Raw genomic sequence first — 72,089 nt, forward strand, 5'->3', positions numbered from 1 at the left:
TCCCAACACAGCAGCCATACCCAGATGTCTGGAAGGGTACCACATAGGCAGATGTCCAGGGGTTCTCGTAGGAGCACTGCTGCTCATCATGCCACTGGCAGATGTGCCACAGGTCTGACAACATCACGCATGTTCCAGGCTGTCATGGAGGCACAGGCACGTATGGAACGGTACACCAGACAGGGACTAAGGACACAGAGGGCACATAACACCTACATCATTGACAGTATCCATGACCTAGCAGGTGCCATCCGTCATTACACCGAGGTCACTGATAGACGTTGGGGAGAGACATTAGATATCCTCCGCAATGTCATGTCCATGTGTCAGGACAGTGCAGGACAGTTGAGTCGTCGACGTGGACATATGCCAGCAACATCAGCAGCTGGCAGTCGCTGCGGATGTCCCTCAAGCCACAGCCGCTCCCGTAGTGCCAGTACCAGCCCCATCAATGTTGGCGGTGGGCTGTCAATAGAACATCCTAGAAGACCACGTTCACGTGGCTCTGGACAGTCCCAGCAGGGACCTGCGTCCAGTGTACATCCATCCACCTCTGGGGATAGTACCCAGTCTGGCTTAGTACCTGATAGTGTCAGTAGCACCCCTGCCAGGCACAGGTACTGTATCCATGGCCAGAGACGGTGATCTGTAAAGCCTCGCAGGTACAGTCTGTGGCTGTCCCACAAATACCCATATATGGCAGCCACATGGTGGAACTGTGTGCATACAGAGACACACACACATACTCCAGACACCTAGGGCTAATACATACCCACACACATTACATCAACATTGGCCCATTCCAATATTTTTGACCCTCACACACACACACACACACACACACACACACACACACACACACACACACACACATACATGTCGATTGGATGGCTCACTGTAGGCCTCTGGCAAGCCAACAACAAACCCTGTGCTTATGATGACACCTGTGCTGCCTCCTGTCATCTGTAACATCGATGCAGGAATAGGCTAGCATGGTGCTGATGCACAGGGTGTCTTTATAGCAGCATAGCAATGTTAGCATGTTGTCAGCAGTACAGTGTAATGATATGCTTGAAGGTGTAGCTGAGCAGGCATGATGCATTAATGCTATGATTGTCATTGTAGTGTTGTTTACACCAGTGTTGGTTCCAATTGTGTATTGTCCGGCCATGTGCCACGTGGCTGATGTGTGCAGTATTGGCAGCATGTGTTAGAGAGTGGACAGTATGTGTGGGATGTGTATAGCACAGATTTGCAGGTGTGCAGTTGTGAACATGGTGGAGGTGCACTGTCTGCATGTACTTGCATAGTGGACACATGGCCAGTGTGACATGCTCTGTATTACACAGTAACACTCCATAGTTTCTATTGGTGGCCAGTATGCATTGTATTGCACACATTTCGGAACCTGACTACACATGTGTGTATGACATGGTTTGACACTGTGCTGTGGGTGATACTGTTACTATCTGTCATTGTTTTGCATTCTGGTAGTATACATCACTTCCACAGCCTGACCATAACCAATCGTTAGATGATGTCTTGACAACCGACACATAGATGTAGGACACACAACAACATTTGGATCCTTCAGGTACTATACTATGCCAGTAACCACTGGTTTTCACCTGCACCCATTACTGACACCACTCCTGTTTGGCATATAGCTCTCTTAGGTACAAGCAATCACAGTAGGGATATGTCCGTCCACATCTGGTAATGCATACTGTGGCCTATAATGCATTCTCCAGATGACACACACATCCTCCACAAGGGTATCACACAGACAGATGCCTGTTTTCAAACCCATGCTGTAAAGCTATAAGCCAAACTAAGCATAGTCATCCACCTTTACGGAACATATTATCCCTACAGTACCACATAAGTAGTAGCCACCAAAATGATGAACAGGTACCGATGTGTACATGCAACCAAGTGTTACGTCATCTGTCCTTTGTTAATCACATTTCCAAAGGTATTTTGAAATCCCTCGGTGGATCACATAAGCAATAAGGGGTCTGCATGCATATCCACAAAGGTTGTTCAACACCTGTTATGAATAGTCATCATTGACAGACTTTGCTGCATTTGAACAGGTCTGACATATACCTCAGCCATAGACCCTCACACACACATTCCAATAGGAACCGTAATGACTTTGTGTGACACAGATGACCTAAGCCAGGGATCACTGCTGTGGCTGGGCTTGTCACAAGCATACAGATGTGACCTAAGGTCTGGGAAGCAGCAGCACAGTCTGGCAAGGATGACAGCTGTGTTCTTGGAGAAAGCAGGGTTCCCACACATGCAATCATTGAGGTAACATGTACGTATATGTATTTGCCACACAGCTAGCTCACATGTGCAATGCATAATGATATGTCATACAGTAGTAAAAGCAAACCCACAACACATTGATCAACAGTGTCACACACATGCACTCACCAAGTGCAGGATTCAAACACCTACCTAACTATTTCATGATACTAGAGAAGCACGCATTAACACAACACGCTATATACATTACTGGGAGTTTTCTTTTCCACAGGTATATTTGTAGGATGGTGACATCATCAGACTTGACAAAGGTTAGTTTACCGCTTTTGAGGTGTTTTACTACTCTCCTAAAAGGTTGCTCCTTCCCAAGGAGGCCACACACATACACACAGTTGTCAGTGCAGGATTCAAACCCCTATCTAATTACTTTATGATACTACAGGAGTATGCATTAACATGACACACTATATAGATTATTGGGAGTTCTCTTTTCCACAGGTATATTTGTAGGATGGTGACATCATCAGACTTGACAAGGGTTAGTTTACCGCTTTTGAGGTGTTTTACTACTCTCCTAAAAGGTTGCTCTTTCCCAAGGAGACCACACAAACACACTGATGTCCAACGGAGGATTCAAACCCTGACCTAACAACTTCATGATATTACAGGAGTACGCATTAACACGACACGCTATACATATGATTGGGAGCTTTTTTTTTCCACAGGTATATTTGTAGGATGGTGACATCATCAGACTTGACAAAGGTTAGTTTAATGCTTTTGAGGTGTTTTACTACTCTCCTAAAAGGTTGGTCCTTCCTAAGGAGACCACACACAAACACTCACACAGTTGCCCAACGCAGGATTCAAACCCCTACCTAACTACTTCATGATAGTGCAGGAGTATGCATTAACATGACATGCTATACACATTACTGAGAGTTACCTTTTCCACAGGTATATTTGTAGGATGGTGACATCATCAGACTATACAAAGTGGGTTACATTAGGTGACATTAGATGGCCTACATTGAAGGAATGTCTAAACACTTTGGCCATGTGATCATCAAAGATGAGTTTACTATCTACCTGTGTCCCCAGGGCCATAATGACTTTCTCTGTACATGCTGGATTACCACCTATGTGGTAATTTGTGTGCACTTTGTTTTACCCAAAGGGGATGACTATGCATTCTTTGCCATTTAGCTTGAGGGCATTGTTTTGACACCAGGTATCTGTCTCTGTAAGACACTTCTGGAGGACGTCTGTGCCGGCTGTACAGTCGATTATGGACCACAGATACCATTCATCTGCAAACCTTTTCAGCCATACACCTGTCGTGCTTGCCTGTACCTCTGAACAGTATCTACTGAACAGGTGGGATCCCAGGACCAAGACCTGTGTGATGCCATTTGTGACTGGCTTACAGTTGGACATGGCACCCGCAACTATGAACATGTGTGTTTGATCTGTGAGCCACTTGGCCACCCATCCTGTGACATAGCTGTTAATGTTCAAGCTGGTACACTTGTCCATGATGACAGAGTGTGGAACGGTGTGGTAAGCCCTTAGTGAGGTCGAGGTGGGCTGTATGGACTACTTTCACCTCCATCTATGTTCATGGTAACTGTTTTAAATAAGTCAACTAGGTTTGGGAGCCAGGCTCTGCCTTTAACAAGGTGAAGTTGTGTAGAGTCCAGTGTCTGGAGATCTCCAATGTCTCAGTGTATGGGTTCCATGACAATTTGCTCAATATCTCTGTAGACCCGGCTGAGTAGACATATTGGGCAATGGTTTCCAGGTTCTGTTTTGGCACACCCTTTGTGGAGCTGGATGACTGTTAGTGTATGCCATTCTTTGGGTACATAACCTGTGGTACGCTTGAGTCTGGACAGTGAATGTAGGTGAGGGTGTAGTTCCTTATGGGCCTAGTGTAAGATGCAGCTTGGGACAACATACAGTCACATTGATGCTATGTTCTTAGCTTTGATGAGGGCTGTCTTTACCTGCTTGTCCATGACATCTGGGTCTCTGCATCCTTCTGTGATGGGCACAGGCCCTTTTGGGGGTGATGGGGGGAGTTTACACTGAACATGTCCCCCTGGATGTGGGCAATGAAAGTTGGTTTGGTGTATGTCATTCCTTTTTTTAGTAGCTGACAGCATATTTGGAAGGTGACACCTACATGTCTGGTATAGCTACCGAAGGCTTTGTGGTTGTTATTCTTACATTCCTTGGCTATTTATCGTTAGAAACCGTCCTTGGATTATTTTATGAGCGATCATTCTTTCTTCCTGATAATGATCAGTGATGCCTTTCCTTTAGTGAAGTTGGATCTATCATGTGTTTGTTTCCTCCTTCTCTTGTCTAGCTTATTTATGGACAACAAACACCTGCTTATTGTCCTATTTTTGGAGGAGTGCATCTTAGTTTTATTTGTGATGTATCATTCCATGCATCCCTGTAGATGTTCATAGGATGCACTTTTAAATGATTCTGCAGATTGCATACCATTATCCTGTAGCAAGAGGTCTTCAGAACATTCCACTTTGGTCTTGGAAAGTGTGCAGTTTGCTTTTGCAAATGTCTTCACAGTGGTTTCATTGACTGGGTGTGGGGGCAGGATGTGGATGTCCAGTGTGATTACTTAATGATCTGATATTACCACCAAGGGGTTTATCTCTGTTGTGGAACACTGGTACCCCATGTTGGTGATGATCATGTCCAGTATGTTGTCACCTCTAGTGGGCATGCTGACCAGCTGTTCCAGGGTGTTAGAGTTTCTTAACTCTAGGACACATTGGGCAAAGGACATTGTATACGAGTAATTCACCCACTCAATGTTTGGGTAGTTGTAATCTCCTCATATAATGGTGTTTGATAGGACTTTTATATTTGCCATTGTTCTCCAGAATACTGAGTGAGGTTCCTGAGACAAGGTACATGATCTGTAGCAGGCTACAATCTGATGGGCAGCTTTGCCCAATGTTAGTTGCACTTGCATGGTCTCCAAGGCCTCATGCTGTGCCAGTAACCTGAAGGTGTGGATATCCATAAGGTGAATGGCTACACCCCTTCCTTTTGTATTTCACTCATGGTCCTGGGTTCAAAGGTCAGAGTGATTGTGAGTGTTTTACGTGGATCATATCCAACAGCTCTATGTTTGACATAGCTTTGTATGTTAGGCAGTGAACATCTCTGAGTAGGCGATATGCAAGGGAGTACGGATGGAGCATTTTGCGATGGTCTGTGTATGGCATGTATTTCAGGCCACTAATGCTCTTTGTGAGGTATTTCTGCTGGCTTTCCAATTGTTGTAGTTGTCTTGTGAGGTACATAGAAACAGTGGCATTGTACTATTTTATAGTTCTAGTGAGTGGTGAGTAGAGGGGAACAATGTCCTTTTCTATTCTGCATGAGACACATTTTGTGATGAGGTGTGCCACATAACAGGGTTTCCTGACTACTGTGGGAATGTGCTTATCACAGTTATATCCACTGTCCACCTGTGACCCAGGGTCTCTTGTCACACTTACAGTGTGAAGTATACTACCACCTATGTTGTAGTTCTTGGCTACAGTGTTTTTAACAAAGGTGATGATAATGCACCTTTTGGCATTGAGCTACAGCCCATGGCTTGGACAACAGCCATCTGTCTCAGTGAGGCCCTTTTGTAGGATGTCCACATCTTTAGTGTTTACAATGATGGCTCCTAGTTTGCAGTCCATGGAAACTTCAGTAGCCACAGGCCTTCCATGTTAATGTTTACTTCAGGGAAGTAGATACTACACAGCCTGGGAAGTTGTCTAGTCCCATGGCTGCTGTGATACTGGCTTTGGAGAGTGTTTTTTACCTGTGCAGCCGTGATGACAGCAACTTTGCAGTCTTCCATTATAGACATGTGCTCTTTCATGGGTGAGAGGGGGGTGAAGTTAACACTGATCCTATCTGCCAGGATGTTGGCAATATCAGTTGGCTCTGTACATTTAGTGCCATTGAGCTGTAACTCAGAACAGATCTGAGTGTAACCATGACATGGACCTGTCTGTTGGGCAGAGATCTCCTGAGTAGACAGTATGCAACAGAGTACAGATTGGGTTACATTCAGTCTTGTTGCATGGGGCAACTATTTTAGGCCAGTAATCCTCTTGTTAAGGTACTTCATTGGTCTTTCTAGCTGCTGAACGTGCCTAGTCTGATTCATCGCAAGTGTGTTGTGGTACTCTCTGACAGGTCTGATGACTGCTGAGTAGTGGCAACCTCCTTTGACCTACATGCACAGACCTTGGCAGTTTGTGTGAACACATAGCAGGATTTTCAGACTACTTTGTGAATGTGTTTCTGGAAGTAGAGATGACTATACACATTTGTCCATATATCCCTTATTATCACATCCATATTTAGCCTAAGTGTGTGAGCATGCCCAGTATGACCTTTCAGTATCTTCCTGCCTGATATTTGCTTCATTTCTTTGTGTGTGAGCATGCCCAGTATGACCTTTCAGTGTGATGCTGAATGAAATCCACTACATTTGCTGGAGTGTGTGAGCATGCACAGTATAGACATTTATACTATATGTGTATGGTAAATCAAGTTGTATTTTTACAGCAGGGCTCACCTTTGTGTCATAGATCAACAGGAGTCATGCTGTGCCTACAGGGCTTCCATGAGACACTTTGCATAGACTTATCAACATTTCTACATACAGGGGGGACAGCTATTTTTTGTACATTTCTACCTGTGGGCACACCGGATTGTTACTGTGGATGTACATAGGATGTGGGTTTCACCTGATACTTATACACATTTGCTGTGCCTGCACTGCTATGTACAGGACACCATTACAGTTTGTACTGTTGCCTATCGTACTGGCTTGAGGCATACTACTGTACTACAGATCTTAGAGTTCAATGTCACGTATATTAGCTTGCGACTTCATAGCCTACACAACCCACATCACAATGTGGCCTGATGTTCTCTGTCTGCATAGGCATGTGGGGAAGGTTACCCATTTGCCTCTTTAGGGCCATGATGCAGAATTGCCTTGTGTTTGCATTAGTGCACAATTGTCCTGCTGTGTCTATGCCACTGAAATGCTATCATGGCTTAGTGGTTCAGTACTGTGACTATAGTGCACAGTATCCTGGGTTCAAGGCCTGTCATTGCAATTTATTTTCATGCTGGCCAGACCAGACTGCTTAAGGAACAGTAAAGCAGATATGAGCATGTTTAACTGACTTTGCTCAACTTGCCCTGACCTTGCCCAACATTGCACAAACAATTTTGTTTACATATACTAGATATTGGTGAAAGCTGCTTAGCACTGCTTTATATTGCTTAAAACATGGCAATCATGCCCCCGGTGGTGCTGCAGGCCTGCCTATACATGTTTGGAAACAGGTAGTGTTAAGTTAGGCATCCCTTTGATTTTATGTGCGAGTCAAAGAGAGGTATCATTTCCAGGGTTCCTACTGAGTCAGTGTATGTGCTATGTGTTGCCTCTTTGCCAAGGACAAGGAATACTTGGCACACCTCCTTCTGCCTACAGGGGCAGGCTTAGGTTGTTTCTCCTCCGAGTCATGCTGTGCCTGTGCATGCCTTGGCAATGGTGGGGGGCTGTTTGGCCCTGCCCCATGCTGTTCCTGCTGCAGCTGTTTTCGCAGGATCATATTGTGTAGCATGGCACATACCATGACAATTTCGGTATATGTAGCTGGTGAGTACTGCAAGGCTCCACAAGATGTGTCCAGGCACCGGAACCGTGACTTGAGCATCCCAAACACACGTTCAATTACATTTTGTGTTTGTGCGTGTGCCTCAATATGGAGTTCTTGTTCAGGTGTGTGTGCATTTCTGATGGGTGTCATCAGCCACGGCTCCAGTGCGTATCCAGCATCCCCCACTAGCTGACCGTCAAGGATGTCTCCATTGGCAAATGTCTGGTACAGCTGTGACAGATGTCAGATATGGGAATCGTAGTAGCTTTCAGGGCAGCCAGCACACACATTCAGTATTATGCCCTGGGCATCACACACGACCTGGCAGTTGATGGAGTGGAAGCCCTTGCGGTTGATGTAGATCCTACTCCGCTCACCAGCTGGTGCTTTGATGTGTATGTGCATGCAGTCAATTGCACCCACTACCTCAGGGTATTCTGCTATTTGCTGGAAGAGATGCATATTGCTGGCCAATACCTCATGGGAATTGGGGAAATATACATGATCACCGACATGTGCTGACATAGCATTCAGGAACTGGTGCAGTAGCCTTGATGCTGATGCCTGTGAAATCCCCATCATATCACCAGTTGGTCTCTGGAAGGTACCTGTTGCTAGTATTCTTAGGCCAACACATACTTTGGTTTCCACTGGGATGGGTTTCCATCTGTTGGTTCTGTGTGTGAGGCGTGGCCTGCACAGCTCAACAATTTGCTGCAGGAGCTCTCTGTCCACTCTATAGCGCTCCACTATCTCCAGCTCATGTAGCCCCTGGTAGGTTACCCTGGGTCTGTACATTCTTCTCCGTCTCCTCACTGTGGGTTGCTCAGCAGCATTCGCAATGGCACCACCCTCAGCATATTTCATATGTTGCCTTATAACAGCAATGGCAGCCCCTAACATTTTTATGTCTCAGTTTAAGCTTTTTAAGTTTTCACTTCTCTTTGTTGACTGCAATGTTGCAATGTTTCTAAGAAAAACATAGGGGAATGTTGTTTGCAGAGTTTTAAAATGCTGGGCTAGGCTGGACTAGTGCACTGCCTGTGTAATTGGCTGATTCTGATTGATTTCACCTGGCAGCTCTTCTAGTTCTCCTTGGTTAACTTCCTACTACTTCTTTTCCTTCCTTTTCCCTTTCTGTTTCCACAGGGTGCAGCGCCATGCAAACAAGCACAAACACGCGCACGAGCGCACACGTGTGCACACAGGCTTAAACAAGCTTACACAGGCTTAGGCGGCTGCACATTTGTGTATACAAGCTTAGATGGCCTTACACAGGCTTACATGGGTGCACACATGTGCACACAGGCTTAGACGGGTTTACAGGCGTGCACACGCATGCACACAGTGTAAGCAGCTTTGCAAGAAACTTTAGTGATAGCCACAGCATACACCTTTGGTTTCCGGCTTTCAGTTTAGACAACTGTAGACACACCTCTTTTAGTCCTGAGTAACTCACAGCAACACATGCCACTCTGCTCCAGAAAGCTTACAGTCTTTTTGATACATACCCCCTCATGATGTCACCCATCTTCTACTCTGTTACTTTTCTTATCCTACTCTTACACTCTAGGTACATGGTTCACATAGCAGGAAAAATTGGGATTCACTATCCTTATCCTCATTTGCATAGGATTGCCTAGTAATGCTTGGTTACATCTTTCAGACTGAGCTTCCCCCCTTAGCAACCACTACTCAGTAGCCATGTTGTCTTCAGCCTGCCATTCACTTGCATGGCAGATTAATATTTTGAATTATATCCATATTTGTGGCTTTTACATTTTGAATTTCTGATTTTTAGTGTGCCGCATGTTTACGTGGCGCTGCGCTACGCTTAAACATCGGAGATCGAGGGAAAAAAATATTTTTTATTATTTTGCAACACATAAAAATACCAATGGCCATATATTTGGCCATTGGCATGCTTCATCAACTGGATGCATCCTTTATTTGGAGCTGTCATGGCTCTGTTTTGCTATTTGCAGGATGGTACTCAGTTGTCAACCGAGTACATTTCTGCAAATAACACTACTCTTACTTGGACAGTTTAGTGTTGACTGGATCGCAAATTTACCTCATTTGCATAGCTTTCAGCAGCAAATGAGGTAATTTGCATAAACTAACCCTGTCCGTGCAAGAGTTGTTTTAGGAGCTCTCTTGCACGCCCCTGCCGGCTGTTCCTGGATCGCTCGGCAGACATGTTGGCTTGCTGGAGTCTTACTCTACTCTTAGACTCCATGCAAGCCTTCGTGAATCCAGCCCAATATATAAAGATGCTAAAACAAAACCAGGTCCAATTTTCCATCCTTTTCATTACAACACAATATGCCCCTTTTATAGACTGTAACCTTGAACTCCAGATAAAGGGTGAGAACAATTTCCAGCAAATCTTTCTCTAACTAAAATGGAAACACAATAAACTCTACCTAAATAATGTAACTTTTCTAAAATAAAATAATGAATCAAAGCGGTCTTTTTCATAAAAGGCAACTCAGAAAACCTTTCTAATTGTTAATAATATTCCTAATTTCATCTAATATTTCTTTCCATTTAAATATATTTTTTACAAACATACCATCATGCCTAAAACATTTAATTCTGATTTAGAAAAATAAATCCTTGGTATATCAACTACATCACCAAAACCCTTACACTTATTCATGTTTACTTTCAAGCCTACTTTAATCAAGTTTCCTTTTACTATGAAAACTGCTTCTCTAACCCATTCTCTACTCCTCATAATTAATACCAAATCATCTGCATATGCCAAAAATAAATGAATTATTATATTATTATGTAAAACAGTTGAGCATATATTAAAAGTAAAGAAATTCTTATATTATTCTGTAAAACAGTTGAGACACCCTCAATACTTTCTCTCATCCTTGCTACAACAGCATTCATCACTAAAGCAAATAACATCTGACTTAGTGGAAAATCCTTCTTAGCTTCCATTTTTACTTTAATCTCTTTACTGAACCATCCATTAATAATAACCCTGATGTATGTTATATCATAAGTAGCTCTATCTACATTAATAAAATTATCATTACATCCATACTGAAATCAAATTTCTACAAATTTTTCATGACTAATATTATCAAAAGCTATTTTTACATTTTCTTTTCTCATTTATAATATAATTAACTACTTATTTAACACTTATAATAATATTCTCCAAATCTTCCCTTGCTATAACAAAATCCCTTCATATAAAATATCTTTTAACATCTTACCCACTCTTTTTGTAAAATTCCCATATATAATTTATAATCCATATTATTTAATGTTAATGGCCTCCACTTTCTTACGTCTTTACATAAACAGAAACTTCATAATTCCTTCACACACCTTCTTGTTATTTACCCTTTGCTCCAAACAAAAATTCATAATGTGTATTATAATTTGATTTTTATTTTCTAATGCCTTATAAAATTCATATCCTCCCCCCAAAATGGTCTTGGCATACTCATTTTTATTTTCATGTAACACATTCTTAAGTCTAGATTCTCAATTACTTTAACAATTTCCTCAGCAATCTCTTTTTTAATCTTCTTAACATTCCAACCTTCTCTATTCCAAAACTGAAAACTACAATATAGTTTTTCTATATATCTCTCCACACCATACATAATGCAAGTTCATATCATATACTTCATAATCATTTTCCAAAAAAAAAATACAACTCATTCTTGCCTTCATATTTTTAATATTTTTCCCAACAAATCAGAAATTTCTACCTTGTAATAAGTATTTTTGTTTATACATCAGATAACATATTGTATCTAAACTTTTCTTTATTATATTATCCTTTAACCTGATATCTTTTTTTAGAAAAATCTAAATTTTTTCATATTCATATAAGATCTTGTTATATTTCTTCTTTATCCTTCCATAACTCATTTTCCATTTTATATACTCCTTTGCATAGTTATCTTTCAAAGTTGTATGAACCTATGATAAGTTATCAACATGTTCTATAAAATAAATCTCTTTAATGAACTCCCCATTTAATATTTTAATCCTCTCAAATTCAAAATTCACAAAACCTGCTTGAATAGTCCAATGATCTGAAAAACAAACTTCTTTCATTCTTATATTATATTCTAGCAATCTTTCTGAAAAAAATAAGATAATCTGCCCCTGTCCTAAAAGTAGGCTTTTTGTTGATAAATTTCCTCTTATCACCTAACAGCAACTGACCCAGATTAATAATTTGCTTCCATGCCTTAATATCCTTATCAATTTTCTCTGCAGTTTTTTTTTTCTTAGACTGCAATTTATATCACATAAAGTAATGATGTACTTTTGGCATAAATTTGTTGATCTCTTCAAAACACATTTCTCTCTTTTTATCTTGAATATAAGCATAAATACCAATCATCCTCCACACTTGGTTTTGAAAATGTAAATCACAAACATCCTCTCCCCCTTACACGGACATATAACAATGTAATAAAGAAATCCAGTACTGATATTATTATTTGTTACTGTCACTCCCAAACATAAGCCTTCTCCAGATCTCTACTTAATTTCTGTACCCCAGAAAACGGTTGCTTGATTTGCTCATAATTTAATTTACAAATGCCTAATAAAAAATTCTGTTTCTGCTTTTTACACCAATCTAGTACACCCCATCTTTATTTTTTCATTCACAACACTATTTACATTTATTTATACAATATTCAAGTAAACCCTTTCTACTTTTAACAATTTTCTTTTTGTAATGTTATTGTTCTTTTATGTAGCCTGTTTCCAATATAATTTATTTAGTTGTCCCTGCTTATATCCTCCTTTTTTCTTTTGTGATAAATTGTTCAATCTATTTTGTAACTCAGCATTCCAAACAAGATTCCAACCTTTTCCATGAATACCTGACTGATCATGACTTTCAACAAGTATATCCATGAATTGACCTCCATTAGCTTCTTTATCAGCACATTCAACTTCAAAATTTTTCTTTATTTCCCAAGTTATGAATTTCCATATGCTCACATTGACAATGAAACCACATATGATCATTTCCTCTACAAAGCCTACATTCCATTTTATACATACCCCACCCATAATCAATCTCTCCACATTACTTACATTTTTTGTTGGGCATAAATTAAACAATTGTTCATTAAACTGATAAAGGAAATGTGTTTTAGGCTGCCACCAGTATTTCAAAATCTTTGTTTCCATTAATAGCAATAACACTTTTCTCATGCATTATTTTAACATCTTTATTATCTAAGTATATATTTAATTCTCAGCCACATCCCGTACTTCCCATACGTCAAATCTCTTTCTAATTTGAGTCTCAAAAACTGTATTTATATCAGTCCCTGTTACATCAGCTGTCCAAAACCCTACTTCTTTCTTAACATAAACTGACAGCCTCTAACAACAAATTTGTTCTATGAGAAACAAAATGATTAAGTGCTAAAAGCTTTAACAAAATATTTTACTAAAGAAAAAGAGATGTATCTTTCTTCACAAAATGTCTCTTCTCTAGTTTGTATAAACACTCTAATAAATTCAGCTTAAAGCCAAGCCAACAATTATATTGTCCCAAATGAAGTACTGTTCCACTTGCCCTTCCCTCACTTCAATCCTAATTATGGCTTTATGCTTAACAGGCAAATCAGCATACATTTTAATATTAGAAGTACATTCAGCAACTACTGCAGCATAGAACTTTTTGTCATTTACACTCACCACAAATGATTCAGTGTCTTCCTTTCAAAAACTTGCTTGGAAACTGCCATTGTCCCCACAGCTCCACCATGACTTTCTTCTCCTTCAATTCCTTCTTCTGCTTCTTCCACATTCACCTCATTAACAAATGTCTTACCATGAAACTGCTACCGAATACATAGGTTCCTCCTCATTAATCATCCAGACCAAAATTTCATCTTGCAAGCCATTGTATTTCATTAATTTCAACATACAGTTATCCATTGTCCGCATTATTTAGACATTTCTTCAGCTTAACCTCAGTATTCACATCTCCATTCCAGTGAACACCAGCAAGTGCATCACAGCTCATGTAAAACTCCTCTTTCTGCTCCTCCTTAGTGCTCTCCTCCAGGGAACAACCCTCTAGCATCATCCTCTGGAAGGGATTATGAGTCCTTTACTTATATAGAAAAATAACTCTTATTTACAACATATTTACATATTTGCAAATATGTGGATATTCAAACCTATTTCTACATACCCATAACTTATTTTACAATCATACTAAATTTTCATCCCTGTTAGACCCCCCACTCTTTTTCCGTATGCACAAATGCACTGGCCAAATTAACAAATAGTGTAAATACAACCTCTGGTCTCCCCTGAAAAGAGGCCTCTGGCATAGCGGGATCAACCTAGTCAGCAAAGGATAAATAAATAAAACTGTATCTACCTTCACTGGAGAGAAACATCAGTGATTATGGTAGACTTTTAATATGACAGTGGTCTTTGTAATTGATAGATGTGCTCATTTGCAGAAAATAATTTTATCCTCAAAATTACTTTAATTATAGAAGGGAATTGAGGTTATAAGATATTTAGTGGTTTGTGTACTCATGGCATTCATATTTTATCATCCACCTCTAACTCTGGTAATGGGATTCGTGTTTCCTCATTTTTTCCCATTTAGTGCAAGAATTATAAGCGCTTGATTATGTTGCATATTACATTACCGAATATGAGACAAGTAGTTTTTCATTTGCCATGAAGACCCAGGATGCACCCTTGCAGAAATGGAGAGGTGCTCCCTTAACCTTTAATAACAGAAATGATCTTAATGTTATACTCAATGTAGTGTGAATTTTCAGGAGCTTAACAATCCAGTTACCCCACCTTTCCTTGTTGACAAAGCTTCAACCTGGAGGCTACATTAATTTGTTTAATGGCAAAAGCCATATCATGTTATAAGCAATATGACAGTACATCCCAGAAAGGAAACCTAAAAACCCTATGCCATTTCCTAGAAATTCCATTTTAAAAGCTTGTTTCTATGAGAATATAGTACTTGGGAAAGCAGAGTTCCTAGGTATCCTGTAAGGCAAAGTTTGTCTTAATGGAAGACTTCCCTATAATCACAAGATTAGTACACAAATAATTGTTTTCAAAGCTTAACTTGTGAAGGCCTGCTACAGATACATACCTAAAAGTAAAGCACCATAGATGCATATAAAAGCTGACATGATTTGCTAATCACACAAGGAGGAAATAACCAGCACATGATGTACTGGACTGTAATATTTAAAGTGTGTGAAAAAAGCCATGAAAAGTAGGTCTTGCTTTCCATATTATAGCAATAGTGGAAAAATCATACGTTATATGTTCAGGATAAAATATCTTATGGAGCAGTGCATCTTAGGACAAAAAAAAAAGCATTACAACTTGATGGCTAATGTGAAGACATTCTGAGATATAAATATATGGTTAAGAAATGTTGAATATTAGTAATGATTTAATTTCTGCTTTAATATAATAAAAGATGTGCAACCTTCAGGTGACAAAATGAGGCATCTTAATTCAGCATCAAGATACATAGTTGTGCCACTTACACTTTCTATCCAACATGCATAGTTTTGCAGATTATGACTGCTGTTTTCAAATATTGTGAAATACTGTATGCAAAATTTTCATAGATTTTGCAATATCACAAAATAGAAGTAAGCTAACAATTATTGACAAGCATCTTTGGAAATCATTTGGCTAGATGAGTAATTTTTCCACTGACACATTGGACCTATATTGCAAGCTTACAGAGATGCAATGCTTTAATTGACCATGACACTAGAAATTATTGACAAATAAATAATTTTTCTTCCATAAATATGTTGTGTAAAATCACCATAAGTACATATACCTTTAGTACCAACACCAGGCCATAGTCCACTGTCTCACAAAAAGTTATCTATTTATTTATTTATTTTTTTAATTTGCATCACATATGAGATATTTCAAATTATACGAGGCATGATTTCATTAAAGGATTTTGAAGAACCATTTGGATATGGTGTGGAATAAAATGAATAAAAGATTTCTTATCAACATGCAGCCACTTATTTGATTTTGAAGACAGGACCTCAATATAAGATAGTTGTAAACATAATTGCACTAGTAATGCTGTCTGAAAATGTAATGAACATTTGTTTAGCTGTTTTGAGGACATAGACATTTATATACATATAGCAAGATAGCCTAAAATAATGAGTCATCTGGAAAACATTCAGTAAAAAAGGGGTTAAATCACACCAATATCTACTTCTGTGTTTATGGTCAATGACATACTATGTGTTGTTGGGGATCAGACTGCATACTGCATGTATTATGTATGTGGGAAACCCTTGCGGGCATCACCTATTTGTCTCCATTTATGTATAGAGGAATGCAGGTCAGTCTGTGGAGAATACATGCAATCACTTATTTCAAGGCATCTTCCTATGCCAGCACAATTGCAAATGAAAAAGTAACTGCAATCAACTCGTACATTAACTAATATTTCTGTGATATTCTGTTAGGAACATATGTTTTACCCCTGCAAGAGATGGGGGTCTTGGGTTTGCTGACCTCGAGTTTTTTTTTAAACAGTTCTCATGGGCAAACATTTTTTCAGGGTATTACCTTTGAACAGCCCTTATAGAAACCCTTAGAGGTTAACCAGCTGACAGTACTTCACATACTGCTACTCTTTAGTGGCCTATCAAATTATTCATCACTCTATTCACTGACATTGTCTGAAAACTTATACACAGCCACATAGACAGTGCACTTTCTGAGTCCTGAATCATACTTTGAACACCAGTGTTTCAGTCAGAAGTTCAGTGGTCTGAGTCCACTGATCTTGAGAAAGCAATTCTGATTTCCTTAGATCTTGATTTTCTCCAGAGGTGAAACAGCCGCTTTAAATTCAACAACATTTGTAGATGCGCAAATTTTAACTGGAAGGTTTACTGATATCCCTCAAATTTAGATTAAGAATGTTCTAGAGTTTTTGTTTCCTTGATAATTAACTGTTGTGCATCATTTTTGCTGGGGATTGATTTTTTTTATGTTTATTTGTACTTGTTTAAATTTATTTATGGTATATACATTTCTGGATAATTTTTTATTATTTTAGACAGCTTTATGGAAGTAGCAAAAGCCAGGATAAGTCAAATAGTGATCAAATTAGTTAAGCTTCTACTTTAGGTGGAAAGTTAACCTAGTGGTCAATTTATTTAAGCTTCTATTTTAGGTAGAAAGTTAACTCATGACTCTTTTAAACATGTTTGTCTGCAGAAAAGAAGGGGTTTAGAAAAAACAGGGAGCTCAGAGCAACACCTGCTATCTCACAGGCTCCTTCTTGGAGAGTGAGTCTCAGTATTTCTTGTTTTAATTATAGTTTTCCCTCTCTTTTCATCTGATTTTCTTTGATCACAGTTCTTTGCTGCAATAATTTGTGTTTTTATTTCCACTTCTGTGTCTCCATTCCTTAGAGCTCTTTCTATGTGTGCCATATAAAATATGTTGCATTTTATGCAAGATCATTTAAGAAGTTGCAATGCCATATGCTCTCTTCCATTTTGGATCCTTTTCCTCCTGGTTTAAGCCACCCCTAGATTCTGTTTATTGTCCTTTTAGTTTTGATTAGGCCTTTATTGCCCTATCCCCTCATTCATTCATTCAACAGATTAGTATCCCTTTCAGTCTCTTCTCACATCCTGTATTCTGGCTCATGGATGGAAGGGTACCCTAATCAGCACTACTACTCAGTTAACAAATTCATTCATTCATTCTTTGATTACCCACTTTATCCATTTCAGGAAAATGTTGGAGTCAGAGTCTATCCTAGCACTCTTTGGGTACAAGGTAGAGGAGCTAATATTGAAGGGATACCAAACCATCAGAGGACACACTTGCACTCATATTCATGCAGCATTCACAAGGGCAATTTGAAGACATGTTATTTTGCCTCTGGCATGTTTTTGGGATGCTGTGGGAAGCAAAAGCTATGTTTGTTCTTCTCAGCTATACTGAGCACAACTTTTCTATTTTTCCAACTCAACCCTGCTTCCAGCCTCACCCCCCAATCAGTTGAATCAGACTCAAAGTAGTACTATTTAGTCATTGGTAGTTCCTAAGCATGCTTTCAAGGAGACCATTAAAGACCCTAGTCAAAATTCCCAATTGCCCCAAAGCACTGTCTAGTTAAGTGACTAGCTCAAGGTAATACAATAGGCAGGTAAAGGTGAAAAGATTCAACCCCTGTACCCTTGGCCTAGGAAACAGCTCATTAACAGGTCAGAATATTAGTCATCCCACTAACCAACCAATACAATAATGCCTAATTAGGAAACATCATCAAGACTGCTTGTATAAATAAATATGGGTAGTGTTAGCAATAAATGGACCATACTGGAAACATGGATATTCACTGAGCGACCTAATATAGATGCAATATTAGAAAGCTAGATGGAGGATCACTTCTGTCCCTTACACTGCATATGGTCTAATTACATTATGTTTACAGACCTCAGACCAGGGACTAGAATATGTGATGGCACATTCTTACTGAAAGAAAACTCCAGCACCTTACACAACCGATCTGCAGCACTGCAAAAGCAGGTGATAAAGATGATACAAGTCACACATGAGTCATAGCCCATCTTACCCTTAAGGGAAATATAAATATCCATGCCAAGGTAGTGCATAGGTTTTCCATCAAAATAATGAATGAAGGTTTGCTGAACACGGGATACTGAATTACAGTTGGCTGAATCCCTTGTGGCTGAACCTTCATGTTTATGAGTCTCTGGTTCAGTGAATGCATTGTGCATTCACACATATGTGGTTGACCTTACTACTAGAGATCATGGTACAGTGCAGATCAAGAACTTTCCCCCACTGGAGTGCAATCTCAGAGTTGTGTATATAATTTTCAGGGGGTGTGCAGGGGAGCTTGCCCCCCTCCAAAAATGTGAAGTTCAGTGTTGTGCAGTACATTTGTACTCTTGACAACCAGAAATTAATTTACTGATGTAAAAGATGCCGGGGAAATAGTATGTGGAATAATACCAAATTCCAATAATCAGCATGATATTCGACATACTGACCTACTTAGTCTTCCATCTTCTGTGTTGTGAGTCACTCAAATGAATGTGTTTTTTTTTTTTTTTGTGTGTGTCAGTCGTGATTTTGATAGTAAACCTAGTGCATATACATTCTCCTTTTCTCTCTACCATTCCTTCACACTTTCCTATTGGATATGTTTCCAAAGGGTATCGCTAAATTTCATTATTGTAAGATTCTTCAGTATTAATGCTCCAGGCACTGGTTCTAGACAACTTCACATACTGTTACAACAGTACGGCTTAGAGCAGTTGGTAAAAGAACCAACAGGACCTAACTGAAAATGATTCAACAGCCATTACAACTAACATGAAACAAAGATGTTCATATTTATCCTAACAGCCTCAACAACCACTCTCCTGTAAATTCCTGATCATCATTTAGAACTCTAAAGAAGTCACCTCAAAGAGTTAGTGGCATGACTATTTTTGAAGATAAACAACCAGACCTCTATGAACAATTACTGTTCCTTGATTTAGAACCTTTCTGTTCACAAGCCAACCCAAATCTGGAGCTATTCTATTTAATTTCCACTCTAGCATCAGTTGACCGTGCACTATGCTCAGTCATATGTAGGAGGCTGAGGTGTCAGTCATGCCACACTGCTGAACAAATGAAATTAGAAAGATGATAAAATTTAGAGATATTGAATGGAATACTATGAAAAAATTACACCCTAAATAAACAACTTCAGCAAGCACTCTCATAACAACATGCAGTGTCAATGCTAGATAGGGTTACATGAGCTCCACCAATGACCCAATAGACTACTTCTCAACCCAATCAAGACTAAAATTATTCTTTCTGGAACTCCACAGAAAATTCACCAAGCACCTAATGCTTTAATTATCTTTGACCTACACAACTATTCAATAGAGACAACCTCCACCTTCAGATACCTAGGATTATGGCTTGATCAGCCGCTAAACTTCCATTTCCACATAGACAACTGAGAGCTAAAATAAACTCCCTCCTGCTTTGGGGCAAAAAATATTTTCTATCCCAACCACCCCGAACAGCCATTGATAAATGAGCTGTCCTTTCTCCTCTTGAATATGGCCTGTCAGTTTTTGCTTCTGTCTCCAAGAAAATCATTGCTACACTCCAGACTATGTCTAACAGCATCAACTGATTCATTACAAAGTTACTTTTCTGTGAGCACCATTAACACTCTAGAAAAAGACAAAAGGCTACCCATAAAACAAAGAGCTAACCTACTTTTAAAATCCAAACTGTACAGACTACTACAGCACCACATGTCTACTCCCCTTGCAATGAGACTTCTGTATTCTGGACTTTTGGATAGTTCCTGTGTTGCCCATTTCCTTACTTGGATAGAAGGAAGCTTCTTTGTTCACCAGTGGGAGTGGGGAGCTTTGAGCAGCCTATCTGTCCCTGGAGGAGTGATCCCAGCACAAGAATCTTGTAGTTTATTGGCCATTTTGGGCTAATTTCTAGCTCTTTCAAGTCCCCCTGTATAAAACCCGCTTTGGCGCGCTTGTTCCTACTCAGCAAAGCTCCTCGTGGTCCTGCAGAGTGGTGCTAGCAGCAGAGAGACAAAAAAGAGCGACTGCTTACCTGATTTAAGTATATTTTACTGCTATTACCTTTGCGACTGTCCTTTCTAGCTGAAAAGTGAGTTATATCTGCTCTTTTGCCTGTTTAAAGATTGTTATGCATTTAATTTATACCTGCACTTTAAAAGTTTGTCTTGTTGAATTTACCTGTTGAGACTACACACTCAAGTGCACTACCCTGTGTTAAATATTTACTGCATTTTCTGCTGTTTGTCTTGCAAAAAAAGAAAAAACAAAAAAAATCCTTGTTTCACGCCTTTCCTGACCTAGAATAGTGCCTAATACAGGCTTTGCTGTATTCTGGACTTTTGGATAGTTCCTGTGTTGCCCATTTCCTTACTTGGACAGAAGGAAGCTTCTTTGTTCACCAGTGGGAGTGGGGAGCTTTGAGCAGCCTATCTGTCCCAGGAGGAGTGATCCCAGCACAAGAATCTAGTAGTTTATTGGCTGTTTTGGGCTAATTTCTAGCTCTTTCAAGTCCCCCTGTATAAAACCCGCTTTGGCGCGGCTTTGCGTGATTTTGCACATAGCTCAGCATTGGGCAGTGCCGCTTAATCGGGCTTAAACCTTTTTCGGCTCCACAAAGTCTACTCTTCACTTTTTCCCTTAGAACCGCTCTAACTCTTAAAATAAGGACCCTATTTTCTATCTAAAGCCCTGCACTTGCACTTGCTCACACAAGCAATTTTAAATAAGTTAACACTAATAAACCAAAAGCACTACATCCCTAGATACTCCCTTGAGCACTCGGCCCCTATTGGTCCTTTTTGATCAGTTATAAGGAGTTACCTATACTTTTCTGGCATGACCAAAGGACAGATGCTGGTTTCCTTTCCAGTCCAGCAGGTGAATCTGGGAATCCTGAGGCAATGTTACAACTGCCTAATGTACACAATCCTCTCCTCCTCTCAACAAGCTCAAATATATGTGAGAGATGCAACCATGTAGCCTAACTGGAGGCTGAGCTCTCTCAACTCAGTACTGGCACAGTCAGTCAGGAGGAGAAGGTAACCACACACACCACAAATCCAGTCTCATATAGACCTACCAAAATGTCTAACCAAACACATAAACACACCAAAACATATTCGGAGGCTCTAAATAAGAATCTGTCTAAGCAGCAGAGACCTCCAAAGCAGACATCCAAGCACCTGCTACCCCAAAACAAAACACATGTAACACATAATTCACAAAGTCATTGTGCCAAACAAACACAGCCCTTAAGGCTAAACAACACACCTGATACACTTGTAATAGGTGACTCTATTGTCAGACACACTGACGTCCCACTCACCAGTCTGAACAAGGAGAGGCTCACGGTAAGCTGCCTGTCGGGCGCCAGGATCTGCCACATAATGCAAGCACTCAGATCACTCCAAAGCAAGTACAAATATGACTCAGTCATTGTCCATGCTGGTGTGAATGACCTGAGATGTACCTCCTTGGACTACATGAAAAGAGACATAGAGGAGCTCTCTGATCATGTAGCCCAGGCCGGTATGACCCTGACCTTGAGTAGCATCTTACCCTTACCAAGAATGATGCCACAGTATAAAGACAAAATGATCAATTTTAACAATTGGCTAAAGTATTGGTGTCATTCAAAGGGGATCCAGTGTCTGTCAGTCTGGGATGACATGCTCGACAAGCCACGTTGCTTCTCTAGGGATAGTTTGCACCTGTCACCCCTGGTCTTTTGGATACTGGCAAAGGCTCTTGCCACCCCCATAGTGCCTTTTTTAGGCAAGGCTCGAAGGTGAAACCTACCTCCATAGATAGCACAGGGAAAAATAAACTAAGGGCAACGCTACTCAACTCCAGAAGTCTAAACCTCAAGATGCACGCACTCGAAGCTCTCCTCAGTATGGAGAATATCGACATCTGTGCAGTAACAGAAACCTGGTTCAAGACTCCCGAGAGTACCCCAGCACTACCACGCTATACCTCATACCATGCTTTTTGGCCCCAAAACTCGGACTGAACCACAAAATGAGGGGGAGTATCCATATTCATCAAAGATACTCACACCTCCAGGTTAGTGGCACTGCATGAAGCAGCAGAGACCATCCATGTGCAACTAACAGTGGGCAAAACTGCCTTTCAGTTTATAGCCTGCTACAGACCACCCTCCCAAACTCAGGAACCTCACTCGGCCTTCCTGAAAATACTGGATAATATGAAGGTCTCTCCAAACACCATTATACTGGGTGATTTCAACTACCCAAACATAGACTGGGAGCATTACTCAAGCCCCAATGCCCTAGCCCAAAGGTTCCTTGAATTTATAAACTCAAATGCTATGGAACAACTAGTCACCACTCCCACAAGAGGGGAAAACATACTGGACCTGTTCATCACCAACATGGGGACTCTATGCTCCACACCAGAAGTATACCCCTCACTGGTAAGATCGGACCATAAATTAATCTCACTGGACATCCACATCTCGACCCCACCCCCAGCCCAGAAAACCACAGTGAAAATTTTCTCAAAAGCTAACTTCACACTTCTCAAAACTGAGGTGACATTCTTCAAAGCCCCCGGGCCAGCAGAAACTACGGCCTAAAGTGCAGAAACCTTTATAAATGCATTCTATGGACACCTTCAGGAATGCATGGATCATGCAATCCCAAATAAAACCAAGACCCAATCCTCCAAAGGCAGGCATCCAATCTGGTGGACCCCAGCCATAATTAAGCTTTACAACAAAAGGAGGAAGCTACTACATGATAGAGCTAAATCCCTAAAAGGGAAGGCATCTCTGATCAGTACTAGCAAAAAACTACGGTCCCTCATAAAATCATCCAAGGCCAGCTTTGAGAGAAAAATTGCACAAGACACCAAAGATAATCACAAGGCCTTCTTTAGTTATGTTAGAAACCTGGGTGGCAACTCCCAGATATGTTCAGAGTTAATCCAAAATGACAAAAAATACACTGAACCCACAGACATAGCCAACATCCTGGCAGACAGTTTCAGTGCAAACTTCTCCACCCCCTTCCCCCCCAAAAGAGCAAATATCTATCCAGCAGAGAGTCACCTCCCTGACATCTCAGATGCTCAGGTGAGAGCTGCACTCTCCAAGGCAAAAAACACAGCATCAATGGGACCGGACGGTGTCCCGGACTGCATCCTACATGAGCTCCAAGAAGAGCTAAAACCTCATATAAAGTTACTGTTCAACCTCAGCCTTAGTACAGGATATATACCCAAGGAATGGCGTACAGCAACAGTGGTCCCACTCCACAAAGGCAGTGCCTCAACAAACCCTGGAAACTATCGCCCCATAAGTTTGACTAGCCTTGTCTGCAAAGCTATGGAGCAGATCATCATGGAGCTCATAAACAAAGACATTGGGGAACTGCAGACACTGGATCCTACCCAATTTGGCTTTGTTAAGGGCAAATCCTGCCTCCTGAACCTGGTTGACTTCTTTGAAACAGTCACCAAGGCCATAGATGAAGGGAAGGTAGTCCACACAGCCTGCCTGGACCTCGCAAAAGCCTTTGACACAATACTCCACTCGGGCATCATAAATAAGCTCTCCAGCTTAAATATCAACCTCTATGTCATAAGATGGGTTGCAAACTGGCTCAAGGATAGAACCCACATGGTCAGAATTGCGGGAGCCATGTCAGACTCGAAACCAGTTACTAGTGGCGTTCCACAAGGCTCAGTCCTGGGACCTCTCTTGTTTGGTATATATTTCTCTGAGGTACAGGCTAACACGGGAGGACTATGGCTGCCCAAGTTCGCAGACGACTGCAAACTGGGTGCCATAATTGACTCGCCAACTGACACAGACATCCTCCAAAAGGGTCTCACAGAGATGGATAACTGGTGCCAGAACCATGGTCTAAAGCTAAATGCCAAAAAGTGTATAGTCATCCCCTTTGGGAAAACCAAAGTGCCCACAAATTACCACATAGGTAGTAATCCATTAAGAATGGAAGAAGTAATTAGGGATTTGGGGACCCAAGTGGATAGCAATCTTTCATTTGACAATCACGTCGCCAAAGTGGTTAGAAAGATCTTCTATATAGCCCACCTTATCATGAAAGGGTTCACATCTAGATCAAGAGAGGTCATTGTGCCCCTCTACTCATCACTCATCAGGCCCATAATAGAATACAATGTCCCATTTGGGATGTACCTTACCTGACACCTGCAGCAACTGGAAAGACCACAAAAGTACCTCACCAAGAGGATCAAGGGACTCAAACAGATGACCTATGCTGCCCAGCTAAAGAAACTCCAGCTATACTCAGTTGCATACCGCCTACTCAGAGCCGACCTGTGCCTGACGTATACAGTCATGTCAAACCCAGATTTAATGGACATGCTCCACCTCAGAAAATCCAAATCCCTTAGAGCTACACGCTCGAGGGACTTAAACCTCAGCACGGAAATTAATAGAACATGCTGGAGGGACAGTTTTATAACCCAGAGGCTCCCATCACTCTGGAATAGAATCCCAGTCCATGTCAGACAGAGCCCCTCACTGCTTCTCTTCAAGAGAAATCTTGACGAGTGGATTGAAGATCGTAGGTTTACCCCGGGGATCACTTCTGCGTCACTGCTAGACAGAGGCACAGTAAACTAACCTTAAAAGGGTATATTAAACTCATTTAAAAGGGTGGCGAAAGACAAACACACTCTGGCTAGGCTTGTAAATGCCCTAGGGCAGATAGCCTAGTATCAACATATGAACCTATGAACCTATAAAATATTTCCTCCTACAACCTGAGACACTACTCACAAGCCACACCAACTCTCATTACCCCAGAACCAAACTCCACATCACTGCACATGCTTTCTCCATTCAGCCACTTACTCTTTGGCAAGCTCTCACCATTGACATTATAGCAACACTAATTCCAAATTCGAGTGCAACTGCAAAAGTACTTTTTCATCCAATCCTAACGTTCCTGCTTCAACATAGATATACCCCATAAACTATCTCATTTCAGAGTCACTTTTCCTCTCTCAAGATTCACTGAAGATTGACCCACTTTAGAAACTAAGGTATAAAATTCTACATTACACTCTGCTTGATTGTATACTGTACAGTGTTTGTTCCCTGGAATGTGTTTTTTCAGTTATTAGTCTGAACTATGATGTCATTTCTTACATTTCTTTATTTTTTGTTTGGGAAATTTTTTGTTTTTCACTTGGACTGAGCCTGAAATTGGTCAATTTTGATCAGTGCACTACCCTGATGAACAAATAGAAAGAAAGACAGAAAGAAAGAAAGAAAGAAAGAAAGAAAGAAAGAAAGAAAGAAAGAAAGAAAGAAGGAAAGAAAGCATACCTAAACAACTGGAAGACAAATTGAACAACAACTAATGCCACTAAAGCACATCCTCCTCAGTTTTCCCTTCTTGCCATCTATTTCACTGCCTTTTACTTTAATACGTTTCATCTATGGAGACCAAATTGCTATTAAAAATAGATAAATAGGTAAATGTCAAGATTATTCCCTTCATTCCTAATTCCTCAAGATGGCAGGTAATAAAATTGTCAACCCTCTCATATATAATCTATCATTAGCATCTGGCATAGTCCCAGCACCTTTCACACATTCCATTATAACTATATTATTCAAAGCTACAGTCTCAAAGGTTCTTATGGACTGCAGGCCTATCTCAAACCTGTCTTCTCTGACAAAAACATTTTAAAAGTTGTTATACAAACAGATCTTTGACCATGTAAGTAGTTATGGTCAACTTTGTAATCATCAGCAGAACAATATTGCTTTACACACTACAGTGGACATGAGCTGTTATAAAATGGTTGCTTTATACACTATAATGGACACCAGATGCTGTAATATGATGGCTTTATACACTATTACAGGCACCAGTTGTTATAATATGATTGTTTTATACACTGCTATAGATATCAGTTGTTATAATATGTTTGCTTCATACACTACCACAGACACAAGCTGCTATAATATGATTGCTTTATACACTACCATGGACGCCAGCTGCTGTAATATGATTGCTTTATACACTACCACGGACACCAGCTGCTGTAATATGATTGCTTTATACACTACCACGGACACCAGCTGCTGTAATATGATTGCTTTATACACTACCATGGACATCAGCTGCTATAATATGATTGCTTTACACACCACCATGGACACCAGCTGCTGTAATAAGATTGCTTTATACACTACCATGGACATCAGCTGCTATAATATGATTGCTTTACACACCACCATGGATGCCAGCTGCTGTAATAAGATTGCTTTATACAATGCCATGGACACCAGTTGTTGTGGTATGATTGCCTTATGCAATATCATTCTCACAAGCTGCTGTAGTTACTGCTCAAGTTGCTGCACAAAACCAGTTTGTTCTCTAACACTTTATGGGAGCAGAAAGCTTAATTCAACCCATCCAAGCTGGAAACAGCTGGTAGAAGGTTTATTGTGTACTTATCTGATTGGTGTGAGGGTTTAACTGTTGTAATAGTCTTACATTTTGCTGCTATAAAAGAATTACATTTTTGTGAGACTGTGCTCATTCATTCAGAGATTCCCTGTGGCTGGCTTAGACACCTGTGACTACAACACTTGGATTGCTTCTAAAACCTACAAAGCTGATAGAAGTATTTTTTTGCACTTGCACTAACTGTTTCAGTGCTATTTAGCACTTCTGTGTTGCATTTATTGATTTGGTTGAAATTGTCACTGTTTTCAGCCTGCACGTGTTAAAGAAATGGCATCTGTGTGATACTGTACTGTTGTTATGTTGTTTAGCAGTATTTCCTAACCTTCTCTGATACTGCAAAGGCTGTTTTGAGTTGGCCAAAGTTGTCTTGGGTCTACCAGAATATTTCTAAGTTTTACAATGTGTTTCTGTGTTGTATTTCTGTTACATTGGTCACCTTTTTCCTGTATTTTATGAACATTTCTCAGGGTTAGTGAACTTATTTCCAAGGATTCCTGATAGTGCATGAATTCTGACTTTTGTTGTAAAGCATTTGTTACTGCACTTGAGCTCAAAACAATTTTATTTTACAAGAAGAGGGTTCTTTTGCACTCTGGTGGGATCAGAGAGCTGAATTCAACCCATTCAATTTGGAAACTGCTGGTGGAAAGTATCTGTGTTTTTTTTTCCTATAATTCGTGAACATTTCTTGTGGTTAATGAGCAGCTGGTGGAAGGTATTATTTATTTATCTGACTGGGCTGAGGGCTTAACTGTTGTAAAAGTCTTTCATCCCGCTGGTATAAGCAGTTCCAGTTTAAAATCTTTTATAGGAAATGCTCTCCATAGTCTCCCACTCTTCATTGTTGCCTGAAGAGCTGCCTGCATGTGCAGAGGGCAGTATCACTGCAGTTCATCTAATAGTATACTACTAAACAATTTCACGTTGATTTTTAAATGACTCTCCTCTACTTCTTCCCATCTACTAAGGATCTGATATAATGGTCAGGTGCTTACCTGTCATCTCTGTTTCTGACCTGGTTGATATGGGCATCCTGAGGCTGTGTAGTAACTGCCTCATGTTCACTGACAATCATTTAATTTTAGAACAGACAAATACTATGTGAGAGAGATATAGATACACAATGTCACTGGAGGCAAAGCTCTCACATACACACATGAAAAATGCAAACCAAGTTGTTAGCGTTACACCCAAAACACTCACTACCAACACTAAGGAACAAAAGCATAGATCCACATATTGGGAGGTACTCACTTGTAATCAACCCAAACCTCCAAAACCTCCTTAAAGCATCTCTCAGTGGCTTTGTGCATAGTAAAAAAAAACAGCACCACACAAAACAAATAACTCTGAAAATCATAGTGGACCCACTTCCAAGCCCATAAGGCAACACACCACACAGCCAGATATTCAATTTCTCAGGGATTCCATTGTAAGACATACTGATGTCCCCCTTACCAGGATAAACAAGGAGAAGATCACAGTGAGCTGTCTGTCTGGTGCCAGGATTCACCAGATCATGCATGCATTTATGTCTTTAAACCACAAGTACCAGTATGGCACAGTCATAGTTCATGTGGGTGTAAAATGACCAAAGACCTATCTCACTGGACTATATGAAGATAGACATTATGCAGCTCCCTGAATATGTGTCCCAGGTGGGTGTAAATCTAGCCTTGAGTAGCATCCTACCATCACCTATGACGATGCCACAGTAGCAGCAAAAAATGATTCAATTCAACAATTGGCTTAGTTTCTGGTGTCACAACAAGGGGAACCAATATCTGTCAGCCTAGGGAGACATTATCGACAAACCACAATGCTTTGCTAGAGATTATTTGTACTTGTCACCTCTTGGCTTCCAGATATTGGCAAAAACATTATCTGTTCCATTAGTGCCTTTTTTATACTGTGGCAAGTTGTCCAACATAACAACAATCACTCACATATACCTAAAGGCATTGCCACTCAGTGCTAGGAGTTTAAATAAAAAAACTGCACTCTCTGGAAACACTTCTCATCCTGAAGAATGTGGATATATGTGCAGTCAGAGAAACATTGTTCAGAACCATAGAAAGCACCATGGCTATCAAAGGCTACAATGCCTTTCAGACATTTTGACCCCTCTCAGCTCAAGTTAAACCAAAGGAGGAAGCATCTCAGTGTTTATAAAGGACAAGTACACTGCTAGACTGGTCCAACAACATGACTCACTTGAGCTATTCTATACCCAACTAACCATAGGTGCAACCCCCTATCATATCCTTGCTAGTTACAGATCCTCTAACATGAGGCTGGAAGAACACACCTTCTACCTTAACCTTCTGGAATCTCTGAAAATTCAGCCTAACACCGTATTTATGGGTGAATTCAACTACCCTTCCATTAACTGGGAGACTTAAATGACCCATAATTCACTTGCTAAGAGGTTTGTGGACTTTGTCAATGCAAACAGGGTACAAATATCTTACACATAGTACTCGCAAACCTGGGGGAATGCTGCTCTCTCCCATGCATTAACTCCTGCCTGGTAAGATCTGACCACAAAATTATCTACTTTAGCATTAAAACTAACCTAAAACCCCCATCAAACTTAAAACCTGTTAAGAACTTTATTAAGGCCAATTACCTCAAACTAAGTGACAGCATATTAAACTACCAAGCTCCTATGAACCCAGATGACACTGAGGTCTACTCTGAGATGTAGTATACATAAAAGCACTGTACACCCACATTCATAGCTGCATAGAGGAGGCAGTACCTGTCCGAGTCAAAGATATGATTACTGGCAAAAATAAACCACACTGGTGGACCCTTAGCATTAATAGGCTATTCAACAAAAGGAAAAAAAAATCTTCTCCAAAGCTAAGAAGGAACAGACAAATCAGTGCAGAAAGACACTCACCAGTCTAACCAAGCACATTGGTCAAATCTGCCAAAGCAAGCTATGAGGCAAAGGTAGCCTCCCGGATAGAAGATAACCCTCCTCATATCTTAACACTTATCTGCCCCACTGTGTCTTTCTTACTTTCTGAATTGTAATATCACCTTTATAAACTGGTAACCTGCTTGTTCACTGTATCTGTAAAGCTCCACTTACTTTTCTAATAGATTGTCTCTTTTCAAAGGCTTGTCATGATATTGGGTCCAACCTGCTCCATTTGCCTTTGCTACATTTGGGCTCAATTTGGTCCCCTACCCCACCCGCATTCTCACCCACTCCCTTATCATTACATTTATACCTTAAAGAACTTGTTTCCATCCCTCCAACTTCTCCTAATTATTGAATCCAAACCCTCTCCACCCACCTCTCACTATTCCTAACTCACATTCGTGAATCCCCCCACTTGCTCCAACCCACCTGTAGCATATTAACTGTCTCAACTCTTCAGCATATCTTGCTTAATCACTATACCCCAACTTTTTCTCTACCCCCACCCCCCACTCTGGGTAACCTCAACTACAAACACCTCAAACCTCACAACTACATACTCCTTACTGCCCACTACCCATGTCCCACACACAAAGTACACAATCTTTCTACCTCATATCCATTCTGTTACTTTACTTCCCAGTCCTTACCTTCTATCATATAAATCTTAATCTATATCATGTAACCCCATTCACAAACAGTTCCATTTCACCACAAGGAGCCCTCCCTGCCCTTCCAAATCTCAACCACTCTTTTCAATTCTTCCTCTACTCAGCTCTACAAATTCAAAATACTCCCCCTCTCAACAAACTCCCTTAAGCCAAAACGCAAACCTTATTATTCCTATAGCTATACTATTTATTTATTTATTGCATTTGATTACCAGGAAAGTCCACGGGGCCTGAAAAACCCATATTCAGTGGAGGCCTGGGGAGAAAAGCTCCACAATAATTACATACAGACAAGAAAAAATAATGAACAATACAGGGTTTATAAGACAACATTAGCATATAACAGGTATATGATTGTATACAATAATTCGGTAGCAGTGAATTACTTCTATTATTAAACTAATCCCACCCCATAAAGCCTTACTGGTATACAGTGACGTTCACCCCAACCCCAGCCTCTCCCCCATCCACAACTAATACCTACTCAACTAAACATCTGTCTGTCACGAATGTCCGTGAACTTTCAGAGTCTGCCTAAGAAAGTTACTGAGCTGCATTCCTGGATCACCCGCTACTCCCCTCATATATTAACCTTATCCAAAACCCGGTTAAAACTGCACATCTCTAATACCAAAATACTTCCTCCACACTATAACATATATCATCTTGACAGCAAATAAAAAAGTGGTGATGTAATTATGTACTCTGAATACTAACGCTCTCCCCTTTGCCTATATCTCAGCCTGATTTTCACCCAGCTTAACTACTTATTCTTAACTGTCACCTCGATCTCTCAAAAAAAAAAATTGCCATTGCAGCTGTATACATACATACTACCTGGTAACAACATCCTCATCCTGGAATATGTCCTATATTGGATCTCTCGGCATATTACCTATGAGGCCATTCTCCTCTGTGACATAAATATTATCTGCCAAAAACTATCCACTTCCTCCTCTTCAACACACATCAACCTCCATGTCTTCCACCAAATTATTACTACCCTTGCTTGTTCCAACAATAATACTAACAGTTCCACCTTAGACTCGATTCTTGCTTCTGATCTGACCCTCTACAATAACCCCAGCACACTACCCTACCCTACTCCCTAAGTGACCACCACCCTGCTAGAGTTCTAAGACACTCCCTCCAAGTACCCAAGTCCCACCACTAGAAAAGAATGTCAAAAACTCTCTTCCTTTAATGTCATTACCTTTAATAATAGGCTAGCATCTATTAACTGGTCTCTCCTTAAGTGCCTTCCCCTCAACGATGCAGTTCTACACTTTTCCGGACATCCTTGCCTCCTTAACATGTCTAAGAAAAATTAGGGTTAAAACTACTTACTCTCCTTAGCTCACTAAAGATACCCTCACTATCATGAAAAAAGGGACAAGTATTGGAAACAATGGCTACAAACTAAATCCACAGCATGTTTCCAAAAGTATAAAGAACTTTCAAACCTTTCTGAAAAAAAAAAAATTAAAAAGGACAAGGAAAAATTCTACTATAATCCCCAGTTCACCCAAAAGTCTAACCCTAAAAAGTTCTGGCACTCTGTCAACAAAATTCTGTACCCTGGTAACCCTACCACCCACAGCCCCATCCAAACAATATTCCTTAAGAAAGTGCCACCCTACTCAATACTCCTTTCATTGAATCTATTCAAAAACTTATCCAAACTTATCCATCTGACAATCCCTGTCATAACACACAAAAAACAAACACAAACACCCCTTTCTCTCTTAAACCTGCCCCCACTGCTTACATATATAATACCTTACTCCATGCCTCCAGCTATCATCCAAAACATATTGCCAGAAACATTCCTAAATCACAATTCATCAGAATTAGACGCAATTGCTTGGATTATCTTAGCTATAAACATCACTCTCAGGATCTATATAACAGATTCATCAACAGGGGCTATAGTTCAGGGTATGTCACCATGGCTCAAAACCATGCATCGGGTCTACGTAGACATGATCTATTGACATATAAGAAGAAACCACTGTCAAAAAATATATTACGTTTTACTACAACATTTGGTAGGAATACTAACAGATTTATGGACATTATTAAGGACAATTGGAACATATTGAAAGCGGATGGTAATATTAATACGATAATTCCCAATGTATGTTCATTTTCTTTCCGTAAAGGAAAAAACCTAGCAGCACATTTTAATCATTATAAACATCACTCCGATTCTGTACTACCCCAGTTGTATCAGACCACCATCATGGGTGACAAACTTATTGGTTGTTTCCCCTGTGGTCACTGTATCAACTGCAAACATATCTTGAAATCTAAAGAATTTAGTAGTAAAAATAGTAGCATAGTATATGATATTCAATTCTTTGCTAACTGTAACACTGACTGGGCTATTTATATGGCTTGTTGCAGTTGCCAATCATTTTATATTGGTCAGACCTCTCGACCTTTCAGGTTATGTATGTCAGAGCACTTGAGTGACATTAAATGCAAAAGAACTACCAATGCTTTATATAAACACACACTCAAACATCAGACAGCTAATTTTCATTTCATTATTATTGATAAACTCATTGGGGATCAAACCCACAAATCTGGTTGGCACCACAAACTTGACACTAAAGAAAAGAAATGGATTACCAAACTAGGTGCCCTGTTTAATCCAGGGCTTAATGAATATTTATGAGTTAAATTCTGTGATGTCTAAGTTGAATCTAGGGCTTAATGTATATTTATGAGTCTAATTCTGTGATGTCTCTTGTCAGCCTATCAAATGTTTTGTTTCATTTTGCTTTTGACTATATAAGACTTTTTATACTTGGTATGCTTTTTTCTGTTATACACTGAAGAAGGCCAGGTTAAACCCAGGCCGAAACCGGTCTGTTGAATTAAGCTTTCATAAAGTCTTAAAGTAGTTTCAATAAACTACAATTTTTTCACGGCTCACTTGTTGCTGGCTAAGTTTATTCTCTATGTTCTTGTTTTTTGCCGTGCAACTTCCTACGCGCAGGGGAATTTTATTTTGATACACGTCTTCTCTATAGAAACAAAACTCCCAGTTCCAGACCCTCACTTGCTCAAGCCTTTCTCCTTCCTTGCATTCTCTATGCCACTACTATTCTTACCCATCTCCAGACATCCCTTTTATCCAAACTCAAACAAGCCTATAACAACATAGCCAGATACGCCAGTAACATACCATACAAATCACATCATTGCCTTTCCCTAAACCAACTCCAATGGTGTGAATTCCCCCAGCTCCTGCTACTTTCCCAGCTGCAGCTCACACACTCCCTACTAAATAAATTCATGGCCTGCCCCTCTCTTCCTTAATTAGTATCCCCTTATACTCCAGCTTTCTCACTTCGCAGCTCTGACCAAAACCTTCTGGATATCTATAAACCACACAAAAATATTGACAAACTCATTTACAGACATTCTGTCTTCAAAGCCTGTAATAGGCTACCCCCTAACATACATAACATTAGTAGTACCACCTGCTTCAAAATTGAAGTCAAAAACTACCTCCTGAACTCAAGATCCTGCTCTTGCCATAATTCTCCATGACTTCCTGTCTTCACTCCAGTTTTCTTCCAAATTCCCTTAATTTCTCTGATCTTGCTGTTTCAATCTGTCTAAAGTCTAACACTGGAATTATGCTTCCATGTAAAGAATGCACTCTAATGACCTCTCCTTCATAATATTGTACATTTGTTATTGCATTTTGAACATATTTTAATTAAGTTGTTAAACTTTATTTTGCACACTCATGGATTTTTTTCACCTTTGTATATGCTATGTGGCTTTGATATTTCTATGTATCTCGTTTTTTCTTCTGTTTGTACATTGGTAATTTCTTATATTTTACTGTACTGTAATACTTATGCTTAGTTTTGTATCCTGGAGCTTTTCTCCACTGAAAACAGGCCACATGGCTCAGCTGGACTAACCTGGTTAACAAGTGGTAAATAAATAAATAAATAAATGAGTCTTTTTTTAAATTATGTTTATAACTGCAGAGGAAATACTCAGCAATGTGTGAGTTAATCATGAATGGCAACACCTTTCACCCAGTCTGAAACTATTGCAAACTTGCTGGCTGACATGTTCAGTTCAAAATTCCCCCCATCACCTCCTACCACACTGAAAGAAATATCCACAACCATCCCCCCACCAGTTATTATGAGGGAGCAGGTCCTCACCGAACCTGCTAAAGCCAAAAACACAGCCTCCATGGGTCCAGACAACATTCCAGGATGCTTCTAAAATAGCTGAAAACAGACTCTGTCAGGGAAACTAGAAGCCCTCCTTAACCAGAGCCTCTGAATGGGCTTTGTCCCAGAGGAATGGTTGACTGCACCAGTTGTCCCTCTGCACAAGGGGGGCATCAATTTACCCAGGGAACTACAGACCTACAAGCTTGACCTGTCTTATCTACAGGTCATGGAAAGAATTATCATGTACCTGCTCAATAATGATATAGAACTGTAAACTATACTAGACTCAATTTGGCTCTGTCAAAGGGAGGTCTTGCCCGCTCAATCTGGTGGACTTCTTTGAGAAAGTCACCAGGACCATGGATGAAGGTAAAATGGTTTTACACAAATTATCTAGACCTGGCCAAAGCTTTTGGCAAATCCCTCAGTCAGTGATCATAGATAAACTTTAATGAGTAAGGCATCTACCCCTACATCATCAGATAGAGAGTCAACTGGCTCACTAACAGGAGACATGATGTCCAGATAGGTGAATCCACTTCTGATAAGAAACCTACTACTTGCAGTGTTCCATGAGGCTCAGTGTTGGGACCCCTCCTGTTTACTATGTACTTCTCTGAAGCAAATGCCAATGTTGGGGACCATTTACTCACCATGTTCGCTGACAACTGTAAGCTGGCAGCAGCAATTATTGAATCCTCAAATGATGTTTACATCCTATAAACAGGCCTAAAAATGACAAATGACTGGTGCCAAAACCATGGTTTGAGACTAACTGCTAAAAAATGCATAATCATACCCTTTGGTAAACCAGAAATCCCTGAAAATTATAATATTGATAGGATACCCCAAACGTAAAACCAGTGGTGAGGGACCTGGACCACAGATAGATAATAAACTAAACTTTGACCACCAGGTAGAAGAAGTAGTGAGGGAATCCTTCTGTGTGGCTCAACTTATAATTAAAGGCATGGTATCAAGATCAAAGGAAGTCATAGTGCCATTGTACTTGGCCCTCATCGAGCCCATAATCGAGTACAATGCTCTCTTCTGCATGTTCCTATCCAGGTACTTATACCAATTTTAGTGATGTCAGAGGTTTCTCACTAAAAAAATACAAAGTGTAAAACTCATATCTTATGCAGACTAACTAAAGGCCCTATCCCTTTATTCCATCTCATACCATTTACTGACAGGGAACTTATGCCTGACCTACAAGGCATTCTGTGATCCAGCCCTAATGAAAATGTTACATATTCACAAGAAAAATTATACAAGAGTAATGCATTCCATAGACATGAACCTTATTACAGACTCTAACAGAACTTGTTGAAGACACTGATCCATATCCCAAAGGCTGCCTCATCTATGTAATAAACATCCCATCTTCATAAAACAAAGCACGTCTCTCACTCTCTTCAAAAATAATTTGGGTAAATGGATGGGGTACTGTAAATTCACTCCTGGTGTACTGCCCACATCCTTTATGGACAGAGTTAGTCTGCAAAATGACTCATGGTTCCAACACCCAAAGACCCACTACACTGATACTACCCCATCCAATAGCTAGGGAATTAAGATATAACTGTCATATCCTGGGTATTATTGGATAGGCTTGTAAAGGCTCTTGTGCCATTAGCCTTGTAATCACCTATGAACCTAGGAACCTATGTAATGTGGTTGCTTTATATGCCATCATGGACACCAGCTGCTTTAATATGATTGCTTTATACACTATCACAGACATAGGCTGCTGTAATATGATTGCTTTTTATACTATCAAGGTCACAAGCTGCTGTAATGTGATTGCTTCATACACTACCATGGACACCAGCTGCTGTAATATGATTGCTTTATACACTACTACAGACAGAAGTTGCTGTAATGTGATTGCTTTATACTCTAGTACAGACAGTAGTTGCTGTAATATGATTGTTTTATACACTACCACAGACAACAGCTGCTGTAATATGATTATTTTATATGCTACCAGGGATGCTAGCTGCTGTAACATGAATGAATGTGCACTTACAAGTTGGCTATCTGTAGATAAGGCAAGGGTTTTTGAATCAATTAGTCACACCTTACTAGTCAACTGAGACAACTAAACTTTGGATGTAACACATTACACTGCTTTAAGAGCTATCTGCAGGACAGAACCTGTCAAGTGTATGCCAGTAACTCCTGGTTAGCAGTAAGAACCTTCAGTATTGCTGCACCCCAAGATTCAGTACTAGCGCCTCCCATTCTTTTCTTTATTTATAGATGAATTTAACGATATGCCAAAATAAAAGAAGTTTTAATAATAAAGCTTTTGGGCTTTCACAAACCTTTCTTCACTGAAGAAGGGTTTGTGAAAGCCTGAAAGCTTTGTTATTATTAAAAGAACTTTCATTTTGGCATGTTGTTGAGTTTGTTTGTTTTGCTGCTATTGTACCTTCATAAGAATGTTTGCTTCAGCCAGACTCTTGTTTGTGCTTTTTTCTATTTATAGATGACTTAACTTATGATCTTCCTCCTGACTGACCTTAGGCAAACTGAACTGATTTGTCACAATAGGGCCCTGAACATAAATGGGGGGCACACAGTTTGAGGAAAGGGAAAGTTTCAGTGCATTATTGACCTTGAATGCAGGTATTGCATTTGCTGTCATAACTAATGTACTTTAGTGCTCTATGACTTTGTATGTAGTATAAACTGCATTGTCTGTTTGTTACAAATGTAGCAAGCAGTTTGCTACTGTTTAAAATCAAAGAACTTATTTATTTTTAGTTGAGCATACATTGGGAAGAACAGATATGGAACAATCGGGGAAAGCAGCCTTATTTCTGTAACAGTGGGGCCTCACACTATGAGAAAAGGAAAAGTTTTAATGCATCACTGATATTCATGTATGCCAGAATTGCATTTGAGGCTACAACTGAATTGTTTTACACTTGTGTATGACATAAACTGTATCAAATTTTAGTTACAAATCTAACAGTTTTCTACACTTTAAAAGCAAAAATACCTTTTTTCCCCTTAATCTTCTCCTAAATGCAAACATACCTTTTTTCCCCTTTATCTTCTTCTAAATTGTGCCCAACAATTCCTAAGGCAGGTCCTGATCTGCCCCCATTGACATTATTGGGTACACTAATGATCTACTGTTTATGAAATTCAGCAAAAATACAACAGACCTCCAAACCAAATGGCAGTTCAGTTTCATAGGTTCATAAGTGTGTACTAGGCTAATGACCCTGGAGCCTTTACAAGCCTAGCCCATAGGATTACCCTGGCATCGTGCCACCTGACCTTAGTTCCCAGTGCCTCTGTCGAGTAGAGCCAATGGAGTGATCCCCGGGGTGAATTTTCTATTTCCCATCCACTCATCAATATTTCTCTTGAACAGGGCCAGTGAGGTGCTCTGTTTGACATTTATAGGAAGTCTATTCCATAGCATGGGCAGTCTCTGGGTTATGAACCTGTCCTTCCAACATGTTCTGTTGATTGTGGTAATGAGGCTGAAGTCCATAGAGCATGTGGTGCGGAAAGATTGGGATTTCTTTAGATTTAGCATTTCTAACAGAGCTGGGTTAGGCATGGCTTTGTAAGTGAAGCAGAGATCGCCTCTAAGTTTTTTGAGTCTGCCCATATAGGACAAGTGTTTAAGGCCTAGGATCCTCTTTGTGAGATACTTTTGCAGCCTCTCCAATTGTTGTAGGTGTCTTGTGAGGTACATGCCAAATGGGGGATTGTACTCGATGATTGGCCAAATGAGAGAAGAGTAGAGGGAGACAATGACCTCTTTCTTCCTGGATGCAAAACCCCTAGTAATGAGATGTGCCAAATAGAAGGACTTTCTGACCACAGTGGCAATGTGGTGGTCAAAAGAGAGGTTGCTGTCAACCTGTGTTCCATATCTCTTATAACACCTTCTGTGTTCAGTAGACTACCATCAATGTGGTAATTCATGAGAACTGGGTTTTTCCCAAAGGGGATGATGACACATTTTTTGGCATTGAGCTTAAGGTCATGGTTCTGACACCAGTTGTTGGTCTCAGTGAGCCCTTTCTGTAGGATGTCAACTTCACATGGGGAGTTAATAATGGCTCCCAGCTTGCAATCGTCTGTGAACTTTGTCAGCCAGAGTCCCTTTGTGTTGGCCTGGACTTCTGATGAATAGATACCAAACAGGAGAGGACCCGGGACTAATCCCTGTGGGACTCCACTCATAACTGGTCGGCAGTCTGACTTGGAGTCAGCTACTTTCACACTGTGGGTTCTATCTGTGAGCCAGTTTGCAACACCTAGTGATATAGGGGTTGATGCCTAGCTTAGTGAGTTTTTCTGTGATTCCTGAGTAAGAAATGGTATCAAAGGCCTTGACCAGATCAAGGTAGGCTGTATGAACCTCCTTGCTTTCATCCATAGCTTTGGTGACTGACTCAAAGAAATGACCAAGTGGAGCAGGCATGATCTACCCTTCACAAAACCAAACTGTGTGGGATCCAGACTTTGGAGATTCCCTATATCCTTATCTATTAGGTCCATGATGATGCATTCCATAGTTTTGCATATTAGGCTTGTCAGGCTAATGAGGTGATAGTTCCCAATTTCTGTAGTCAATCCTCCTTTGTGAAGAGGGATGACTGTAGCAGTGCACCATTCAGTAGGGACATGAGGCTATGACTTGAACAGAGCACACAACTGAGGTGCCAGTTCACTTTGTAGTTCATACAGCCAGTGATATTGTCAGGTCCCATAGAAGCTGTATTCTTGGCCTTAGACAGTGCTGTTTTAACCTGTGCAGCAGTAATACTAGGTACCTGGCAATCTAATGGTATTGTGATTGGTCCTTTGGGGGAGAGGGATAAAGTTGGCACTGAATCTGTTGGCCAGTATATTGGCAATATCTGTTGGCTCAGTATAGGAGGTACTATTGTGCAGTAACTCACAGCAAATCTGGGTATTGCCATGGAGATTCTTTACATAACTATAGAAGGCCTTGTGGTTGTCTTTATCTGTTGCAGTTCTGTTTTCATAGCTAGCTTTAGAGGATTTGATGTGGGATCTCAACTTTTTGTTGAGGCTGATAAGGGAGTTTCTCCAGTCTTGGGACTTCACCTTATTCCGCATCAGTTTCCTCCTCCTGTTGTAGAGTTTGTTTATGGCAGGGGAACCACCAGATTGGCTTCTTTTTTTTGGAGGAGAGTGTCTTGGTTCTATTGGGTATGGTGAGATCCATGCATTTGTTTCTATATAATTATACATACACAAAAAATTACATATTAACCCCAATAAGTCTACTCTCATAACGTTCAAGTAAAGGGCAGAGGACACACACACACGACATATGAAAATATTTTTAATAGTAGATAAGCACTTTCCTGCCAAGGTTGGCTCTTCTTCAGATCATCAATAAGTACCATTCAATACAACATTTAAAAAGGATCAATGTAATTCAAACTTGAACCAATCAAAATAAAAATACAGAAACTAAAAATATTTACAAACCAATAGAGACACTGATATTAAAATAAGGAAATGTATTTATTTATTTATATATTTATTTTATATTTGTTTACCTGTGTAGTCTGATTGGTTGGTTAGCCCATTTTCAGTGGAGGACTGGGTGGAAAAACCCCAAGTTACATACAGTTTATAGCAAGATCAGAATACAGACATTTAAAAGAACAATTATGGTAAAACATATAAAAACATAGCAGAAAGCAGTCATAGTTTACCATACTAACATAAGTTGAACACTCAAAGGAAGATTCACACTAGGTACATAGTATAAGAGCATACATTTATATGCACATTTATCAACATTGCATGAGGTATCAGTCAATATTGTATATATAAATTTATGCTAATATAAATATAAACCAATAATATCAATGTAAGTGCTTAACTGATCATAAAATCAAAAATACTAATTTGGACCAATGAAGAGCTGAAAATAAAAATACGGTAATTCAAAGATTACCATATCACACACTTGTGCCTATCAGATAATACTTCAACAGAACAGCCAATCAAAATGAAGTAGGAAACTTCTTTTATTTGCATATTTGTGATCTTTCAAACAGTGCCCTAAAGTAGTGTTTCTTAACATGCTCTTCTTTTCAAATCACATAGTCGTGAGCCTAAGCATAAACAAGATTTTTCCACAAACAGTTTAAACTAAGGATTCACCTTTGTGCTTATCACATCAATCATTTACAGGTTCCTTCTACTTTCCGATATGGACACAAACTCAAGAAACTAAATATATTTCTTCAGCTTCTAGCAGCACTAAGTGTGCATCATGACTAAACTACTAAAATCTGCTATAATATACTGGTATACTTAAAAATTTTTTATTGTGAAGTGATTATTCAAAAACAAAATTAAGATGGATAATAATGTGTAGATACAAGTTGCCAATCGAATACATTGTGACACATCTCTAATGAAAATTCTAACCAATGGAAGACAGACTGCCGATAGCAAATCAGATAGAATATACTAATGTCTTGATGAGACTGCTGCATATCTGTAAGTCAAGCTCCACTTCAGTAATCCATACATGCAACCTCAACCTGTTCTGTGATATCAATACGACTTGTTGGCAGGATAGATTTGTGTCCCAGAGACTTCCCCATCTATGGAAAAGACTCCCTCTCCACGTCAATCAAAGTACCTCATTATCCCTTTTTAAGCGCAACCTAGATAACTGGATAGGAAACAGAAATTACACCCCTGGGATTCCATCTGTGTCTCTGCTGGACAGGGGCTTTGGGTGCTGACTTGTCTAAACATGGGCTAAACTCTTGGCTAGGCTTATAAGGGCCTCAGTGTCAATAGCCTAGTAACCTCCTATGATCCTATTATCCTATGATGTGGCATCTAAACCTCTTATTATTGCCAGCCACATCACATCAATGGAGGTTGTCTAAGAATGTTGACAATAAACACTAAAACAGTGTAAAGATAAGAGTAAAAGAAGAGTGTATAAAGAACGGAAAACAAAAGTCTGTTGGCTCAACTAAGCCATACAACTAGCCAATCAAGTATAATCCAACAAGTCCTAACCAATAAAACACAAGTATTTGCCACAAAAGGAAAGTGGTATGCTAAAATGGGATAAAAACAGACATATTGTTCCTGCCTATCAAATCACATAGTCAGAAAACTGTAATGCTAACCAGTAAATACTAATAATAATGAAAAAAGATGGAACATAATATATAATAAGTGACTACTAAAGCAACTTATCTGAACAACTGATGAGACTTAAGATATGGCTTCAAGGGAAAAGATCATTAAGTCTCATTCTTTATCAGCCTGCAATTGCATTATCCACCATAATTCACATCTCTCAGTGAGATTCCTCAAATCACCCATCCTCTTATCTACAGATATAACTTGTATTACTGAGAAAACAAATTAAGGTTCTGATCCATATCTTTTAATATTTTTGGCCAAGACATTTCTTTGATCAAACTTCCTAATATCCTAAATGTATTCAGGAACACGCTCTCGTAGAGAGCAATTTTTTTCCTAATATAAATGGAGGGACAAGATTTACATCAAGCCAAATATACTAGATCGCATGTTGAACAGTCTGCATACAAATTAAATCTAAACTCTCTCCCAATACTGGGATGTTTGAAAGTATTACTGTTATTAATATAGTGACACAAAATACATTTCTTACGGCCAAAGGTGCCAATGCATTGATTATTTAAACTTCTATTGGTATTTAGTGTTTGATGATTGTAGCACAGCATACACTTCAAACATTTTTTTTTTATTTTTGAAGAAAAAGCTCGGTGTAGAGGCTACTACCTGCCTAATCCTTTTGTCAGTGGTCAAAATGAGTTTAATTTGTATTAACTTTTTATGCTTGCAACTATGTGATTTGAATAGAAGAGCATGTTTAGAAGCATTACTTTAGGGCACTATTCGAAGGACTGCAAATATGCAAATGAAAAAAGTTTCCTGCATCATTTTGATTGGTTGTTCTGTTAATGAAGTATTATCTGATAGGCACAAGTGTGCGATATGGTAATCTTTGAATTACCATATTTCTATTCTTGTTTTTAGCTCTTCATTGGTCCAAATTAGTCATTTTGATTTTATGATTAGTTAAGCACTTACATTGATATAATTGGTTTATATTTCTTTATTTTAATATCAGTGTCTCTATCGATTTATAAATATTTTTAGTTTCTGCATTTTTATTTTGATTGGTTAAGGTTGAATTACACTGAACCTTTTTAAATGTTGTATTGAATGGTATTTTTTGATGATCTGAAGAAGTGCCAACACTGGCATGAAAGTCTACTTATCTACTGTTAAAAATCTTTTTATACTTTCAGTCTTGGGTGTGTCCTTGGTCCTTTGCTTGGAATTTATACAGTTTGTTTATGAAAAGAGGATTCTTCATTCTACAACTGGTTTTATCGTTTTGGTTGGCCAAAATCTAATGTCATGCTGTTTGCCACACCAAAGAATTTAGTTACACTATCGCCCTTTCTCTTAAAAAATAGATTAATTGTAACCCTAATGTCACAGAACAAAGGTCCCTTGCTGTCACACTAGAGTAGACCTTTTCTTAAACTTTTCAGCAGATATTGACATGAATGGTAACAGGACACTTAATCAGATAAAGCTATGATGTACAGTTTTCCATCTCCCTACACATGATACATCAGGCATTAGCAAGAAATATCCTTATGAAAAAACTTGAATATGTATGCTTTCCAAAATACCCAAACACTTTAGGTGTGAAAAGATACAGATGCACATCATGATGACCTTGCCAAGAAATTCAACTAGTTACTAGTGAACAGTGAGGTCATTCTACTTCTAGGCTCAATTCTGTTCAATATAATGAATCTGGGATTCACCTAAACTACCTCTTAGGCATCAGCTATACCCACTTACAGTCTGTCAAAAGGAAGTTCGTAACTTGATCAGACTACATTTTAAAACATATCTGTGTGGAACATCTCTCAACAACTTGTGGTCTGCAACTTGGAAACATCTTTCAACAAATATAAAGAATCAAGAAACATTGAATAGCTTCAAATGAACTTCCAAATTATGGAAATTGCACATACTTCAATGTCAAAGCCAAAAACTAGTCATATTTATTTTATGTTCGGGTTTGTATGGTCATTTGCTATCATGTTTCTCTCTGTGTGTATCATAATTATTTTGGAATTTTAAATTCAAGTATTAATTATTCAACTGTTTTGACAATTTCAGTTTGCATATATATGTAAAACTATGCCTTCCTAAATAATCTCTTGACTTGTATCAGTTATTCTGTCTTAGCTTCTGTTGTAGCTGAAGAAAGTAAAATGACCAGCCCACTTACCTGTTATCAAATAGTGCTAAAATAAGTAAATACTACCATCAAAATAGATATTGCAATAAGAAATCTAGGTATATTCATTGACAACAAATTATTTTCTGACCACTAAATATATCAACTATCATTAGGAAATCTTAGTACAATTAATAACTATGGTTATAGCCTCCATCTGTAAAGTTCTTTTTCCTGTGTTGTATCACACCCCATGATAGAATATAATGACCAACAAGATGGAATTCAAAATAGGATCAAGAAAAGCTGTGTAAGTCTTAGTTATATAGCCTTCTGCATCGTGGTAAGCCAGTGTGATGCCAAGACTGCTTTCCCACTATAGTGTTTTTCTGGAAGTGATCATAACATGGAGAATGATCACAAGAGCAAAACTGCATGCAAATGTTAAAGTCTGCGGTTACAGCTAATGCTAATTAGCTCTGTGTTATTCCTTGGAAATAGTGGTGATTATGGAAAAAATCAGAATAAAGATTAATAACTCAACTGAATATATTTTTGCACACATTAAAAATATATGCCATCTTCTGATGATCGCCTTACAGGACTGGTCACAAGTATATCACAACTACAGTCAATTATCATGGCGTTGTGAAGGCAAGTGCTTGTCTGTGTATGCATGTATGTCTACAGAGGTGTGTGCATGTCTCTGTGAGCATGAATGAAGCTGAATGTGTGCATTCCCGTGTTTGTCTAGGTCTGTCTGTGTGTGTGAGTGTGCATGCATGCTAAGAGGTACCTGTGTATAGACAATACCAACCCTGTCAGGTGTGACAGTGCAATGTTCAGTTCAGAGAAATAGCAATGGACTACTAATGAGGTATTTCTTTAAGCAGGTTTACCTTATCTTTGAATCTGAGATTCTCACCCTTAGACTAATGTATGAACCCACATTACCCAATTATCATGGGTGAAAAGAATCTCTCTGAATCTTCTCCACCGCTTTTCCACTAAGAAAATTTCATGTGTACACTAATTCTATCATATGGTAGAAATAACCTGTACCCTCTTCTGTGGTCTACTCTCTTCCTATAAAGAATAAATTATTACAAGGAACTTGATAAAACATGCATTGTGTCTTTCTGAATGTATTGACCTACTTATAATAGTACAAGCTAAAGACAATTTTCACTGCTCTGTTAAGATCTAAATCAGAAGTAGTTCAATGAAAATTCTGCTCTAGTTATTATACGCGTTAGAAAAATATGAAAATGATAGAGCCAGCCCAATGACATAGAAGCAGGGCATCTATCTGTGATGCTGCTGGTGGCCTTGATTCAGGGAAAGTCATATAGCCAGATGGTTAGCTGGAGGGATAGGGTGAAGCCGCAAACAGCTGGCTTTCCTATCCTGTCAGGGCAAGGAGGTAGAAATCAGATGTCTGTGTGACCTCTGGTGACCAGGAGTCTCACAAGGCTAATGCTAGAGAGTGGGTGACATAAACATCCTAATGTCATTATATTAGTCATCCCCAGAACTAGTGACCTCAACCAGCTGCCACAAGAACAATGGCTCCTAGGCTCCATTCTCATTGTTCCCCATTTGAACCCTCATTCCTCAGACCTAAACATTCAATACCATTGAGATTGACTTCCAGAGGAGTTGGGAGGCCATCTCAGCAAAGGATCTCATCTGCTGTATCTGGCAAGGAATCATTGGAGGATTCAGTGATGTGCAAGCAAGAAAACCAAAGAAATTAACCTAAGGCCTCTGAGGGATCAGGAGGGGAAGGAAGACATTAAAAAAATGAAAATGTTATATTAATTTAAAAGTATCAGTACTGTCATTTACAATATATATATATATATATATATATATATATATATATATATATATATATATATGATAAGCAATTAGAAGCAAAGTTTTGAATATATTAGTTAATTATGACTCACTTGCACATAGCATATTTAATTATAGTGCTTCATTAACGTTGAGTTAGTTTCATTTTTTTTTAACAAACAACAAGTTTAAATTCATAAAATAACACCAGTTTTAATAATCGAAAAATGAAGATGTAAAATATAATTGTATTTACAAGACTATTATATATTACAACATTATGGATTTTATGGTCTCTATAAAAAAAGTTATTGTTTTTATTTTTACTTATGTTTATGTACTTTACTTTAGCTTTGCATCAGAATCACACTAGTTAGAAAAGCATGTTGTCACCATTCTAAAACCATGGTTTTGACCTTATGTTTGTGTTCTTCCTAGGCTGAGTCTGAAAGTAGCAGAACCAGATCACCACTCTGACTAGATTAACAAATATTAAATAAATGAATAAGGAAATCATAGACCACATGAAAGTCAAAAACAGTAGAAACTTCCTTACTGAGGTATCACAGGCCATCTGGACTAGGGTGAGCTGTGAAAGAAGCATCTGTACAATCTGTGACTCTCACAACTTCAAGGAAGCAGGCTATGTCATAAAAGGCACAGATAGTGTTTGTTCTCCCATATAATTTCCTAATGAATCAGATATGCTCCTCCACATATTGGAGCATTATATCAAAGAAATGACTTAAGATTCCCAAGGATGATGTCTGCCCCCCTCTACTCATCACTCATTAGACCCATTATAGAGTACAATGCCCGTTTTGATATGTACCTCACAAGACATCTACAACAACTGGAAAGGCCACAGAAATACATCACAAAGAGGATTACTGACCTCAAATAGATGCCCTACACAGACCATCTCAAAAAACTCCAGCTTTACTCTGTTGCATATCGCCTACTCAGAGGCGATCTCTGCCTAACATACAAAGATATGTCAAACCCAGAGCTGTTGGACATGCTCCATGTAAAGAAATCCCAATCCCTCTGAGCTACACGCTTTAGGGGACCTAAACCTTGTCACCACAATAAACAGAACATGCTGGAGGGATAGATTCCTGTCTCAGAAACTCCCCTACTCTGGTACAAACTACCTATCTATATCAAACAAAGCTCCTCATTAGCACTCTTCAAGAAAAATCTTGATGATTGGATGGGAGATAGAAAATTCACCCTGGGGATTACTTCTGTGGCTCTGCTTGACAGGGGCACAGGAAAATAATTTTCTTGGGTGGCAAAAGCCAGGGTACTGTTTGGCTAGGCTTATATAGGCCCTAGGGCTAATAGCCTAGTACCTACCTACGAACCTATGAACCTATGTTCTAAACATGTCCATTGTAGGACACTTGAATTGATTTATTATTAACTTAATAATTAATTTGCGTTTGGTAAAAATGTTTATAGACAAAATGAAGAATAAGCAATTTGAGCCATTATGGAGCCAAGCTTTGCTAATCAAGTAATGTCTTTTTGGGAAGAAAATTATATTTTTAATCATGGTAGTTTTAGGTATGTAAAACTTTATAAATGATGATCTTATTTTAGCATAGAGCAAAAACGAAATTGATTTAAAAAAAATATTGGCTTCTAGAATGCAACTACTACTTTCTTCTTTCACTTCTCAAGTAGATTTACAAATGATTAAACATTTAAATTTAAAGATTGCCAAAATGGTGGTAGAGTAATTACTAAAATACAAAAAAGATAATATCAATAATTCTTTGTTACATTATTCTAGTATGTATCCTAATTATATGAAAAACAATTTTGTGCACAGACAGTGTTCTACAGTACAGAGATATAGCAAAGAAGAGTTTTATTTGATAAAGAATGTAATGATAAGAAAAATAATTTTAGAGTAAGAAGTTATCTGGAAGCTGTTTTAGATAAAGTTATGATTTCTATATTAACTTAACACCAACTTAACAATATTACAGTTGGTGAATTTTTAGAGTGCAAATGAAGTTTAGCAACAAACCAAGTTGTCCCAGGACATCTTCATGAGGGTTTAGGGTGATATTGGGGGAGTTAAGTGGGTTGGGGAAGTGAAAGGGTTAAGTGGAGGCAGGGATGGTTGGGAGGAAATGAGATAAGGATGGGGAGGGGCTTAAGAGGTTTAGTCTAGAGTAGCTGGGTTAAGCAAGCACATTTTGGTGTGAACTTGCTACTGCAAGGATCATGTCCATGATGACCTGTAGGTGGTTGGGAACAGGTGGGCCTGGGCTTAATTTTGTTAAGAGGGAAAACTGGATTAATAGTGTTTTGTCGTGTTTCTTCGCTTAGGGGTAGGCTTTTATTGCTGGGTGTGGTGCTTCTCAGAGTTATAAACATTTTCTTGTATACTGTGGTTTCAAGGGGGGGGGCAGAGGTTTGGGAATTAATGTGGATAAGTGTGGTATTTTTGCGTATCATTCAGTCTTGTTCTGGTGTGTCAGGATCCCAGATGGATTGCCTTCAGAGCAGTGGCGTAACTACGAGAGGCAAAGTGAGGCAATTGCCTCAGAGCGCCAAGCGGCAGTGGGCACTTTGAGTTGTTGAGTAATATAAATGGATTGTCGCTTTATTCATTGATCCAAGTATCTCACTAAAATATATCTTCAGCAGCGTCACTATTTTTTCCCCTTTTGAAAATACTCAATCACCACTTAGCGGGCAGCCAAAAGAGGTTATAATTTCATTTGTGTGCGTGAATGGAGGGTGGTGAAACCTGGCAGACTGCTAGGTTTTTCCTTTCAGATCGAGATGGGCCGAAAAGTTTTCAACTTCATATTGTGGGACTAGCGCTACCAGTAGGGGCACAGATTTTCTGAGTACCCCTAAAGAGAGTGGCTTTGGCAATGCTATGGGGTATCTCTAACCTGATGTGTACACTGCCCCTCTTCTTAGCATTGCTAGGGATTAGTGGGGCCCAGTATGAGAAGTACAGCTTTATAGGGTTCCCCAAATCCGAACTCATGCCTCTGGAATCATCCTACGGCTATGCCTTGGACCAGTTTGCTGCTGAGAACTGAAAGGAGAGCGTCAAGTACCTGGAGATGAGCCTCCAGCTCAACCGGCTGTTGTGGGACAGTGAGGCATTCTGCAGCCACAACTGCAGCCGGGTGGCTTGTAGGGTGGGGGAGTGGGGCAACTTTATGGAGCTGGAGGCATTTGGCCATGTTCTTAGCCGAGCAGCCTGCCTCAAAGGTTGCAAGAGTACCTTGCCAGTGTTTCAGCTGAACCGACCAAACGCAGACTTACTCCGGAACTTTGATAAACGAATTCCTTATCGATATCTGCAGTTTGCCTACTTCAAGGTAATCACTGATAAAAAAAACTGGTTCATTTTGTTATTTATTCATTGCAAAAATTACTGCTAAATGTAAAGAGGTAAGGCCTTTTGGATTCTAACAAGGACGGCTCTGACTTTCAATAGATTTTGAGGTTTGTTTTAGAATATCCTTCTCTGTGCACAAGAACAAAGAATAGAAAAGTCAACAGCATGCCAGGTGTGGCAGATGCCCATAAGGATGACACAGAAGTAAGTGTATAATGCAGTTAGTAACACACAACCAGTGCCAATTGCACCGCCTGGTCTGTGACTGAAAAATAAAAATATCCAAACAATTGATAGGCCTTTGTTATTGTTGCGATACTGGTGTTGCAAAAGTTTTGATGTTTATTATGCTGCCAAAGAAACACAGCATTATAACTGGGCCCCAAAAAAGGTAGTGGCAAAAACAGAAGTTGCATCAAGAAGAATGGAAAGTCAGACACAAGTCTTGTGGTTAAAAAAAACTTTTAAAAAATAATGTACTTTTGTTTGGGAAATTGAAAATGGTGAATGACAGGTAGTAAATAGATCTGTACTTCAAGAGCATTAGGTGAGAGTGAGCCCCCCCCCCCAAAAAAAAAATACTTATTACAGACTAGTGATTAGTGCATTTTAAGCCTGCCTAATTTCTCTTTTGGGGTTTGAATTTAACCTGTCCTGTTTGGTGTTAGATTGACCTTAACCACCCCATGGTCGATAATGATATGTTACTCATAGTGAGAATAACTGGGCTCATACCATAAACAAATTGAGGAGATCTGTGCTTAGAATAAGGTATTTAGAAGCTGCCTCTGCCCATTAGAAGTAAAAGAGGGCAGTCCTGGGGTAAATGTCTATTACCCATCGACAGATCCAAGTTGTACTTGAATATGGTCAGGGATGAGATTTTTTGTGTATGGGGAGTCTTCCAGAGCAGTGGTATCCTCTGTGAGATATATCTGTGCCATTCTGTTGATGTTGCAGAAGAGGTTTTGATTACTGCATCAAGTATTTCTGTTGCCATTTGACTTGCTGATGTGCAATAGGTCCATCAGTAATGGGCAGGAGGATGCCTTGCACACCAAACACAGGTCTCCTTTTGACAGTCTGTAGGATACCGGCTATAGTGACAAGGCACTGAGGCAATCCATGGAAGACATATTATTTCACCTTTTACCCTTTTAGTAAGGTATCTCTGTGAGCATTCCAGTTGTTGCCTGTGTCTAGACAGATGCATGCAAAAGGGGCATTATAAAATTCAATGACTAGCCTAATGAGGGCTGATTAAAAGTGGACAAAGACATCCCTAGCTCTAGATTCAATTGCTTTTTTTATAAGCTGTGCAATATCGAAGCACTTTCTTACAACAACACACACAAGTTGTGAATTATTTTTTGTATGCATCTAGTACACACCCAGGCCACTTGATAAGGTCTCTGCCCTCTGGTGAAGTCCATAGGGCTAGAACGGATGAGATAAATTTCCAGACTGTAGCTGCGGATACAGTTGATAGATAATTATCTAAGGGTTATAATTACAATCTTCACATAACCACGTGACAAAAAGTTGTAGATGGAGATAATCAATTTACTCAGAAATATAAATATGGTGAAAAGGTGTTTTGGAATTATAAAGGGGAAAGGGAGGATATGTATTTTGTTTCTTGAAGGTTATTGCGTATCTTGAGGAAACATTCCAATATTATTACATTGGATGTCATATATATAAGAATTTGAAATTCAATATTTCATATAAAAATTCACCTAGCAGAGCAAGTAGAGTTGTACACACACACACACACACACACACACACACACACACACACACACACACACACACACACACACACACACACACACACATGGGTAGTGAGTTTTCGAGTCTCAATGTAGGGATGCACTACTTGTAGTTGCATGGATCAGGGAACTACACACGTCATTAATGGGAAGCTGTTCAATGTTCCAGGAGTACTTTAATTCAATTACTTACTGTCCTCCCATGTTACAAAGACATGTCTGCATTATTTCTTCCTGAGCCTCTGCTAAAAATTGTTTTTTTTTGTTCCAAGTCAGACTGTCCTGATTAACAAATGTTATGGCTTCGTCCAGGCTTTTTGTGCTAAGGTTGACAAGGCTTTTTGTGCTATGGCAAGAACTGAATTCACGGAATATGTTTGAGGGCTGTATTCCCTCATTACTGCGTTTGTCCAGGTTTTTTGTGCTAAGAGGTTGACAGCTATGGTGAGAACTGAATTCATTAAATGATAGCCATTTAAATTTCAGTTTTCCTCACTTTCACAAAGCAGCTGATATGGCGTAGTGGTATGTTGCTCTGACTGTTTTGCACAGGGACCTTGGTAGTAAAATGTATGGTGGTAACACAGTATTTTTCTTTCACAAAGCAGCTGATTTGGCATAGTGGTATGTTGCTCTGACTGTTTTGCATCCAGACAGAAGGATGAGTATGAATTCCCGCGATGGTGGCAAGTACTGTTTTATAATTGTTTTTTTTTTTACTTTTTGCTGAAATAGCATGTCTCCAGATTTCAGTGTTTTATGCCACTGTCATAGGTCAAGCGAATGTGACTATATGTGATTTCTTTGGCTTTGGTCATATCGATGGCTTGTGTTCCTGGGGGGGGGGGTGTTGGGGCACCTAGGAAAAATTTGCCTCAGGGAGGCTTCTAACGTAGTTACGCCACTGCTTCAGAGGTAGGTTTGCCCCGTTTTTTTTTTTTTATTTTTTATTTTTATGCAGATATTTGATGTTTAAGTGTTTCTGCATTTTCCATGGCTGAGTGTGGTATGGAAGGTGTGTGTGAGTGGTGAGATGCAGTTGCGGTCCTGTATCCATTTTCAGTTTGCTTGCATTTTCTTGACTCATCAATGGTTGTGGTCTTTGAGGGTGTCGCGCGGTTCAGGATCTATTGGTGGATTAGTGTGCCATGTTCAGCTTAAGGTATTGGCCTCAGTGAAGCTGTGAATGTTTTTTGCTGGCTCTAGGCTGGTCGGTGCATCCGTTGCCACGCATACACATCATGACCGGCAGGTCCCTCTGCTGTGTTGATTTTGGTGGAGTGGCCTTAGCATAAGTACAGAATCATCTCTGCAGCTCATGAGCTATCTCAGTTTAAAACTCAGTCCATTAAATGGTAAAGCTCTGTATCTTCTCTGCTCCTAGTTACTGTAGGAGAGGGATTGGGTTGTCTTGGGGCTGGTTGAGTGCACTGGGTATGTGTATTTTGTATCTCTGTGGGTGGATCTGCTGCATCACTGAAAGATTGTGCGTTGGTTTACTTGTGCATCGGATGAGTGGCAGATGGTATGAGAGGAAGTCTCACCAGGCAATGTGGTTGTTCATTGTTTATGCTTTACTATAGGTGCATGTGTGTTTGACGCAGAGTTTATGGAACAGCATTGTGGAGGAAATGGATGTTGCATGTACATGACTTAGACTGATTAAAGTGGTTAAGTTCATTACTGTGTATTTATGTTGTGCTGGAAATCTGTATTTCTTTTGCTTCCACACGGGCATTGTTGTTTGTAGGCTTTCACATGTCTGGGTAAGGTTCCTTGAGTGACAGCTTTGTCATGAAGCAAGTTTTATTAAAAAAAAAAAATAGGGTAAACATGGGTGGGTCGTTGTTCTGTGGTGTCCACTGGTCATCCCATAGTTCTCAGTCCTGCTAGGATGCTGAACCGGAGGTTCGGACACAGTCTGGGGACTTAGAGAGGGCTGTTTGACAGGCAATGGGTGCAGAAGTGAAGGCGTTTGGCCTGGTGTGCAGGGATTAGATGCCTACATACATTCAGTAAAGTTTTGGGCTCTGGCTTTGTTTGGGGTGTGCTGTGAACCACTGGGGAGATGCCGTCAGGATCTTGGTGCCAGACTCGCTTGTCAATGAGTTGGTTTTCTCAGGTAGTTTCCCAGCAGTATGGGGTTTGTTGTTGAAGCACAGATCGCAATCAGTTCTTTTTTGAGGTGCGTGTGTTTGTGAATAGGAAGGGTGGTGTGCAGTTAAGTTTGATTTTTCATTGTAGCCGGAGTATATTAGTTAACAAATGTGGGGGTTTCCTCTGATGGTCTAGTCCAGTCACACCTGCTTTTCCTTAGTATTTTGCTTTCATGCATGCTATGGTAATGTGTGATGGCATTGGGATTTCAAGCTTGTTGTTTAATAAGTATTCTCTGTCACTCAGTTAGCTTGTTGCTGGTGTTTTATTTTCTGGTTTCCCGAGAGTTTCATGGGCTGCGAGGAACAGTTGATTCTGCTCATGAGTATTATATCAATTATCAAGCTAGCTGCACAGATAATGGAGTGAGTCATGTGTGTAATAGGGCACACGTGGCGGTACTGTAATGCATTTGTGGCCATTTTGTTTAGTGTCTGTCACTGTGTCTTGAGGGGAGAGTGTATCGCACAGGATTTAGGCGGGGGCGCAGTTGACATGGGTATTACAGGGAAATGTGTTAAGTTACTGAACTGGTTAGTTAAGCTAGGGTTCCGACCTACAATGTACTCAGTACGCAGTTTGTATTTACAATTGAAATAAATTTGAGCCAAAAAGAACAAAAAAAAAACAATGCCTTGTCTGAAATATAAAGTCTGTCTGCCAAATACAAAAACCAAAGGTACTGTACCTAGTGATACTAATTCACGATCTAATGAAAAAACTGTGAGAAATAAGGAAACATGTTGATAGTAATCATTCTACTTTTGATAACAAATGATTATGCCTTTGATTCATCACCTTCTAATGGTATGTTCAATTTGGTGATGGTGGACAGACATGATCAATTGATGATTTTGGTATATGTTATATGAATTTGTTATTAAAATATTAGAAGGACAATTGGACGGGAGAACATATTTCCAGTGAAAAAGAGAAGTGTCTACCTAGCAGTCATTATAGTCTCTTCGGCAGTATTAGTGTTGATAAATTTGAAATCATTGAGAATGTAAATATGATAAAGCAAAACCAACATGCACCTCATCATTTTTTCCTAGTTATGCCCAAACTGAAAATCAGGGTGGATGACAACAATTTGTATTATAGATTTTTAACCTACTATAGTGGGTTTTAGAAGCTGGAGTCCAGGATATATGCATAGGTACAAGACACCACCTAACTTATATGGCAACACTGAATTGTAATAAAATGTACTATAGAAAATATATCAGCAGAGCCAGAATGGTTACATTCCATTAAGAGGATAGCCTGTGTGGAAAGATGAATAATATTCTGTTCATAAAATGGAGGTGCAGAACAAGTCCGATATTTGTTCACATGATGAAAGCATGTGCAATTATTTGAAATGTTACTGTTTCTATCTGGAAATGTAACCAGGTAGCACTGCTTGTATTTAAGAAGTACTGATCTCCTTTGTCAGATACAAATATATGTCATAATACAGGGAAAATGATTAACTTTTCCTGTTGCTAAGAAGGTGCAGTTAGCTAGGTGTTGCTCAAGTAATGAAACTCTTAGAGTGAAATTGGAAGGACTGAATTTTGACCACCTACTTGGAATTCCAAAGTTACTATACAAAAATACACATATAGTTTTACTTGTTACTTTACACCTTATTCATTTTCTTTGCAGTTCAATTTATTTATGGGCCATACAATGTCTGAGGGGAATAATTGCTGAGTGCATTTGGAAAAAGAAATGGACTACCTTGTTTTTCTGTATGTGAAAATCATCTGAATGGGGATGAACAGTTGCGTTTCAGGCATTGTTTTCTCTGTAAAATGCTGGACGGCATGGGTCCTGTTATTATAGCAACCTTCTGAGACCAATATTTAAAATCTTGTTTATTTATTTTATTTATCTTCAGTGGAGACCCATGGAGCACTTCTTCAAAGCAGAGAACTACAGCATGAGAAGCATATAAGATGGGGATTTTGGAACGCTGCTGCTATAATTTGGAATAGGTGGGTATAAGGTGGAGCCTTCTCTTTACATATTAGAGGATTTACTTTTGTCTTTTTTTTTGCAGATGGTGGTGTGCTGAGTACCAGTTGTGGCAATACACAGTGAGTTTGCAAATGATGAAAGCAGTGGCAAACGAGGAGGTTACATTGTAAAGTAAGTGGATTTCAAAGTTGTGGAGTTTGGTAGAGGATTTACACTGCTAGGCAGAGAAGGACAGATGTTTGAGTTTGTGATCTCAGGGTTAATTGGTTGTACAATCTGTTCTATTATTCATTCAGTAGGTTAGATCAATGTTTGAAAGTTGTCCCTGCTTTTGGGCTTTTGCATTCAATACTAAAAGGGAGCAACAGTCAGTGGTCATATGTAAGATTTTGGGTTTTTGCAGTGGGTTTAATGAGGTTACAGGTAATACATTTTATTTAGTGCTCATGAAGGCATGTCAAGGTGGATGGGATTCAGGTAGGTGGAATGGAGTCACGGCACTCTTAGTATTATAGGAAGTTATTAGGCTACTGGCTCGGGGTGATTACAAGATAGACAAGTTCTGCTCTTATTTCTGTGGGTAGTTTATCACTCTTACCCAAGGGCATATGAGTCATAGCACAAAAAGAAAAAAAAAGAGGGGGCTGATTTCATACTTTGGTGCATAGTTTGGCAAACACTTGATGGGGGTGGCAGGGGTCCTTGCCAGTGCCTCCATATTAAGTAATTATTGGTATGTGTACACATAAAATGCATTGATTTTTCTTTTCTTTGCAAATTGCTGAAGTGCAGAAGGCATCAAGCGGTGGCTTGAAAAGGGGATCTGAAAGTTAATGTTTTGATAAAACAGCTGTTCTTGCCACTGGAATGGGTCACAATGAGGGTCTGAGTAATCACCTTATTAAGGCATGTTAGAGCTCCAAGTTCAATTAGTGGGAGCTAATTATTGTGTTGGCATAGGGGGCAAGTAAGGAAGAGGTAGGTAGGGGGGCCATGGAGAAAACTGTTGGGGATGGTTTATGGGGAGTGTGGGGATCCCACGGGGATGAGTAGAGTCACGGCATTCGGCGGAGCACAGGAACTTATTAGGTTAAAGTTCTATGGTTTTTGCAAGCCAGTAAGTCAACCCTTGGTTTCAGGAGCTTGGAACCTTAGGGTGGTTGCATATACTCATCCAATTGTTTGAACCATATTTGGGGAAAGGGCCAATGAGGTATTTGACAGGAGGCTGGAGTTTGTTCCTAACAGGTGGTATCTTTGGGGTAACAAACTTGTTCCTTGAGTAGGTAGTGTTAAAGTTGCATACCAGGTTAAGGTTACAGAGTAGCACAAGGATCATTTTACTTGTGGTTTGGGTGAATTTTGTAGGTAGGGTTTTGAAGCATGGTAGGTAGGTAGGTGGCTGTGTTCGGGTAATTTTAGAAACTGGAGCATTGTTAAAGGGGAGTTAGAAGGTTTGAAGGAAGCTTGGTTGCAGGATATGGAAGTGGTAGGCCAGGTATTAATTACAGTGGTGTAGGTAACATAAGGAAAGAGGGCTTTTGAGGTGAAAGGCCTGGGACAAACAGTAAAACAGTGGTTAAGAAAGGTTTGGAAATGAGTGAATTGAGGGGTGTTTATGGCTGGGCACGTAGAGTACGTCATTGCTGAGCATAGACAAGTTTTCAGGAACTAGGTTAAGGGGTGTTGTTTTTTTTTTTGTCATCTAAGTTCAAGTTTTGGAGTTAGACTATTCCCTACAGTAATTGAGTTGCTGCACATCCATAACTGGATAGTTGGTGGGCTAAGGTGATATGCTAAAGTTGACAAGGTCCTGGGTGTGAGACTTGATACTAGTTTGACTGGGTGTCGATTTGAGTTCAAGGGGTTATAGTTTGTGATTTTGTTGTGGTTATAGGTTGTCAATCCGTTCAGGTTGAGCCATGATTTCAGCTTTGAAAGAAGTGGGCTAAAAGGATATGTGCTCTTTTGGTGTGGATGTTCTGGTGGTACAGTGGGGTCATGGAAATCACACTTTATTTAATTTCATTAGGGTGTGCTTCAATGATAGTATGCCAAGGTGGGTTATGGCGGGATTCTAGGGTGCTTTACAGATGATAAATGAAGTGTTGGTTTGTTGAATCTGTTTCTTTTTTGTTTTCACTGAAAATTCTCTGTACCAATTTTCTTAAGACAACACACTACTTTGCATACACAGCAGTAAAATACCAGTCATCTTCTCTAAATTACACTTGTGAGCAATACAGTTACACTTGTGAGTAATACAGTTACACTTGTGAGTAATACAGTTAATCTGTGGTCTGTACTCTATTGACCTGTGATCTGATAGTATGTCATGTACTCCCTCTACCTTTACCTGTTTTGCAGAGGGCCATGACATGCAATACTTGGGGAAATGGCTACTCTAAACAAATGCTGCTGTGCAATAGTTTCTGCTGTTCATAGCACTGCTACCTCAATACACCATGACTCATGGTATTCAGCGTGGGTATGCAGCACAATGCAGCTCTGCAACTGTTTAAGCCATTTCCAAACCCTCATCTGCATAATCATTGTGTCTCATTTGCTCAGGATTTATTGCAATCTCATTATGCACTCATTAGCATGAGCTGCACAGCATAATGTTAGGGCCATTTTGCAACATTACTATATGGATCTTTGAATCACTCACACACTGTGCATGGCCATTACCGATATTCAGTTGCACAGCACTGTACTCACCATCTATGAATTGCAGCTAAAGTACTTCATACCTTTCAAATCTATAAAACACTGTGCTGTATTGCACTTTTATGCCTCTCTATGTTTTTGTAAAGCATAGTACATTAATTAGTTAAATGACAATGCACTGTAAAAATGATGACCATATCTCTTCAATCACCACCAAGTTGTTATATGTTTTTGAACTGGATGTCAAGGTTCACATTTTATTATACTCCATCTCGCAAATGTGCACACACACACATACACACACACACACACACACACACACACACACACACACACACACACACTCTCTCAGTCTCTTTATACATATATCATGTATCATTTGTTGATAGCTAGTCTGCACAGACATGGTATTCAAAATGCGCAGTTCAACTTCTATTTTTGGCATTCTATTCCAATATGGCACCATGGAAAATGGATAGAATGGCAGTCACAGAGGAGGGCATTGGTTTGGATGGATCTAAGTGAAGAAATTCTATGGAATTATTTCATGGTGAATCCATCACAGTTATTGAAATTCAGTCAGGTGGTCAGGATAACACTGTACTTATAGAATGAATGCAACAACTGGCAGCTATAGATAAGCTGTCAATTTCATTCCTCGGTGCAATATGCAGATGTGAACCATGCTCGCAGGAGCAAATAAACACTGAAAATCAATATGTTATACTCCAAGATGATCAGGAGCAGATGTGTTGTTTTACCAATGGGTCTTTTCCTGACTCAAGTAGTATTATGGTGGTACAAGACACCGGCTTTAAGTGTACTCCAGCCATTCATATTCAACTGGAGATGATGTTTTCAGCAACTGTAGCGTCATGTAGTATGTTAGCAGTAAGAAAGGGCAGAAACAACTTCACACCTACACTAAAGAGCTGGCTTTATAAAGGTTATTGATAGACATTTCATCTGAGATAACATTGTTGTTCCAATGGGCTTCAGTGTACCTGACATCCAATCTTTTATTCAGCTTGGAAAGAAGACTTTCTCAGAAATTACCTTTGAAAACGTCCTTTCAAAAACTTTCAAACAGCTATAAAAATGATCCCACAATGCATATATTAGATCAGTTCAGAACATTTTCTCTGAAAAAATATTCAATTTAAAACAGATCTTATTGAAAAAAGTAATCATTCAGAATTATTTAAAAACTTTGACACAGTGAATAATGTCAAGAAAAATATGATAACCACATTTTTTTACTCTGGGTGACAGTGATGTATTTTCTGTGAAAATAAGGTTAAGCATTAAATGTTTTGACTATCAGTGGTGATAACAGTATTCTGACTTATTGGGGGCAAGTCTAAGGATGTTTATTATAGTTCTGTTAAACAGTTAATGAACATTGCCATATGTGTAAATTGAAGCAGTATATGAATATATAGCATACATTTGCAAACGGCATTATGTTATGAAGAAAGTGTAATATGTGTGGCCATTTTGGATACATTGCACTGAAGTAGAGTATAGTATTGATAAGGTAGACATTAGTAACAATGTCAATAATAGAACAACATAATAAGTTCCAAAGGACAAACCACGAGAGTCCTTCTAAGACTAAGTGCTTTTGCCTCCTCAGTAGTTTTATGGTGAAAATATTAAAGAACAAAAGTGCTTAATCTTAGAAGGACTGTCATGGTTTGTCCTCTGGAACTTGTTATTTTGTTTTGGTTCTGTATTGTTCCGTGCTGTTTTTGTTTGAATGTCAATGATAGGGTTCAGGGCTAGGGAGGTGGGTGGGTGAAAGTTCAACAAGATTTTTCCCTCTAAAATATTGAGTATGAGAGGGGCAGGATATACATGATGGTGAAAAGGAACATGGAGGTAATGTGGAGGGAGTGGTTGTTGATTATGGTCAGGTAGTAGATGAACCAAATTTCAGTAATAATTTTGCAGGTGAAAATGATGGTACATGGGAAACAGAATAGACAGGTAATGAAATTAGTATGATGATGAAATCAGGATTAGGTAAGGATGGTTAGGAGAAAGAGGTCTGTTAGTGGAAGGCTTACAAATCGGAAAAGGAAGATAAGAAACTAGACATAAAAGACAGAACAATTAGTGGATTCTTTAAAAGCATTGCAGGGTGAATTAAAAACTGTGGACTTTTCAGGTCATTTAGCCAAATGAGCCATGTTTGGAATTTTGAGCAGAGATTACAGGGGTCAAGTGTTAAGATGTAGAGCATTGTTTTAATTAGTGGAATTCAAGTAGTAATTGAATAATCTGTGGCACAACCCTTTTACTACAATTTATTATTATCACACCTTGAATGATGGTGGATAATGTATAAGAAGAAGTTTATGAAGGTGAACGATAGTGTGGAAACATGCTGAATAGACAGAAAGAAAATGGTAATTTGATAAGTGGCACAAACAGGATATTGAACACAGAAAATATCATTGTCTCTACTGCAGAAATGGCAGTATTTTCGGTGAAGAGGAAATGAGGATTTCTTTCTTTATTAGCGACAAAAAAAAAGGAAAATATGATTATAAGGACATTAAAGAAGGAGAGTGTGACTGTTCCTGTCAAAAGGGATTATAAAATAAGAAAATGGGCATATTAGAGTACTGTATGGAAAAAAAGATGCACTAAGTAAAACAGTTTCTGAAACATATCTTCAGAGATATTTGATTTATTAGAGAAAGATAATACATACTAGGAATTTCAGGATATTCTGAACAAGGTAAATGGTAAAACAGCTCCATATATAGATGGAGTAGGATTTAAAATATATTATACAATGACTGGCCATTAGTATTCCAAAATGTGCCCGCTGATTGGCTAGCTCAACCAGCGTGCCCATTGTAAATCTGACAATATACCAACGGAAAAGGTGGTCATCCAGACTTTTTTCCACTGGTATATTGTCCAAGTTTTAATTTTTTCTATTAAAAAAAATAAATAAAGCTGTAGTCCCAACTCCGCACGTACAAAAAAGACAGGCTGATAAAAATAAAATACACGTACCTGATTTTCCTTGTATTTTCTTCAAGCTGTCTTTCTCATGTGTGCAGAGTTGGGACTGCAGCTCTCCTACCCCTAAATTGCCCCAAACTATTTTTTTTTTAATTAAAAAAAAAAGAAAAGAAAGACAAATGGAGCAATGGAGATCTTCCTTTCTCTGTTGCTTACTTTCTGAAGCACTGATGTACTGGGTATGCATGGGGATGCAAGTCCCATACGCATGCGCAGTACATCAAAAAAAGCAACAGGATCTCTACGAGCCACGGAAGGACAGCACAGAACCATTATACAAGGACATTATTTAAGAAAAGTAAGTATTTTTTTTCATAAATAATGTCATTGCATAATAGCAGTAACCCATGTCTGGGTGTGGGCAATGCTGGATTTACTCACCGTTGTCTTTGTTTGGTCACTCAGGCTTCACCCTTGTGACCAAACCACACCAACCTTGGGTAAATCCAGCATTACCCACATGCAGAACAAGAAAATTATTTCATAAATGTTTTGAATGACTGGGAGAAAAATGGAATTCATATGAATAAAGGCAATGGAACTCAGAATAGAGTACACTGGAAAAAAAAAGAAGACTGTTGGAATAATTAGAAGCCAAGTACAATGAGTAGTGTTGATTGTAATGATAATTATGAAAAGGTTTCAGAAAAGATTTCAGATGTTGTTGATGGAAATGTTGTTAGAGGGCTATATGGTACAAAGGTAAGACAAAATAAGGAGATTTAAAAGGGTCTATGTCAAATAAACGAATGCTTGAAATGTCGATCATCATATGGTCGAGACCATGTGATTGACATTTCAGATGTTCGAAGGTTGACTTTAATGGTGCCGTACGGTGCAGAATGGGAGAATTTCCCTATTCTGCACTGAAGTGCGGTCTTGGAGTTGGTATATTTAAGTAAGGGGGTGCAGGGGGGCTTGCCCCCTGCTCGCACTGTTAAGGTATGTTTTTCTTTTTATTACATATTCAAACTTTCAAATATCAACCATATGGCCTCAAACATATGGTATTCAACATTTTGAAAGTTTGAATATATAACATAGACCCACCAGAGGAAATACTGGATAGTATACTATATGAAGGCAGTGGTAAGAAGTTAGTGGTGTGTTCCATCTCTAAGGCATTCAGCAGTGTAAGACATGAAAATGTAAGAAGTATATAAATGGACAATGGTATGTAAGTCAATGTATACATTTGTTGTGGTAAGAGTTCTGCTAAATGGTATTTGAGAGATTACATTTTGGTTCAAAGAGGGGTGAGGCAAGGTTGCTGACTGAGTAGTACATTATTGTTATGGTTATTTATAAATGTTGCATCTAGGCATTTGGTGAATAGGAAGCACAGTGCAATATGTTTGTATTTTCAGGAAATTGAGCTGCTATTTTAAACAACATATGCAGATGTCCTAGATTTATTGGCCATGAAAAAAAATTTTGATTGCAGAATTAGTAAGAGAAGTTGAAAACTGAAGTGTACAGTTGGAAATAAATAAAGAAAAAAAGCAAGAGATCAGATGAAAGTGTTAATGCTGGTCACATTTACTTTTTAAAAACTTAGATTATGACCTTAGGTGCAAGATTTGGTAAGACTGAGGTTATAAAAAGTCAGCAATAGACTGTTTTGGAAGAGATAGACATGAGACAACTTTAATTTGCCATTTACGAAAAATATATCTGTTGAATACAGTACTGATGAATAAAGTTGCTCATTTAGGGGATGTGTATACTATACATTACCAGATAATGTTTACATTATATGGTGATCAATGGAGATTAAAGTTAAACCTAGCAAAAATAACTGTAATGTACATTATGATCAGTGTGGATGGAGTAGATTTAATCACCCTAGTTGTTCACTTGAATTCTTTGCACCTGTTCTTGATATTAATGATGAATTTTAGAAGTGAAAGTATGGTATCTAAAATACTGCTGGAAAAATATGATTCATGTTGAAAAAAGGTAACTGTTTTTGAAAAATTTAAAACAGATGGCAAGGCAAAGATGTATATATATCAGAAAAACATTTTTGAATGGAAACTGAAAATATCAAACATTGTAGCAGAAGGTTGTGATTTAAAGTACAACACAGAGATTCTACTAAGTCGATCCTTGGGAAGAATTACAGAAAGAAAAAATGATGCTGTAATACAGAGATGAGATATAATTAAAAAAAGATTTGCATGGCGAGATTTTTATGCAGTCTGGGAATTGATAAGTTATAATGCACTGTGGTTTATGAAGCTATGAATAACAGATCATATAGTACATGGAGTGAAACTTTTAGATTATTAAAAAGTAAGTCTTCTTAAGCACGTTTCTGACATCACAAATATGCTTGTCAAGGTTTTGTTGAACACCCACAATGCTTTTAAGTACTACAAGTAGAACATTAACAGTGCTTAGCAGTCACAACTGAAAAGCAGTAGAAATGTATTAGACACTTCATCCTGATGTTTGTTAGTCTGAATGAAGGGTTTACCAGCTTCTTGATGCTCTTCTTTTATGGCTGTTCACTGGGAAGCAGCCATATTCCACAAGCACTTACCTTCAGAATAAACAAAATACAAGAACACATTTTAAACATATTTGTATTACTAACATGAGTTGCTGACAAAATAAGAGAATATGAACAAATATGCATTTTCTGAATAAAGAAATATATAACTTTAACTAATTGTTATCATTATTTATTTAGAATAATCAACTCCTTTTTCTCCAAAAATTACAAGTTTTAGGAGGAATTAGGTGGAGCAGAATCAAATTTAAAGAAAAAATGTAGCACATCTCTGAAAATCAGGGAGAGATCAGGGTTATAGTAATACCAACTAGTGTGTATTAGCTCAATAAGCTGCACCTCCTGCTAGACAGTTTTTTTCTCCTATATAACTACTGTATGGAAGAAGGAAAGCTTCATGCACTACAAATAATTATGATAGTATCAGTGATCCTAACTCAGGATGTTATGTGTTCTTGACATAGATAACAAAATTTACCTTTCAGGCTTCAGTTTCAAGGAAAATGTCTTGACATGCATGCTTCAAACACATAAAATACCGGTTTACAATTGGATCACTTCTCACATACCTCTATGTTATTGATACAAAGAAGAATTTTATTAATCCTTTGTTGACCAGGTTAGTCTCACTAGGCTAATGATTTCTTTTCATGGTAGAAATGCGGTGGTAAATTTGGCCAGAACGTCAGGGAACTTCCCCTACTCATTAGAAGAGTGCTTGTTCCATTCATAAAGCAGTGGCAGCCTGGAAAACAGCACTCAAGCTCCAAGATGGCAGATAGCACAGAGGTGAATGTCTATGCAGTATTTGAAGTTGTATGAGATTTTAAGGAAGTATTTCATCATAATTTGTTTGTTTCATCAGAAGCAAGTATTCAAAACAATAACAGATTTCTTATCACAACTCTCCAGTTAGGAGGATTGCAGGATGCCATTTTGGATGAATTATTGTTACAGAGTAAGCCAGAGAGTCTAAAAGATGTTTTAATGGGTGAAATTATGGACAAAATTCAATCAGAGGAATTGAAAGCTATTTTGAAAGAAGATTGCAAAACAAAAAATCATTTGCTCAGACTGTTAATGAAACTGGAGTGGAAGTGAGAGATAAACATAGGAAAGGAAATGTTTACAATCAAAGGAAATGCATGGTGAGAATTCAGAACAAAAATGAAAAAGAAATGGACAGGTATGGCATTTGGGATAATTTAACTGTCCCATTGGGAATGAAGTCTCCAGAGGTAAGAACGTTTACTCTTACCCATAAAGTGACATTCTGTGACATTATGTTTAAGACTGGTTCTGTTCTAGAAAGTATTTGGGGGAGTAAGAGAAGGAAAAGAACTGTAATCCATTCTTATGTGGTTAAATCATTTCACAGAAAAACTACAAAAATACATGTTCAGTTTTGAACTGAAGTTGAAAAAGAGACGTTTAAGAACTATTTAAGTAAACCTTGTAAAGAATTTATGGGCATTAGCAATGTCTATGATAACAGAGGTTTATAGACTGGGGGTGGGGTTGTCATATTGTACTGAAAATGGATAAAGAAAACAAATATTCATATCCTTAGTATGATAAATGTAGAGGGTAAGAGAGGTGTTGTAGAATATTGAGGAAAACCAAAACCACATTTTTCCCTGTGGAAAATATGATAAGTAACTGTGATAAAAGAAAATGTTATATTTCTGGGGTAACAAATCATGGTACTAAAAAGTGTGAATTGAAATGTCATAAACGATGTACAATTGGGCATTTATAGATGGACTGTAATCTAGAGAAAAAAGATGAAAAAAGTGAGGACAGAATACAAAGAGAAAAAGCAGTCCCAATAAAAGATAAAGAGGAAGTAGAGAAACAAGACCAGAGTAAAAATAAAGATAAGGATAGTGAGAAAAATGAAACAGATGATAATATAGAAGAAGGATCTGAAATAAGTGATGAGAAAGATATAAATTTGGAGAGAGTGAAAAGTAAAAATAATTATTTGGGAAAAGAATAAGACATGGAAAAAGAAAGTTTAAAAGAATAAGTGTAAAAGAGAAAAAGAAAGGAAATGGACAATTCCAATGAGATAAATATTATAAATGTGCACAGTTTCTGATAAGCTACAATATAGACATAATGGCAACTTTGGAGTGCTTTACAATAAATGTAAATAGTATCAAAAATGTAACTAAAAGAATACACATCTTAAATTGTCATAATCTTATGCTAAGTGTGATGTTGACATAATAATATTGGAAGATGTAAGATTTATGCCACAAGAAGAGAATGTTAGAAGATTAAGTATTGTAGATCTCAGATGGCATAATCAGGTATTTAACACCACCAAAAAATGAAAAAGGTCCAAGGCAACAGCGAGACACAAGGAAATAACAGCACTGGCAAAGAAGAAATCCAAGTAGTTTAATGCAAGAAAAAACAATCCTAAGCACTTTCATCCTAAAATGCAGGACGTCCACAGAAGTATAAAAAACATTCATTACCCCTTCTTTATATATCCCACCATACATAATCAGGTATGTAGAATTAGAGCATAGTATGCCAATGTTACAAGTAAATAAAGGGAAATTTGTATCATAAAATTTTGGATTATGTTAATATGAATATAATATTAACATAATATTTTAATTGTAATTTGAGAGGGAAAAAGAAGAGATTAAAGGAAAAGAGATTTTTGAAGTTATGAAATGTAGTAATTTAAATATTTGGAATAATAATTTGTTGACATACAGTCAAAGTATATATAAGACAGAAATAGATTATTTTATGATATCACAACAGTTAAATATAGCTAAGGGAAAAATACTTATAACAGGCTTTTCAGATAACTCTGTCATCTACATAGAAATGTAAGAAAATATGAGTATATCAGACTGGGAAAAAGAATGAAAACAATAAATGAGAAATTATGGGAGAAAATTGAGAAAAATAAGTATTTCTTTATGGAAAAATCCCATTTCAGCTACAGAATGTTATAAAAACTGGTCTGAGTGGAGGCTTTGAAAGAACTATATATATAAATATATATATATATATATATATATATATATATATATATATATATTCGAATGGCAGTCAGGTAGAAGAAAATCAGAAAAAATAAATAAAATTACAAAACAATGAGCATGGACAATTAAAGGATTTGGAAAGGAACACTAGAGAATATTATGTGATGGAAAGGATAATTTATGAAAAGAATCAAGAGAAAATTAAATAATTATTGTTTAAGCAAAAATATAATTTACAAGGAAAAAGAAGCATCAGCTTATTTGAGTATCATAGCTAAAGGAATACTAGTGTAATGAGAAAAATTAGACTTGACAAAGGAGAGTTAAGAGTAACTCGAACAAATAATGAACATCATAATAAATTGTTTAAAGAAAATGTTTCAGGATAGAAAGTACAAAAATAATTGAATGTTAAACATAGAATGAGAAAATATTAAATTGAAAGACAAGATTTCCTTATATAAATTAGGCAGCATACTTCGAAAAGTTCATTTACACTCAGATTCAGGATCAAATGGAATATGATACCAATTTTATAGGAATTCTATGGACTGGTAGAAAATCAGTGGACAATGAAGGTTTTATGTTTAAAAATGTACGCTGTCATATAATTAAACTTCAATGCAAAAAAAGATAAAAATAATTTTTGAAAACTGGACATCTATAGTATTGAACAATACCGATTATAAGATTTTAGCAAAATATTTCTGAAGAGAAAGAAAAGTAAAATGAAACGTATTATGGAAGGTAGCATATATAGTTCTTAAGAAAAGGATGTCAGGAATTATTATTCATACTAAGGAAAGCTCAATATGATATTATAAACAGGACTGATGAGTCCAAGATCATGATAGGTAATTTAAATAAAGCTTTTGATACAGTACAATGTGAACTTTTGTGGACAATTATGGAACACTATAACATTAGTATGAAAATTAAGAATGGATGTTGTACTGCATATAATAAAAATAATGTAATGATTTTAGTGAATGGATGGTTAAGCAAATACCTTGATATAAAGATTGGTATACACCAAGGATGAGTAGCATATTATTCGCATTAGTTATGAATGTATTAGTCTGAGATGCAAATTTGCAAATGAGAGATGCTATATGTATTACTAATGAAGTGATAAAAGTTCCAGTCATGTTTATTTATGCAGATGATATTATATTGATTATGAGAAACAAAGTCTGGATGAAATAAGTTATATGTTATATACATCAATGCTTAAATATAATAGGCATGACTTTAAATAAGGAAATAAGTAAACAACTGGGTGATATAGCAAGAATAGGAGGAGTGTCCTTCTTGATGAAAGAAATATCTGTGTTGGGAATAAGATTTTCAGGTAAAATGTAAGTGAGGTGCAATGAGTAAGGATACTAGATGAAACAAATGAGCTTTGTGGTTTTTGGAAAACATAAAAGCTACTGTTTAATACAGATGTTTATTTTATTAATTCAGTTATACTTGGAAAATTTTATATTTAACTAGAATCTATATGTTGCCAATAATTTATAAAATATAAATACTACAAGTAATTTTTTCTTTTATATGGTGTAAAAGATTGAATCTAGTGAAAAGAAGAGTTTTATACATAAACAAGGAAGATTAAGGCTTAAGATTAATAAATCCAATTGTTTATGCTGCTTGTTTGAATTTGTATAAAAGTATTGTTTTGGATAAATGATACAAATGAAAAGTTAGTAGTAAATTTCCTAAAGTACAAATAGTGTCATTGGGATAAGTTAAAAAAATTCAAAAGAGGAAAATCATGTATCTTATCAAGAAAAAAACATAGCTTGTAGAAAATAAACATTTATAAACTAGAAAATGAGATGAACGTGTGGCATAAGTATATCATGTTACAATGCTATTATATTAATCCTTGGGCTGACCTAGCAAATGAAAACAAGTTAAACTATAAAACACAAAAATCATGGTAAACTAAGCAAGTGGAATGTCAACATATTTTGAGAAGATTAGTGACTAAAAATTACCAGTAAAGAGAAATCTGGTATAGAAAAAAAAATCAGTGAAATAGTTTGTATGTGGTAAAGAAAAAAACTATGGAACAAGTTTTCTTCCAATGTATAAGGGATGCAAATTTGTGGAAAAAATGTGTAAAGAAAATTTTCTTTCAAAATATAAAAGAGATTAATGAAGCAAATATGGATACAATTACGTACGGATACTATCGAAGCAAGGACTATGTCAATAAACTGAATAAAAGGCTATTTTATGTTGTGTGGACCATTTGGAATGAAAGGCTAAATGACATCATGCTTAATGGTAAAAGGAGACTAGCAGTTATTTTTAAGAAAAAAAAAAAGATGGTGGTTGTGGAAAAAAGGAGTAGGGTTCAAATAAAATAATGAACATAGATGTTTAACATAATGAAAAGCAGGATATCTACGATTGTATGGCAATAACAGAAAAGAAGGGAAACGTGTACACTGTATACATTTATAAATATATAAACAATAAGCTTGCTGGTAGTATTGTACATAATGTTTTTTTTAAATAAAGAACCCTACTCTTGGAGAGTTCCTACAGTAGCAAGGAATAGGCCTAATGGAAGCAGCAGAGTAGAGGAGGAGAGATAAACTATGTAAAGTATGGAGGTGGAAAGTGTAGTCTAGAGTATATTTTGTTTGTTATGAAGCATCAGAATGTAAATGAAGATTTCTGTGTAGTGTTAGAAATGAACAGTGTTTAGCTTTCACCATGGATATGGAAATAAGTCTGTTGAAGTGGTGCAGATAACAGAACTGGCATCAGGAGGGCTTGCAGATGATGTTATAATAAAATAATCAAGGAGAATGATCCAGGTAACAGTTCTGCTGTTTTGTGGGGTGAGATGGAAAATAATTATTTTGGAAGTGCTGAGGATAGTAATGTGAAAATGGAACCATATGACTTAGCAGCAGACAATGCAGCAGTTAGAAATTATTCAGCAGTGACAGAAAGTATCAAAATAAAACAGCAACAAATTAAGAAAGTTTTTGGTTTTGTGGCTGCAGATAATGCAGTAGCTAAAACATATGCAGTAGTGATAGCAGGCAAAAAAGAAGAACAGCAACAAGCTCTAAGTACAACTGTTTTCAAAAAGAAAGGAAAACCAACTGTGAGAATAAAAAGAAAAAATGACACTGTAATATACAAATATTATGTATGGGTCAATTTAGTAACAGATCTGGGCTCTAATACTTAAGATACTTGGTCTGTCAAACAAACTGGGTCAGAAACTGGAACAGTGTGCTAATGGAGATATTCATGTTATTTTGTCACAGGAAGTAAGATTTCTGACAAGAAAAGAAAGACTACAAACAAAACAACTGTTGGGTGGAGATATGATATTGAAGTAGGAAATGTGCATTGTTCTGGAGTGACTGGGTTTTGTTAAAAACATGAAAGATGTAATGTTGATAAGGATGGGAAGGTTTACTGCAGATGAGAGGTGCAGAAAACATGTTTATAAAATTATAGCATTATATGCATATATAGCTAGCAAGGAAAGATAATCTGTTTCATCAAATATTAGACTATCTGGTCGTTAATATGAAAATTATAATTGCAGAGGACTTAATTGTGATGTATGTAGAAAATGTAAAAATAAAGGAAAAGATGTAAAAAAAACAGAAGAAGTGATAATGTGATAAATTAGCTGTCCAGAACAAAAGTCAATTATAAAGGGGGCACTTGGATCTGAAATTGGTTATTTTTTATTATTGGAAGGACTGGGGCTAGCAGATGGTGATACAGTTGCAATTGTTTTTATCAGTTTAGCAATATGGAAGGAAGTGGTGGAAGAAAGTGAGTATATAGGATCATAATCAAATAGGAGGTTACTAGGCTAATGGCCCTGGGGCCCTTCCAAGCCTAGCCAAGAGTTTTTTCCAGAAAAAGAAACCTCATTCAGCACCTGTCATCCCTGTCAATGATGCACACAGGTGGAATCCCTGGGACAAATTTGTGGTTTCTCAACCACTCGTCAAGGTTGCACTTGAAGAGAGTCAGCAAGGTGCTCTGTTTGAAATAGGAAATGGAAAAACAGAATGAATGTGAAATTGTAGGATGAAATTGGAGAGTGGAAAGTACTGCAGTTATGTAAGAATCATATAAACACAAAGGACTTCTATAAAAGGTGGTCTGAATGGGGAATAGAATTGTATATATAAAGTATTTTATATAATGGTAGGATGATATAAGAAAAGAAGAGAAAGAGAAGCATGTGAAATTGTACAGACGTATTAGAGTACAAGAGAATATTATGATATTATTTATGTATTTTTTTTATTTATTTAACATTTATTTACCAGGAAAGTCTGACTTAGAACAAGCCAAATTTCATCAGAGGCAAAGGGAGAAATGCAAGTCTTTGTAACATAGGAGGAAACCGTAGCACCCAAAGGAAATCCACATCACCACAGGGAGAACATGCAGACTCCTCACAGAAAGCACCACAGCCAATAATTGAACAGGAAAACATCTTTCCTTGAGGCGACAATGCAAACCACTGCACCACTGCACTGTCCGTGGAAAAAGAAATATAAAAAAGAAATTGGAAAATATTAAGGCATTACTTTTGAGGCAGATATGTTATTTACAAGGGAAAGGAGGCAGCATCTGCATATTTGGGATAAATAAATATGGGTATTAGTATAATGAGGGAAATTAAAAATGTAAAAGGATAGGTAAAAAAAGTATTGTAGAACAATATGTGGGCCATATGCAAAATAAAAAACAGGAGAATGTAAAGTAAAAAAAAAGACCCAGAACAGAAAAATCCAGAATTTGAAAAAGAAGTTAGTATTAGTTAATTAGATGAAGTTCTTAGGAAAATCCATGTTGATTCAGTATCAGGTCCAGAAGATATGATATGGAGTGTAAAAGAAATTGATGGACTGGCAAAGAGAATATTTTGTAAATGTATTGAAAGTGTGGTTGTAGGAAGGGTTTGTTTATGAAGAATTACATTGTAAGAGAATTACAATTTATATGGATGAATGATGAGAAAAATTAAACAAAAAATTGGAGACATCACACTAAATAACACAGATTATAAAATTATTTTGAGAATAATACAGAGGAAAGTTGAAGAAAGATGAGGAATGCTATGGAAGAAACTATATAATATGAAGTGTAAGGATTTGTGAGAGAAAGGGTGAATGATATTATAAGTAAAAGAGAGAATGTGAAAATGATGGTAGGTGATGTTAGCAAGGCATTTGATATAGTGTGACATTGACGATTTGTGAGAGAAATTGTGGATAATATTATAAGTAAAAGGAAAGACTGTGAAACGTATGGTAGGTAATATTAGCAAGGCATTTGATACAGTAGGACATGTTTTGAGGCATGATATGGAGAAGTTTGGAATAGTTAATAGAATTAAGAGAGTGTGTATGCCAACATATCAAAATAATTGAGTGAGAGTGTTAGTCAATGAGTGGCAAAATAAAGAAATATGCATAAAGTGTGGTATAAGA

Source organism: Protopterus annectens, chromosome 1.part1 (genome assembly GCF_019279795.1).
Source record: "Protopterus annectens isolate FY-2018-M chromosome 1.part1, PAN1.0, whole genome shotgun sequence".
Taxonomy (NCBI): domain Eukaryota; kingdom Metazoa; phylum Chordata; order Ceratodontiformes; family Protopteridae; genus Protopterus; species Protopterus annectens.